This window comes from Diaphorina citri, unplaced genomic scaffold (assembly GCF_000475195.1).
Source record: "Diaphorina citri unplaced genomic scaffold, Diaci psyllid genome assembly version 1.1 scaffold137, whole genome shotgun sequence".
In the NCBI taxonomy this organism is placed as follows: Eukaryota; Metazoa; Arthropoda; class Insecta; order Hemiptera; family Psyllidae; genus Diaphorina; species Diaphorina citri.
The window spans coordinates 175,446-240,445 of NW_007377574.1; the positions used below are offsets into that span (position 1 = coordinate 175,446).

Genomic DNA, 65,000 nt, shown 5'->3' on the forward strand with positions numbered 1-65,000 from the left:
ACGTATGCGCACAAACACATTAATGCGTTGCCTGCGAGGGAGCTTTGCTCGGGATATTGGATGTGACGTCATCGCCTATGGGAGCGTATGCCGTAACGTCAAAGTTCACGATTTACCGGTATTTTTTAAATCGATTTATTCGGGAAAAGTCGTAAGAAAAGAAAAATTCCGTTGGTCCTCATTTTTCCTGCTCTATGACTTTGAAACATTACCCAAGTAAGCGCAACTGATCTATTCTCCTGAGCTCTGTCAACCATCAACCTTACAAACTCCAACCTTCGTCGTTCTTTTCCAATGGATAAAGGAGTTGGAAGAAAAAGATGTTGAAGGAAAGAAAGAAACCTTTAACAGAAGAAGAAGAAGAAGAAGAAGAAGAAGAAGAAGAAGAAGAAGAAGAAGAAGAAGAAGTATTCTCAGGAGGGCTTTGTGGGGGGTGGGGGGGGGATCTGTTGTCCAATATCTTGAATAGACAACATGGCCGTCGTGTCCCTGTGGGGTGCACCTAGTGACAGGATGGTGGCAGTGGCAGTGGTGTGGGGTCGGGGTGCACTGATTTATGACGGAATCAAACCCAATGTGCGGTCCACCTGGATTCAATCATCGGATTAGACCGGCAATGGAGCAGTTGCATTAGGGAAAAAATATCAATAAAAGGTCGATTCCTACGTAAAAGTTATGAAAAAATCAAATCTGGAGGTACAAACTCCGAAAAAGTAACTTAAAAAGGTCGAAAACTAAATTTTAATTTGCCGTTCTAATGAAAAAGTTCAAAGAGTTGTGAGGTCAGAGTTCAAGATTTACCGGTATGTTTAAAATCGATTTATCTTGGGATCTAGAAGTCGTAGAAGAAAAAAAAAAATCCCTAGGTCCTCATTATTTTTTCTGCTCTGACTTTGAAACCTTAGCTAAGTCAGAGCCCCTGGTCTAATGTTTATTGACGTCCAGAGGACTTTATGCCAATTTCAATAAGAACATTCATATCCCACGGCGAAGAAGGGTGGTCAAGGTAGATACCATAACCAAACAGTATGGTATCTACGCCACTACTAACACCTGGAACCTCACAACACATTGAAATCCTCGAAAATTAAATAACAAAATAAGGCATCCCATTTTCCATCCTTCATCTTCTTTTGTTTCTTTCGTCCCTTCTTGTTCCTTTCGTCTCTTCTTGTTCCTTTCGTCCCTTCATCCCTTCTTGTTCCTTTCGTCTCTTCTTCTCCAACTACTCGTAATATCCTTCTCTCCTGTCCCTTTTCTTTCTCTGCTTTCATTTATCCTTTCTATTTTTTTCCTATGCTGTCTTGTCCCTAATTTCCCCTTATCTTCTGTCCTTACTTTCTCATTCCTCATTTTATTCTCATCCTCTCCTTCTTCTACATCTTCTTCTTCTCCCTCCTCGTCCTTCTTTCTAATTTTCTTTTTTCCTTCCATTATCATTGTTGTTACTATTTTTTTTCCATTTGTTTTGTTCTGTTATCCTCCCTTCTCTTCTTCCTTGTTCATTCTTACTTTTCTCTTTGAAAATTTAATTTTAGAAAATTCCCTCCTCTCTTCTTTTTCTCTCTCTCCCTGGATTAAAATTGCGTGTATCTTCCCTTTTTGTACCCACAGATAGAAGCTTGTTGCTTCTCCAGTCGAGTTCAAAGGTTATTTTTCATTTTGAAATCTTTTGTGTGAAACTTGTGTTCTGGGAAGTTGTTTTCTTGTTTTTTGGGGGGCTCTCTTCTTTGAACATGTAGATTAGGGCGAAGTTTTTGCTCAGAAAATGAACATAAGTTTATGTTCATGTTTCGGTAGGAAAGGTATATATTCTTCCTACAGTATGTTCTTTCTTGTTGGGAAAATAATTTTATGGTGTGTGTTGTATTTTTAGCTGTTTCTTGCCATATTTAATGTGGAGGTTATAAGTTGAGATGTTCAAGCAGTGTTTTCAGATAATCTTGTATGTAATTTATTCATCTCTTCGTTTAGAAGAGTTTGAAAGGCTCTTGAAAGCACTTGGGCTCTAATACTCTTGAAGAAGAAAATTATGTATGTGCGTCAGGTTACTTCAAAAATGTGTAGGGTGGGTAAGAAGGTAAAGAAGGTACAACATGTAAATTTGTAAATGATCACTTACCTATCTTCTGTTTTCCTTACATTCCTTTCTTCCAACTCTCCTCAAGAGGCTCATGATGTTCCACATACTCTCCTGTTCAGAATTTCAGATATTAACCATACCCAATGTTAACTTAACTTCTGTGATCTGTATAAACCCTGATTTAAAACTAACTTAATGAAATAACAGAAATACCTACGGAGAAACAAATATCTTGGGAATCATCGAAACAACAGAACATAATTATTTTTTATTAAGATTTAAATACATTTTAGATAAAACAGTGTATTCATAAGAATTAAGAATCATAAGCTGTATTTTTTTTTTTTTTTTTCCCCCTTAGGCGCTTTAACACTGCGTGTCGTTCGCGCCGATCCCTTTCGGGTTAGATCTTAGTGTAAAGGCCTATGGCTTTCAGGTATTTATTCAATGTTGATTGGGTCGTTGATTAGGGACGGGACTGATGGTAGGGATGAACGGGCTTGGTTGTGCGATGGGCAGGAAAGTAAGTGTTGGACAGACAGAGGTTGAAAAAAGGGGTTTCATTATCACAGTTTTGAGGAAATATTCTTGTGGATGCTTTGCCATTTTCGTTCCAGGCGAGAATCGAACTCAGGTCCTTCAATACCGAGAGCAATCACCGCCATCCGCCTGGAGAATATATTATGTACACTGATTTGCAGATGATCCCATAGAACGATTGGGCTTAGAAAAAATCACCTTTTAATATGTATTTCTCTATCAAACGTTTCAAAAACAATAAATCTAGGTAGATACTCTTCCAAAATAGTAAATCAAAAATCAACCCGTAGTATACCGTAGTCATCGATGACATCAAAAAACTTACATCACTGATGTCATCAAAGAAATTGCATCAATATTATTAAAAACTTATGTACATCAATGCCATGAAAGAATTTGCATCAATGGCTTCATCTTTCCAGCAATGTCATCAAAGAATTTTCATCAATGGCTTTATATTTCCAGCAATGTCATCAATAAATACTTATCACCGTCATCAAAGAACTTACATTACTGATGTCATCATCATCAATGGCTTCATCTTTCCAGCAATGTCATCAAAGAATTTCCATCAATGTCATCAAAAAACTTATGTCATCAATGACTCTATCTTTCCAGCAGTGAATGTGACACATTGGTATACTTCACGCTATCCGGATGCATGTACGTATAATACTGTAGGGTGGCCCAAGCACCCAGCCATTGGGGGACCAAAAACAGGAACACTCCGGCACTGACGCAACCGATGATGCCTTTGGTGAACGGTAGATCCTTGATGAGCTTGAATATTTCTTCGCCTTTGATGCCCATAATGTGTTTGGGCTAACTTTGGGCAGTCAGGGTTGTTTTATCCCGAATCAGCAATGTGTGAATTATCTCTTTAGGTGTGATCAGTAGACAGTGTATTCCTTAGGAAATAATGGTGAGAAAAATCAGGTTTTTACACTCGAATACATTATGCAACACGCTTATGTTCTCTTGATTTGGCCTCAAGCGTTAGATATGAACTATGAAGAATTGAATAGCATAAATTTTCCTAGAAAATATAGTACCTACAAATTCTCGTAGGTATATGTAAAGTTGAATAGAATAGAATTGTACGAGTAGGTGCTTTATGAATAGAATATTAAATAGAAAAGTTTCGCCACGTACCTGGGCGTAGGGCAATAACTGCATTACCTGCAAAATTTATGTGACGTCTACCTTTAACTAACCTTTGTGTAGATTGCTGAATGCCTTTTTAGAGTTTTTAGTTTTCCACTATTCCACTAACTTTTTTTTATGGCTTTCTTTGTGGCAGGGTTCTTCTTCTTCCACCTAACCGTTACACTCGAGAAATTCGATGGCAATTGAATGTGATTTTCAACGAGAAATTAAGAAGTTAATATCTAATTTGATTCTTGAAATTCAGATCTTTTCAAATTGATTTCAAAACTGTATTTTATTCTTTCTAGATCAACTTGAAAAATAAATATTACTTTGTTTATTTTTCATGGTTATTTTATTAAAACTGTTGTTTCCCTGGTAAACAATGATGAAAATGTCAGTGAAAAAAAAAAGAACGACTACGTTGAGTAAATGAATAACAAACAAGAAACAAGTTTGAATTTGAATGAATGTTATTATTAATATGTTGATGGCAAAGAGATTATTCGAGTTTAAGAAGATGGACGACAATAGACGACAATATTTTTTATGCTTATTCTTCTTCTTCTTCTTCTTCTTCTTCTTCTTCTTCTTCTTCTTCTTCTTCTTGTATTATTTCTTCTTCTTTCCTCCTCCTTTTTCTTCTTCGTAGTCTACTGTTCCTCATATATTTCAAAGAGACTGAATGGCTTCTTCTTTTTCTTCATTTCAACATTCTTCTTCCTCTTCTTTTTCCTTCTGGTCCTCTACCTCATCTTCTTCTTCTTCTTTCAAGGTTCGAAGAGATTAGAAATGGGAAAATTATTGATAAACAAGTTGAACAGTAATGAGTTGGTACTTCCTCAGACCTTATACAAGTAGAATCGATTTCATTCAAAATCTATGACACCAATGCAAAAATCACATCCCCCGCCAAGTCAAGAAAGTTTGACTTAGAGGTTGATTTCCGAAATTCTCCGAAAACCTGAGAAACTCTTAAAAATTAGGGTGGCAATTTTGCAATGATCAACATACTCATCCAGAACATTTCTTAGAATAAAATAATTTCAAGAGTTTCTCTCTCTCTCTCTCCCTCTCTCTCGCTCTCTTTCTTTCTCTCTCTCTTTCAAGAAGTCATTAAGTTCATAGAGGGTTAAAACAATGTAATTAATTTGTAATTTATGCTAATGAAAGAAAGAGAGAGAGAGACAGACAGAGAGAGAGAAGGAGAGAGAGAGAGCGAAAGTAAGAAGGAAGAGGAGAAGGAGGGGTAGAAAAAAAACAAGTTTCTTTCCTCTCTCTTCTTTTTCTTCTTCATCATCATCATCATCATCATCTTCTTCTTCTCCTTCTTCTTCACCACTAGGTAAATACCAGCAATAATTAGGGTGGCAATTTTGCAATGATCAACATACTCATCCAGAACATTTCTTAGAATAAAATAATTTCAAGAGTTTCTCTCTCTCTCTCTCCCTCTCTCTCGCTCTCTTTCTTTCTCTCTCTCTTTCAAGAAGTCATTAAGTTCATAGAGGGTTAAAACAATGTAATTAATTTGTAATTTATGCTAATGAAAGAAAGAGAGAGAGAGACAGACAGAGAGAGAGAAGGAGAGAGAGAGAGCGAAAGTAAGAAGGAAGAGGAGAAGGAGGGGTAGAAAAAAAACAAGTTTCTTTCCTCTCTCTTCTTTTTCTTCTTCATCATCATCATCATCATCATCTTCTTCTTCTCCTTCTTCTTCACCACTAGGTAAATACCAGCAATAATAATTATTATGCTTATTAATTAAAATATTCTTAAAATAATAATAATTTTGTTATTAATTATTGGTAATTATGATGATCATTTTTGTCTTCTAATAATTTGGACAATTTATCTTTCAAGATGGCGGAAGAAAAATGACAAGAAGTCAATCAACCTGTCATTTTATACTGAAGAAAGAGGGAAGGGTAACTACTTAATTTTCTGTCTCTCTCTCTCTCTCTCTCTCTCTCTCTCTCTCTCTCTCTCTCTCTCTCTCTCTCTCTCTCTCTCTCTCTCAATCTTAATCTCTCTCTCTTTCTTTCTTTCTTTCTTTCTTGTTCTCTCTTCTAATTTTTCTAATAGAATCATAGAATGACAAATTTGTTCTTGTCATTTTAAAGTATCTATTCGTATCTTGATGAAGGTCTCACAGTAACTGTGTGAAGTTCCATATGAAATAGGGTACCTATGTTGCTAAATAATACCAGGGCTGGTCTAGAGTACTAAACGCCCGATATCGTAAGACCAACAATTATCAAAAAGAGTATTAAAGATTAAAAAAAAAAAAAGAAAAGAAAAAGAGTATTAAAGATTTTTATTTAAGAAGCAATGAAATATAGAAGTTGAGCTGAAAATAACCAGATGAACTAAAGAAGAAGCTACGCCACTACGAAAAGACAATAAGAATGAAAGTAAAAAGAAAATACAAAATCACTATCTTGAAAATAACAAAGAAATATGAATTAAATCAGAACCAAGAAACCTTCTTTACTTTGACAGAAGGATCAAAAGGATGAAACCTATTTTTATCCCTGATGTTCTGGTTCTGAAATGTGATACCTGTTTTCCTTCCTCTTCTTTCTCCTCCATATTCCACCTTCACTTTATCACCTCCTTCTTCCCCTCCATCTTATTCCCTTCTTTATACTTCCACTTTATTACCTCCTCCTCCTCCACCTCCACTTTCTTTCCTCCCGTGTCTTCTACTTCCTTCTTCTTTCCTTTGGGGATCAAAAGGATGAAACCTATTTTTATCCCTGATGTTCTGGTTCTGAAATGTGATGCCTGTTTTCCTTCCTCTTCTTTCTCCTCCATATTCCACCTTCACTTTATCACTTCCTTCTTCCCCTCCATCTTATTCCCTTCTTTATACTCTTTCTCCTTGATTTCCTCCTATCTCTCCTTCAGAGTTTTCTACTTCCTCCTTCTACTCTTTCTTCTCTCCTCTTCTCCTGTTCCCCTTCTTCTCCTTCCCCTTATCCATTCACTTCTCCTTTCTCTTCCGTCTCTTCCTATCTCTTCCACTTTCTTTACTTCTACCTCCTCCACCTCCATTCTCAGCTCATCCACTCAACTTCATCTCCGTGCCTCGACTGGAAGCATAATTAATACCAGACGCCTTGCCTCTATTTGTAGAAGTTTATTATTTCACTCTTCCTTCTCCTCCTTTTCATTCCTCTTTTTTCTCTTCCTACCAGTCCTCCCTTCTTCTTCTTCTTCTTCTTCTTCTTCTTCTTCCTCTTCTCCTCCATGTCTTGTTTCCTCTTCGCCCAGGGCCGGTCTAGTGGGAATTGTGGCACGTGCCACAGGGCCGGTATTAGGGCACCGCTTTGGTCCTATTTCGGTTTCCTCTTCGCCCAGGGCCGGTCTAGTGGGAATTGTGGCACGTACCACAGGGCCGGTATTAGGGCACCGCTTTGGTCCTATCAGTACTGAACCGTGTTTATTCTTTCTTCCTTGCGTTTTTTCTTTGTGTCATTTTTTATTTTATTCCTCTCTCTCCATTTCATATTGATTTATTTCTTCTCTGTCCGTTAGAAAGTGGATAATGTCCTATTTTAAATTTATTGAAGATATTTTTCTTAGGAGGCTTCTTAGGATGAATAAGAAAAAAATGAATAGCCCTCTCTCTCTCAGTTTCTCTCTCTCTCTCCCTCTCTCTCTCTCTCTCTCTCTCTCTCTCTCTCTCTCTCTCTCCCTCTCTATCTCTCTCTCTCTTTCTCTTTCAAGAAGGAAGGGGAAAATAAAAGTCATTAAGTTCATAGAGGGTTAAAACAATGTAATTAATTTGTAATGTATGCTAATGAAAGAAAGAGAGAGAGAGAGAGAGAGAGAGAAAGAGAGAGAGACAGAGAGAGAAAGGGAGAGAGAGAGAAAGAGAGAGAGAGAGCGAAAGTAAGAAGGAAGAGGAGAAGGAGGGGTAGAAAAAAAAAACAAGTTTCTTTCCTCTCTCTTCTTTTTCTTCTTCATCATCTTCTTCTTCTCCTTCTTCTTCTTCACCACTAGGTAAATACCATGCAGCAATAATAATTATGCTTATTAATTAAAATATTCTTAAAATAATAATAATTTTGTTATTAATTATTGGTAATTATGATGATCATTTTAATATCTTCTAATAATTTGGACAATTTATCTTTCAAGATGGCGGAAGAAAAATGACAAGAAGTCAATCAACCTGTCATTTTATACTGAAGAAAGAGGGAAGGGTAACTACTTAATTTTCTGTCTCTCTCTCTCTCTCTCTCTCTCTCTCTCTCTCTCTCTCTCTCTCTCTCTCTTTTTTTCTTTTTCTCACTCTGTTTTTTCCTCTGATTCTCCTTTTTTTTTTTTGTTTTTTTTTTTTTTTTTTTTTTTTTTTAGTAAACCAAAGTAAAAATAAACAAACAAAAACGTTTGTTTATTTTGCAAGCTTTGCTTTGCTAAATAAATAATTTCGCCGAGCAAACGAATGATGGTCAAATGGAAAGCATCTTCTTCAATATCGGTACTTCTGTGCATACCTATCCGTGGATTATTCTACCCAGATAACCAACCATTTCTTCTTGGATTTTTTTTTCTTTGTCTTCTCTTTTTTTTTCTTCTTATTCTCCTCCTCCTCTTCCTCCTTTTTCTGTTCTGCTTCTTCTCCTTCTTATTCTTTTTCGTCTTCCCTTTCTTCTTCTCCTCCTTCTCCACCTCCTCCTTTTTTTGCAAGAAATTCTTGAAAATGCTTCCTTATATTTTAAAAGCAACAAAATGTGAGCAAGCATAATGCGACTTATCAAAGAACATCATCAATCATAAAATCAGAGCATTATTACAGTTTGAACAAGTTGAAAAAACTGAAAGAAAATTATTTATTCTATTGTCCCTTCTTTTTACTCCTTCCTCTTCTTTTTCTTCTTCATCTTCTTCTTTTCCTTCTTGTCTCTCTCGTGTCACACTCCTTTCTCCTCTGTGATTTCTTGTGTCACTTGTGACTTGTTAAAAAAAGAGCACTGACGAAAACTCTCCTGAGCTCTGTCAACCATCAACCTTTCAAACTCCAACCTTCGTCGTTCTTTTCCAATGGATAAAGGAGTTGGAAGAAAAAGATGTTGAAGGAAAGAAAGAAACCTTTAACAGAAGAAGAAGAAGAAGAAGAAGAAGAAGAAGAAGAAGAAGAAGAAGAAGAAGAAGAAGAAGAAGAAGAAGAAACGTGAAGAACCAAGAAACCTTCTTTACTTTGACAGAAGGATCAAAAGGATGAAACCTATTTTTATCCCTGATGTTCTGGTTCTGAAATGTGATGCCTGTTTTCCTTCCTCTTCTTTCTCCTCCATAGTCCACCTTCACTTTATCACTTCCTTCTTCCTCTCCATCTTATTCCCTTCTTTACACTCTTTCTCCTTGATTTCCTCCTATCCCTCCTTCAGAGTTTTCTACTTCCTTCCTCTACTCTTTCTTCTCTCCTCTTCTCCTGTTCCCCTTCTTCTCCTTCCCTTAATCCATTCACTTCTCCTTTCTCTTCCGCATATTCCTCCTATCTCTTCCACTATATAACCTCCTCCACCTCCACTTTCTTTCCTCCCATGTCTTCTACTTCCTTCTTCTTTCCTTTGGACTCCTCTTCTTCCTCCTCCTCCACTCATTTCACTTCTCCTTTCTCTTCCGTCTCTTCCTATCTCTTCCACTTTCTTTACTTCTACCTCCTCCACCTCCATTCTCAGCTCATCCACTCAACTTCATCTCCGTGGCTCGACTGGAAGCATAATTAATACCAGACGCCTTGCCTCTATTTGTAGAAGTTTATTATTTCACTCTTCCTTTTCTCCTCTTCTTTTCCTCCTCCTTTTCATTCCTCTTTTTTCTCTTCCTACCAATCCCCCTCTTCTTCTTCTTCTTCTTCTTCTTCTTCTTCTTCTTCTTCTTAATTATGATAAAAAAAAAAAAAAAAAAAAAGGAAAGCCATTGATTTTTGACCGTTTGGATCCTCGAATTTAGAAGATATGTTGCCCAATCTCCAGACAAGTCGGTCCTATTGGTATTTTGGCCATTGAATTTGCAAATTTCCTCTTTTCCCCCTCGGGGCAGGCTCTATTTGCCAAGGTTATTCGCCCTGAAAGATTAATTGAAAATTAGAAAATTTCACATTTCCTGATAACGTTACGTCCTGTGAGAGCCTTGAGGTAGAAACAAATTTTTTGTACCAACATGAAACTCAAGGTAGAAACACACTATCATCACGTCACGTGAAGTCATGGGGAGTCAAAAAGATGTAGTATAAAGTTTTCCTATGATATTGTAGGTAATTTTGTTCAGCACAGCCACACTACTATCACGTCACGTCACTTGATAGTGTGTTTCTACCTTTACAGACCACTTTCCTAGACTCTGGAGAAACTAACGACTGACCCACCCTGAACACAGAGATAGCATCTGAACTGTAAAATACGATAACATATACCCACCTGTACATAATTTCATATATTAGGTTAGAAGAATGGTAGTAAGCTGGATCCCTGGGGAACCCCTGCATGCCAGAATATCCGAATACTTATTTGCTATCCCTGTTATCCGGAAAGGAAAAGATCAGAATTCACATCCTAAAAAGGGGATGAGAAGAAGACAGATCAGAAAGAGTGGAGAGAAGAGAATGAAAGAGGAGGATAGGGTAAGAGACAGAGGAGAAATATAGTAGAAGAAAAGGAGGAGGAGGAGGAGGAGGAGGAGGAGGAGGAGGAGGAGGAGAAGTAAGGAAAACGGTAAATCCAAAGGAAGAGCCAACTGCCAACAGAAAACAGATAAAGGAGGGGAAGGAAGAGACTAAGGTGAGAGAGATGAGAAAAGGAGAGGTATAAGATACGAGGAAAATTAAATCTGAGATCCTACGGACAGAAGGGACGAGGAAGAAACGAGAATCCTAAAGCAAAACAGATAGGAGAATAAAGAAGTGGGAAATAGATAAGGAGGTGAAGAGATAAAAAGAGAAAAATCTTAGATCTAAATAGAGGAGAAAGAATAGGAAGGAAGGGAAACATGAAAAGAGAGGAAAAAAAAGAGAGAAGGAGGACAAGATAAGTGGAGTAAAAGAGAAAGCCAAGATCCTGTAGAATACGTAGAGGAGTCAAAAGAGGAAGATAAGAGAGAAGAGGCGAATGAAGACAAAAGGTGATGGAAGAAGTGAAATGAGATAAAAATAAAGGAGAAAGAAGAAGAAGGAAAAAGAGATAGAGGAAGAGGAAAGAGGGAGAGATAAAGGAAGGAAGGAAGGAAGGGGAAGGAGTGAATGATAAAAAGGGGAAGAACAGAAGTTCTCAAGTGTAGATAGTACACTTAAAAGGATAAAATTCGGGACAGGTTTCATTCCCTTACTCTGATATCCCTTTCTGGGTTGTTTTTTTTTTTTCTCCTGGTAACAAAATGTTGTTGTTTTCAAGATAATTATCGTCTTCCATAATCTAGTTGGCTGTATTTTCTAGGAAAAATATTCCTGATATACGAGTACATATTGAAAGAAAGTTCCAAAGAGAGGAAAGAAAAAATTCTCGAAACTTTTGCACGTGAGTGTATAAGGAAAGGGGAACTGGTAACAAATCAGCTGATATATAACCTTCGATTTGAAAAGTGTCTTTCGTTTTGGTCCCAAACGCTCCCTCTATGTTATTCTTACCCTGAGAATAGAATCATAGAATGACAAATTTGTTCTTGTCATTTTAAAGTATCTAGCTGTATCTTGATGGAGGTCTCAGTAACTTTTGTGAAGTTCCATATGAAATAGGGTATAATTATGTTGCTAAATAAAACCAGGGCTGGTCTAGAGTACTAAACCCCCGATATCGTAAGACCAACAATTATCCAACCAAAAATGGTGTTGGGGCGTTTGAAAGTTTAGACCAGCCCTCATCCTACCGAGAAAGCGAGGACCGCCCCTGCTAGTTTGACCTGGATCTGAAGATTTGATAAACATCCCCAGATATGGAAAGCAACATAAACTAACTTTCCCAATAAAAACCCACAAAATTGAAGGCAAAAATATACACGTTTTCCTTCTCACTTCAAAATTTTCCGGGGAAAAACTTTCATTTGGGGAATTTTAAATTTTATCCTTCGCACTCCCATAAAGTATAAATTTTTCGACTGTATTTGCTCCCAAAAAATGAGCTCGGCGTTCCCCCTGGGGGGCGGTGGATAAAATATTATTCCAAGTTGGGCTCTGGGGAGTTGGAATGAAACTGGGGTTGTCCATAATGAAACAGATGGAAAATCAGCATGGTTCTGGTTTTTGCAATGTGCTTACAAGTCTGACTTGGGGTTATGCTGGGTATGCTCACAATCATCATTATTAGGTAGGTATGTAGTATACTAGAGAGTTTTGCAACCAAAATTAGCGTCCCGTCAATTGAACTCTTGAACTTCAATTGAATTCTGCATATGTGCAGAAACGAGTTTTCGTCAAATAACATTGAAAAGTTCAGTTAACGCTAATTTTACTTGCAAAAACTCTCTAATAAATTATTCCAAATAGGGAAAGCTGTGGGTTTGGGACCGGTTGGATCCTCGTATTGAAAAGAGATGGTGGACACTATCCACACAGAAAATAAGTCTCATTGGTATTTTTGCCATTGAAATCGGCAAATTCCCTAATTCTTGCGAGGGCGCTGCTATTGGTATTAGTATAAATAGGGCAATCGGCTATAATAAACGCCCTATGTCAGTGCGACCTGGTTAGGTCGCTTTATGTGACTTTCCCTTTAGTTATCTAGAAGAGCCCTAGTTATCTAAAAGAGGGCGCTACTAAGGTCGTTCGAGCTGAAAAATTCCTTAAATAGTAGAAAACTTCATATTTTTCTGATAACTGATAACGTTACGGCCTGGGTGCGAGCCTCATTGACCATTTTCCTGAGAAACTAACAACTGACCCACCCTGAACACAGATAGCATCTGAAGTGTAAAATACGATAACATATACCCACCTGTACATAATTTCATATATTAGGTTAGAAGAATGGTAGTAAGCTGCATCCCTGGGGAGCTCCTCTATGCCAGAATATCCTAATACTTATTTATTTGCTATTCCTGTTATCCGGAAAGGAAAAGATCAGAATTCACATCCTAAAAAGGGGATGAGAAGAAGACAGATCAGAAAGAGTGGGGAGAAGAGAATGAAAATGAAAGAGAAGGATACGGTAAGAGATAGAGGAGAAATATAGTAGAAGAAGAAGAAGAGGAGGAGGAGGAGGAGGAGGAGAAGAAGTAAGGAAAACGGTAAATCCAGAGGAAGAGCCAACTGCCAAAAGAAAACAGATAAAGGAGGGGAAGAGAGAAATGAAGGTGAGAGATGAGAAAAGGAAGTGTGATAACGAAGTAAGAAGAGGAGAGGGGCTCCAGGGAACGGCAAGTCGTTCGTGCAGGAGCGCTTCGCGTACCGCTGTGCCGATACGGACTTCCTGTACGACCCAGACACGCGGATGGTGAGACACCTCGCCGCCCTGGGCATGACGGTGTTCTCCAACCAGTACGACTTGCTGATAGGATATCGTCATTCGAAACCTCCCCATGATAGCGACCATCACCGACAGGGACTCTCCAGGGTTCCGACCTGGAATTATTTCCCGATACGAACCGGGTGTTCACGAAGTAGACCTGGAAGATTTCCTCCTCGTTCCGTCTGTGGATGAGGATTCGGGTCTGAACGTACGAAAAGCTTCACAAGATGGTGCTTCCGTAAATAAATGGGATGGTGATTCCGCAACTAAATCGGACAGTGCTTCTGCAACTAAATCGGACGGTGCTTCCACAAATAAATCGAATGGTGATCCCGCAACTCAACCGAACGGACACACTGTATACGGTCAGACGAGTCTGTGTGCCGCCCACTTGTACGGAACTTCCTTGCGGGTCCACTCCCCGTTGTACGACCTCTCCCCGCGTCCTGACCTGCGTAGAATTGACGCTACGCACCGCCCCATTGCGGAGTTCCTGAGGACACTACCTCCTGTCGCGGCACCGGCCATCAATACGCCGCAACGGAACTTCCTTGCGGGTCCACTCCCCGTTGTACGACCTCTCCCCGCGTCCTGACCTGCGTAGAATTGACGCTACGCACCGCCCCATCGCGGAGTTCCTGAGGACACTACCTCCTGTCGCGGCACCGGCCTTCAATACGCCGCGAGATCAAGTAGTCATCCTGCAGCTCACGCGTGACGGGCGGGATTGTATCTCCGCGCCCGGCCTCGGGATCTACGGGGCTCCAGGGAACGGCAAGTCGTTCGTGCAGGAGCGCTTCGCGTACCGCTGTGCCGATACGGACTTCCTGTACGACCCAGACACGCGGGTGGTGAGACACCTCGCCGCCCTGGGCATGACGGTGTTCTCCAACCAGTACGACTTGCTGATTGGGGCAGTGCCACTGGTGATGTTCCTGCCCCCTGAGGAGCTCCTGCTAGATCGGATATGCAACCAGGTGAACGTGAGTCGTTCGGAGGCGAGAGAGAGAGAGAGAGAGAGAAGGGGAGGAGAAGAGTAAATACCATTAGTAGTTAGGTTCATCGGTAGAGAGGGCAGATATATCTATCTATTAACTATTATATGTAGTTACCTATTTAGGTAGAATAAAAAAAAAAAAAAATGTACACAAGGTAGGTATGTAGGTACACAAGTGTATGTATTTGACTTCGACTAAGCCAGCCTAGTTAGCTTAGTTGGAAGAAGTGAAATGAGATAAAAATAAAGGAGAAAGAAGAAGGAAAAAGAGATAGAGGAAGAGGAAAGAGGGAGAGATAAAGGAAGGAAGGGGAAAGAGTGAATGATAAAAAGGGGAAGAACAGAAGCTATCAAGTGTAGATACTACACTTCAAAGGATAAAAATCGGGACAGGTTTCATTCCCTTAGTCTGATATCCCTTTCTGGATGTTTTTTTTTTTTTTTTCCTGGTAACAAAATGTTGTTGTCTTCACGATAATTATCGTCTTCCACAATCTAGTTGGCTGTATTTACTAGGAAAATATTGCTAATATAGGTACGAGTACCCATTGAAAAAAAAGTTCCAAAGAGAGGAAAGAAAAAATTCTCGAAACTTTTGCACGTGAGTGTATAAGGAAAGGGGAAGCTTAGCTTATCTCGAACCTCTGCTTCACTTTGCTTGTGTTTATCTAGGATTTTTGCTCCCGACAAAATCCTGAGTGCACAGTTTCCCTCCCATTTACCTTTGTTTACAGTTTACACGACGAAATACCGTGCGAAATACGTAGCTAACTGTAAAGATACGAAATATGTATGTACCTACGATGTAGCTAGCTGACATCAGTTAGCAACAGAATATGTAGGTATGGAGCACATAAAAAATATGGAGAACATTTAAAAAGAGAGAGAGGAATAAACAAACTTCATTTTAAAATACCTATAGGTAATAGAAAGAAAAAAAAAGCGGGTCTGTAAACTCATTACAATACTGATATATTTTATTTAGACGTGATCAAAAAATGAATCTCGAAAATACAAAAAAAGTACTTCGAATCTACCCGTAGAAATCGTGGAATTATGGATTTCTATTGGAGCAGTTCACACTCCAAAGGGCAAGCATTCAAATTCTAACGTCCCAGTTCAAATCTAATAGTCCTGGTAAAATTGACCCTCCATCACCTGGTGGGCTATTAAAAAAGGGACACCTGCGAGCTTTCCGCTCAATCACCTCAATGGTGGGCCGCCAACATCCAAACACCAATCCAAGAAATGAGAGAACAGGGGATTCCGATGAGGCCAAATCCGCCAAACAGTAACATGAACAAACCGCGAGATAAAACCTTCTTGAAAATTCCGTGATACATGACGGCAGCAGAAGTGAAACCGCACAAGAGAAATATTTGAAGACCTCCTCAGAAGATTTATTTCGGGGAATCTACTACAGATGTTTTGGGGGGTCTGTTTTGGGTGGATTTTTCTGATGAACTTGTACCTTTGAAGAAGAGGAATTTTTAATAGGATAGGTACTTTAATTTGAAGGAATTCCAAGGATACTGGAAAGAGAGATTTTCTTTATTGACTAAAATTTTCTATTTTGGTTTCCCTATTCACTTTCTCTCCTTCTTTGTGAACGAATAGAGACATAATCGGATTTAGAGACATAGACGGGTTTTATTTATTTACTTATTTATGTATTTATTTGTTTATTTACCTACTTATTCACGTTTTTGTGTACTTTTTCGCAACATGTCTCTTTGTAGGTATAACAGAGCAACGAAGGTCTTATCGTCCCGAATTCAAAGTGAGAAAGTCTTATCGTCCCGAATTTTTCTCGAATTCATAGTCTTATCGTCCCGAATTCAAAGTGAGCAGGATAACAGGATAGGAGAAAACAAGCTGTTCTGTGAGTAAACCCTATCTGTTTAGGATAAAGTTCGCCCCGGGTGGGAATCAAACCCGCAGCCCAACGCTTACAAGACAGATGCTCTACCCTTCAAGATAACTAAGCTGACTTATGTATTCATTTGTTACGTTTTTTCTATTTTGGTTTCCCTATTCACTTTCTCTCCTTCTTTGTGAACGAATAGAGACATAATCGGATTTAGAGACATAGACGGGTTTTCTTTATTTACTTATTCATGTATTTATTTGTTTTTTTACTTATTCACGTTTTTGTGTACTTTTTCGCAACATGTCTCTTTGTAGGTAACAGTAGCAACGAAGGTCTTATCGTCCCGAATTCAAAGTGAGAAAGTCTTATCGTCCCGAATTTTTCCCGAATTCAAAGTCTTATCGTCCCGAATTCAAAGTGAGAAGGATAACAGGATAGGAGAAAACAAGCTGTTCTGTGAGTAAACCCTATCTGTTTAGGATAAAGTTCACCCCGGGTGGGAATCAAACCCGCAACCCAACGCTTACAAGGCAGATGCTCTACCCTTCAAGATAACTAGGCTGGCTTATGTATTCATTTGTTACGTCCAAAACACAAAAAAGTACTTCGAATCTACCCGTAGAAATCGTGGAATTATGGATTTCTATTGGAGCAGTTCACACTCCAAAGGGCATGCCTTCGAATTCTAACGTCCCAGTTCAAATCTAATAGTCCTGGTAAAATTGACCCTCCATCACCTGGTGGCCTATTGAAAACACAAAAAAGTACTTCGAATCTACCCGTAGAAATCGTGGAATTATGGATTTCTATTGGAGCAGTTCACACTCCAAAGGGCATGCATTCGATTTCTAACGTCCCAGTTCAAATCTAATAGTCCTGGTAAAATTGACCCTCCATCACCTGGTTGGCTATTGAAAAAGGGACACCTGCGAGCTTTCCCCTCAATCACCTCAATGGTGGGCCGCCAACATCCAAACACCAATCCAAGAAATGAGAGAACAGGGGATTCCGATGAGGCCAAATCCGCCAAACAGTAACATGAACAAACCGCGAGATAAAACCTTCTTGAAAATTCCGTGATACATGATGGCAGCAGAAGTGAAACCGCACAAGAGAAATATTTGAAGACCTCCTCAGAAAATTTATTTCGGGGAATCTACTACAGATGTTTTGGGGGTCTGTTTTGGGTGGATTTTTCTGATGAACTTCTTGTACCTTTAATTTGAAGGAATTCCAAAAGGGTGAAACCGCACAAGAGAAATATTTGAAGACCTCCTCAGAAGATTTATTTCGGGGAATCTACTACAGATGTTTTGGGGGGTCTGTTTTCGGTGAATTTTTCGGATGAATTTTTTTGTACCTTTGAAGAAGAGGAATTTTTAATAGGATAGGTACTTTAATTTGAAGGAATTCCAAAAGGATACTGGAAAGAGAGATTTTCTTTATTGACTAAAGTAAAGGGTTTGATAGCGTTCCGAGATTTTAATCGCACGTGCTTTCTAGCTATTTATGAACGATATGTTTAGAAGTTTAATAGTTAGATATTTTCTAAATTCTGACCTTTTCTTTCAAAGTTCAAACTATTAACTGTTCAACTTTTTGAAGATTTTATTGTCCTGCAGGGAGGTTTATTGTTCCAAAATGGAAAATTATAGAGCACTAAAGTTTTTTATTTTTGTTTTATTTGAAGTTCTTGTGTTTTTGTAGTTCTTTTAGGCTATGAGTAGGTCTTTCATCAGGTTTGTTGGATATGAAATGATATTGTTCAGTATGTTAGGTTCGGAAAGCACATCTATTTTTCCAGTTAAACTTTTTGAAGATTTTATTGTCCTGCAGGGAGGTTTATTGTTCCAAAATGGAAAATTATAGAGCACTAAAGTTTTTTATTTTTGTTTTATTTGAAGTTCTTGTGTTTTTGTAGTTCTTTTAGGCTATGAGTAGGTCTTTCATCAGGTTTGTTGGATATAAAATGATATTGTTCAGTATGTTAGGTTCGGAAAGCACATCTATTTTTCCAGTTGAACTTTTTGAAGATTTTATTGTCCTGCAGGGAGGTTTATTGTTCCGAAATGAAAAATTATAGAGCACTAAAGTTTTTTATTTTTGTTTAATTTAAAGTTCTTGTGTTTTTCTAGTTCTTTTAGGCTATGAGTAGGTCTTTCATCAGGTTTGTTAGATATGAAATGATATTGTTCAGTATGTTAGGTTCGGAAAGCACATCTATTTTTCCAGTTATGTGAGTTTTGTTTATTGAGTCATAACTGTCACAAAAGTTACGACAAAAGGTACATTTTCCACAGTGTCATTATTTTTCAATTTCTTTCCATCGCTGGCGCTGTTCAGACTTTCATTTCATTTGTGCTTCCATTTCTCGTGATTGCTTCAATAATATTTTTTGTTTTTCCTGTTGCAGTTGAAACTGTTTCAATTTCCTGCTATATAGAAGGTAGAGAATAGAAGTCGAGTCGTTTCTATTGTGATTCCATCTCTGACTTTTCTTTCACTACGGTCTTTATGCTTTCTATTGGCCCTGTAATAACAATAAAATTCAAATGTCAGTAAGGATCGCTCTCTCTCTCTCTCTCTCTCTCTCTCTCTCTCTCTCTCTCTCTTTCTTTCTCTTCCTCTCTCGTTTCTGCTTTATTTGCTTTCAATTGATACTTATATCTTTCTCGTGTATTGATTTATAATATCTTTGTCGACCCTCTTCAGAGTTGTTGTTGGTTGGCTTTAATTCGACTATAATTTTCTAAAATCCAATTGAATCTTTTCAGATAGTTTTTTAGTAAATAATAAATAGTCAATATGGATCTTATTGTCCATTTGGACTAAGATTTGTGACCCATTTTTCCATTTTGGGGAACATTCAATTAAAATAAATAGGTATGTCAGTAAAATAATTGGTGGCAAGCTAAAAGTTATGGAACTATCAATAATAAACGTGTTCCAGAGACTTCAATTAAATTCGTAAATCAGAACTTTGGCCAAATTGTTGTTTCAAAACTTCCAGTAATTGCACCAAAAATTACAATAATTACAACTACAAAATGCAATTATATCATAACATAGGTAAATAGCACTGAAGAGTCCCAAAAGTTACAAATTTATTAGTATGAGTCCCATTGCTTCGAATATGGGAAGAAATATGTTCTCATGTATTTCTTATTATGTAAAACTGAATATCGTTTGATGTAAAATGAAGCAGGTGGGTTGTATCAGATGTTGTAAACATGTTATGATTGTTTTTGTTGAACGAGAGAAGAGAAGTGAGTTTGAAATTTTCAACAGCTTTACAGGTTGCCATTTTGTTACGCTATAACTCTCGCACTTTATCCGATTTTGGTGAAATTTGGCAAACGTGTTCAACAGGTTTAACACTTGAAGGAAATTCAGCACATCAAAAAAATAAGAGACCTACAGGATTTTTTAGAATCTGCCATTGGCCCTTTCTTGTGAGTTCTACAGCTCATTCTAAAACAACTTGGTCTCATTATGGACTACTGGATGGTCATGCTACAACACGAACAAAGTGTAAAAAAGATTTAAAAGGGTGTTTAATTTCAACTCAGACCTATCATGTCCCCAATGATCAAAAGAAGTCGTCTATTACCTATATTAGTTTTACTGATGAGTTCACTAAACAAGTTTATTCTGCTACAGCTCACTATCAATAATATTGTGTTGTTTCAGTCCTTCGCACTGAGCCAGAACATAAAATGATCGAGCCGGTTGATAACATTAGAAACGGAGTAGAGAACTAGAGAGCAGTCTGATAAGAAGAGACACAGAAGTGAAGAAGTAGACCTAATTAGATTATTTCACCCGTAACCGTGATTTCTCCACCAAAGCACAAATAAACCTTGACGGGAGACATGAAATCAAAGTTGTACAGCAAAGTCATAATAGTCAACATCCGAACCGGATAGGCACCTCAAGAAGAAGAGAATGAGCTAAATTTTATGACTTCATGAGTAGAATCTCCCTCAAGTCCCACAGAATCAGCAATTCCAGGAATATCACCTCAATCCTGATGAATATCGTCACTCGAAACCTCCCCATGATAGCGACCATCACCGACAGGGACTCTCCAGGGTTCCGACCTGGAATTATTTCCCGATACGAACCGGGTGTTCACGAAGTAGACCTGGAAGATTTCCTCCTCGTTCCGTCTGTGGATGAGGATTCGGGTTTGAACGTACGAAAAGCTTCACAAGATGGTGCCTCCGTAAATAAATGGGATGGTGATTCCGCAACTAAATCGGACGGTGCTTCCACAAATAAATCGAATGGTGATCCCGCAACTCAACCGAACGGACACACTGTATACGGTCAGACGAGTCTGTGTGCCGCCCACTTGTACGGAACTTCCTTGCGGGTCCACTCCCCGTTGTACGACCTCTCCCCGCGTCCTGACCTGCGTAGAATTGACGCTACGCACCGCCCCATCGCGGAGTTCCTGAGGACACTACCTCCTGTCGCGGCACCGGCCTTCAATACGCCGCGAGATCAAGTAGTCATCCTGCAGCTCACGCGTGACGGGCGGGATTGCATCTCCGCGCCCGGCCTCGGGATCTACGGGGCTCCAGGGAACGGCAAGTCGTTCGTGCAGGAGCGCTTCGGGTACCGCTGTGCCGATACGGACTTCCTGTACGACCCAGACACACGGGTGGTGAGACACCTCGCCGCCCTGGGCATGACGGTGTTCTCCAACCAGTACGACTTGCTGATTGGGGCGGTGCCACTGGTGATGTTCCTGCCGTCTGAGGAGCTCCTGCTAGATCGGATATGCAACCAGGTGAACGTGAGTCGCTCGGAGGTGGTACGATGGGTGACTGATTTGAACAGGAGGGTGGCGGAGGTACGGGACAGTGCGGATGATATCAGGAGGAGAGGGGAGTGTGTGATCCTGGTGCATGCGAGGTCTAGTGATGCGTGGATTATGGATTTTATGGCACCTCTGAGTTGGTCCCAAACGCGTGTCCCAATGTAGGGGACCATCCTTATTCATCGATGTCGATGGACGAGGTGAATCTATGTTATCGAGGCAGTGTAAACGGTTCAGGCGACATCGATGTGTGGACACACCTCATAGGATGCGTGGATTATGGATTTTATGGCACCTCTGAGTTGGTCCCAAACGTGTGTCCCAATGTAGGGGACCATCCTTATTTATCGATGTCAATGGACGAGGTGAATCTATGTTATCGAGGCAGTGTGGACGGTTCAGGCGACATCGATGTGACACACCTCATATGATGCGTGGATTATGGATTTTATGGCACCTCTGAGTTGGTCCCAAACGTGTGTCCCAATGTAGGGGACCATCCTTATTTATCGATGTCGATCGACGAGGTGAATCTATGTTATCGAGGCAGTGTGGACGGTTCAGGCGACATCGATGTGTGGACACACCTCATAGCACGAATTAAGTCGACTGACGTGTAGAATGAAGAAAGACCCAGAACTCGTAAACATCATCAAAATAAATGTCGCAAGCTTCAATACTTAGGTCACATAATTAGAAACCACCAAAGATATGCACTACTGCAACGCATCCTACAAGGGAAAATAAACGGAAAAAGAACCCAGGAAGAAGAAGAATTTCCTGGTTGGCCAATCTGAGAACATGGTTCAACAAGAGCTCAGCAGGAGTGTTTAGGATAGCAACCAACAAAGTCAGAATAGCCATCATGATCGCCAACATTCGGAAAGGATAGGCACGCGAAGAAGAAGTGTAGAAGGCACATTGAAAATTATTTGAAATTCCGTTGAGCACAACAGAAACGCTCTGTAATTCAAAAGTGGGGGATCTTCTCGACTTAAAATTTCCAAGTTTTTTTTTTCTCTCTCTTTCATCCTTTTCAGCACATTCAAATAAAAGTCTCCCCCGCAATCCTCTTCTTTCACCCTCCCTGTCCATCCTAACTCATTCCCCTATTCCCCTACCCCCTCGAACGCCTTATCAAGAGCTGTCCCTAACATAACTCAAATCCTTCTTAAAAATACCTACTCGTCCTCCCCTCTCGCCCTCTCCCTCCCCTCTCTAAAATAACTCATTCCCTTCCCTCCCTAAAACAACTGATTCCTACCAAACACCCCTTTCTCCTACGTCCTACCTACCTCCCAAAAACACGCTTCAATACTTAGGTCACATAATTAGAAACCACCAAAGATATGCACTACTGCAACGCATCCTACAAGGGAAAATAAACGGAAAAAGAAGCCCAGGAAGAAGAAGAATTTCCTGGTTGGTCAACCTGAGAACATGGTTCAACAAGAGCTCAGCAGAACTGTTTAGGATAGTAACCTTAAAAGTCAGAATAGCCATGATGATCGCCAAGATCCGAAACGGATAGACACCCGAAGAAGAAGTGTAGAAGGCACATTGAAAATTATTTGAAATTCCGTTGAGCACAAACCCTCTGTAATTCAAAAGTGGGGGATCTTCTCGACTTAATATTTCCAAGTTTTTCTCTCTCTCTCTCTCTCTCTCTCTCTCTCTCTCTCTCTCATCCTTTTCAGCACATTCAAATAAAAGTCTCCCCCGCAAAAAAAGTTTCAGTGGGAAAAATAGAAAAGAACCGGAATGGCAACTGGTTATTAAAAAGTTAAAACAAGAGAAAACTCCCAACTTGGGGAGGGAATGGCGACAAAAAAACACCCCAAATGACATAGCACGAAACAAATTTAAAACAATATGACCATTTTTTTTTTCATTCTCAAAAATAGATATTTTATAATGCTAACTTTTTGTGAAAAATAAACCGGAGTATAGAAAGTCTGAAAATGACATTGTTGTTTTTTATCTCGTTGTTTTTCAAACTTTTTTCCCCTATTTCCGTTTTACATAAAGCGAAAAGAACCGGAATGGCAACTGGTTATTAAAAAGTTAAAACAAGAGAAAACTCCCAACTTGGGGAGGGAATGGCGACAAAAAACACCCCAAAATGACATAGCACGAAACAAATTTAAAACAATTCATTCTCAAAAATAGATATTTTACAATGCTAACTTTTTATGAAAAATAAACCGGAGTATAGAAAGTCTGAAAATGACATTGTTGTTTTTTTATCTCGTTATTTTTCAAACTTTTTTCCCCTATTTCCGTTTTACATAAAGCGGCGTCCATACTAAGGTCGATCGACATCGCTTGAGCTACGTCCACACTATACACTTCCTTTTCATTCCACCAAAATTCTTTAATCTTACCTACTTTAAGCTGCGTCCACACATAGTCGACGCGACGGCCATCGATCGATGTCCACTGAAACTGTCCAAGTGTCCACACTGCTTCGACAACATAACATAGATTCATCTCGTCGATCGACGGCCGTGGACTATGTGTGGACATAGCTTTATATGGGTTTCAGTTGGTCGGTCTGTAGTGTGGACTAATCTTAACAAATATATTACCTATATTAAGTCGGTATCTACCCTATAATAAGGCTGCCTCGAAGAGATACACAATTATCGAAGAGATAGAAGGGTCTGGCAAGAAACGCCAACCCTAGGTATTTCAGTAAGAAACGACAAGGAAGAAGAAGCTCTATCTATTCTATATGCCAGTTGTCCAGAACTGCAGGCCAAGTGAAAATAAAGACGGCAGACTGAATAACTAGATGTACCATAAAAGACATAAATTTCCTTCTTAAAGGATCAGAGGCTTGGGTTTCACCACTTTTATCTCGGACGAGGAAAACTGCCATTTAGGTATTTTAGTTTTTCTATTTTTCTGTCCTTTGTAGAGTTCTCGTAGTAGGCGTCGGTCTTTCCAATCTAGTTCGATATCCTTCAGTACTTTCATCAATAGGTTCCATTGGTCTTAACGTCCCGAATTCAAAGTGAGAAAGTCTTATCGTCCCGAATTTTTCCCGAATTCAAAGTGAGAAGGATAACAGGATAGAAGAAAACAAGCTGTTCTGTGAGTAAACCCCATCTGTTTAGGATAAAGTTCGTCCCGGGTGGGAATCAAACCCGCAACACAACGCTTACAAGGCAGATGCTCTACCCTTCAAGATAACTAGGCTGTGGCTTATGTATTCATTTGTTACGTCCTGCCGTACCTAGTTACATAGGTCCATTTTTGAAAAATTCATTTGACAGGAGTCAATCTGTTTTCCTACCAAACTCATCTTCCTCTTTTTCTCTCTCTCATCATTCTCCATTTTTGTTTCTCTCTGTTACTGATTTTGACAAGTTGCTACATGTTGTTACGTTCTGCCGTACCTAGTTACATAGGTCCATTTTTGAAAAATTCATTTGACAGGAGTCAATCTGTTTTCCTACCAAACTCATCTTCCTCTTTTTCTCTCTCTCATCATTCTCCATTTTTGTTTCTCTCTGTTACTGATTTTGACAAGTTGCTACATGGAGAGAGAGAGAGAGAGAGAGAGAGAGAGGGGGAGAGGGAAAAAGCGGAAAAATCATTCATACATTTCTCGTTGTTCACTCCCATGTCTTTCAATTTTTTTGAGTGCAGTATGAATAAATGAAATCGTTTCTATATCTACAGGGTGTCACAGTAGAAAGTGGAGATCAGCGTTCTGAGGGCCATAGTCATGAACAAAATACTGGCTCTCAAGCTTTTCGAAATAACCCTACATCACCCTGTAAGTACACAATATTGAAATTGAATCATTTTGATGTTTTTCTTCTTCTTTTTTTGCCATCTGTACCTAAATAAATAATAAATAACACAAAGAACAAGGAAATAAAAAACGGATAAGGAGAGGAGGCAAAGAGAAGAGATTTGTAGAGAAAAAGTCAGCGTAAAAAAAGCATGAATTTAGGAGGAGGAGGAGGAGAAACATCTTCTTTTTTTGCCATCTCTACCTAAATAAATAATAAATAACACAAAGAACAAGGAAATAAAAAACGGATAAGGAGAGGAGGCAAAGAGGAGAAGAGATTTGTAGAGAAAAAGTCAGCGTAAAAAAAGCATGAATTTAGGAGGAGGAGGAGGAGGAGGAGGAGGAGAAACTTCTTCTTTTTTTGCCATCTCTACCTAAATAAATAATAAATAACACAAAGAACAAGGAAATAAAAAACGGATAAGGAGAGGAGGCAAAGGGGAGGAGAGAAGAAGAGATTTGTAGAGAAAAAGTCAGCGTAAAAAAAGCATGAATTTAGGAGGAGGAGAAACTGGAAGGAGTAGAAAAAAAAGTGGAAGAGAAAAGGTTGAGGAGGAATGAGAAAAAGGAAGAGAAGGAAGGATAAAAGGGAGAGGAGAAAAGGGAGAAGAGAGGAAAAAGCAAAAGTGGAGAAAGATTATGCTTCAATAAGTAAGAAGAATAATGCTTGTATTGCTTGTTTTATTTTGTGCAACAAAGATCCTGGTTTCACAATTGTTGCCTGTGTTCTGACCTGGAATAAAATAAAATTGTATCTCGAAACGAAAAATCCATGGCAAGTGGAATTTCATAAATAATTTTTATGCTTTAAGAAATAATAATGAAAATATATATTATAATCAATCTTTAAATAAATAAATAAATATTTTATTTATTCGCAGACGGAATATTTATCTTGAGAATAAGTCTTGAGCTTATGAACTTTTGTTCATAAACTTGAAGAAATTTTGTTCATAATTAAAAAAAAAAAACTTAAAGGTCTCCTATTGTAGAAGAATGCAAGAGAAACTTTAATAATAAAAATCAACAGAATATAAACTTTTTAGAGAGAGAGAGAGATCTGGATTGGCAATGTTATGGGTGTTATGGTACACGTGACAAATGTTAAGGGCACCGGGCACCGCAATTCGGTTTAGGAAAAAATTCGCCTGCGGCACAATTGTGTGTATGTCAAAAACTTATAAGACGACTCACAAAAATGTAGGGTTTTTCATTTTTCACTAGGTATGTAGTTACCTATATTGTATTGTGTTATTGGTAAATATTTACTTGTATTTATATTTTAGATATAAATACAAGTAACCAACCTCAGTGGTGTATAGTGGTTAGCACAGTGGACTCTGGATCTGGAGATTGGTGGTTCGAGTCCAGTCATTAAATTCAACACAATTAAAATTCCTTTTTTTTATAAATACAAGTAAATAGGTTTTGTAGTTAAATAGGTAATAATATTATATTTGGTGTATCTTGTAACTGATACCTTTGCCTATTATACCTGGAAATATGAGTAAATACCAGCATGTAGATAGATACATAGTTACATAGGTAGGTATATTAGATATGTACATAGGTACTATATAAGTTGGATGTAAACAATATAATTATGTATCAATACCCCAGTAAGGTCTTATATTACATACCCGCATTAGGCCTTTTGTCTATTTTACGCCCTGTTATACAATATACAGGGTGTGCCAAAATTTGTTTGTGCTTGTTCCGATTCGGGAAATCAGGACAGATTAATCCAAAAATCGTAGGTAATTCATAGTCCCCACAATATAAAACAAAATAAAGCCCTCATTAATCTCTTAATTTAATGAGTATGTCAAAAACTTAAAAGACGACTCACAAAAATGTAGGGTTTTTCATTTTTCACTAGGTATGTAGGTACCTATATTGTATTGTGTTATTGGTATTAAATATTTACTTGTATTTATATGTTAGATATAAATACAAGTAAATAGGTTTTGTAGTTAAATAGGTAATATTAAATTTGGTGTATTTTGTGACTGGTACCTTTGCCTATTATACCTGGAAATATGAGTAAATACCAGCATGTAGATAGATACATAGTTACATAGGTAGGTATATTAGATATGTACATAGGTACTATATAAGTGGGATGTAAATAATATATGATTATATCATACCCCACAGTAAGGTCTTATATTACATACCCGCATTAGGCCTTTTGTCTATTTTACGCCCTGTTATACAATATACAGGGTGTGCCAAAATTTGTTTGTGCTTGTTCCGATTCAGGAAATCAGGAGAGACTAATCCAAAAATCGTAGGTAATTCATAGTCAAAACCCAATATAAAACAAAATAAGTCCCTCATTAATCTCTTAATTTAAATGAAACAACCAAATATAAATAATTATTATTATTTATTTATTATTATTTTTTTTTTACATTTATCCCAGGGTTGTCCAACCTTTGCGCACCCGAGGGCCACAAGAGACCAAGGTAGAGAGTTGGCGGGCCGCAAAGTTGAAAATTCAACTCACAGGTGGGGCCTTCTACACGGTCCTTTGCGGGCTTTCGCGGGCCGCAGAAATCAACTCGCGGGCCGCATGCAGCCCTTGGGCCGCGGGTTGGACAACCCTGAGATAGGTAATGAGAAAATTTCATCAAAATCGGACAAACTGTTGTTATGAAACAAACTGACAAATATAAACATAACCCAAGTTAACTTAGAGACAGAAACACACACAGAAATAAATTGAATTAATAAAGGTCGAAAACATGTCAATCTGCTGAGCCTTTCCGGGATTGAGCTATACCTAATGACCAGCTCGACCCACGATTGAAATCAATCCACATGCCAGTCCTAAAAATTTCGGAAAAACATTCAGGTGAAAGGGGAAATCTCACCTAGTTGCTCATAAAGTTTGATAGCCTTGTCCAGATGATCGGTGAGAGCGGAATAGTTAGCGATCTTGATGAGACACTTGTTAGCCGACGATTTGTTCTCTTCTCCTGCATAACAGTCAGCTGCATGCTGGTGAAATAGAATAGAGTAGATTGGAATATATAATAAGATAGCAGAGAATAAAATGGAATCTAGAAACGGAATACAATACCTATAGCAGAATGGAATAAAATCTAGTAAACTAGGAATTATTAAGCCTTGTTTATTATCAAGCTCGAATAGGACTACAATGCCGTCCGTACCCAACTGTCTGCCACAAGGTCTTATACCTCAAATAACTCAGGTGTGATTGTGATTTCATCCGACTCGAGTTTCGCCTACTTTGTAGGATTTATCAAGGAAATTGACTCGGATCAAGGAAACGGATGAGAGTCAACAATTGAGTATCCAAAAACATATAACGGTAAGCAACAATTCCAATACATAGGATACCTAATATAAACCTAACTAATAATAGGGACTAGGTACCTGATAGTGATTTGAAAATAGGGATTAGGTATCTGATAGTGGTTTGAAAATAGGGATTAGGTACCTGATAGTGGTTTGAAAATAGGGACTAGGTAATTACTATTCTATGTTATACAATAAATATCTACATTAGGCGAAAACGTGTGTGGCGGAAAAAGTCCGGCTTTAGTCTTTGGACCGTCTCGTCTGAGAGAACTAGAAATCGGAATTTTTTTTCGCCACACACGTTCCGCCCTTAGGGACAGATTTTTTTGTTTCATCACTTCTCCTCTGGGAGATTGGGAGTAGCATCAACTTTACCAGCCCTTCGGTCCATAACAGCTTTATCATAAGCGTCCATTATTTGGTCCATAGCGCCCTGAGCTGCCTGCTCCTGAGTATTCTCTCCATGGACTGCGTTGAAATCTTTGACCTCTTTGCCAAAGAAGAAACCGCTCTTGAGGGCGGACCACTTCATAACAATGAAGCAGATGAGGTAGGTGACCCAGGGATGTGTTGTGAAGATGAGGTCCCACATAATAGGGGGTTTCTAAGATTCCTAAAGTCTGAAGTGTCTTCGGAGCTATTCGGATCTTTTTCGGAGATCCTTTTCGAAGATCTTCAAATCTTTTGAAAAAACCACGAAATCTTCGATAACTCAATTGTTGTTGTACACGTTTCTTGTTGTGATATTGCTTTCAGGAATTCACTATTTGAAATGTCACCTTTTGAAGGGACGGATAGGTTTTGTAGAAATTTTCTTGGAGAACTTCAGAGCACTTAGCAAATGATCCGACTTACTTGAGTTCTTATGTCTCTTGGCACTTATTCTGGTTCTGGTTTTGGCAGGAGAGGCACACCAATGTTGAGATACTTCTCAAGGACTATTTCTGCCACGCGGAGACCAAGTGAGAACCATATCATCAGCGCAGGGATGAAAAGATCTCCCCAAGAAATGTCAAACATTTCATATTTGGAAACTTCTTCCGTGCAGGAAGGATTCTGAAGAGGTGAATCAATATGTTGCAAGTAGATTTCAATATTTTCAATCAATTTATGGTGAAAAACAATTATTCAAGTGTATTTGTACATCAAATAAATTAGAACAATATATTACAGGGACGTTCTCAATCAATTTGGTTTAATAACCCGCGAGTCAAGTAGGTAGTGTAGTGTAGGTAGTAACGTACTAGTACGAATGTATAACGTACAGCGTACAGGGGCATGAGAATGCGCCTATCACCCGTTTTACATAGGGCAGGGTGGGGTGAAGGTTGTATTTTTTCCGTTTTCTCAAAAAGTGCCCGCGAACCTTTACCCCCACTGCGAATCTTTGCCCCATCCTACCCTACTTGTCTAACACCTTATATACGAATAATAGGTACAAATATCATAGGAATAATAGCAATTAAGATCAACGAATCAGGTGCTAACTAACGCCCATTTTTCCATTTCAAACTAGCTTCGAGAAAAAAAAACCCAGGAACCATAACTTCTGGGACACCCTGTATATGTATTTCACCTACCTGGCTATGTTATTTATTATTTATGCAATTTTATGTATGAGAGTATCATTATCCTTGAGAATATAGTGAAACTCCTCTCTCATTTGCTCTCTCTTTTTCTCACTCCCCTCCTTTCTCTTTATTCCCCTCTCCCTTCTCTTCCCTCTTCCCTTTTCTCTCTCCCTGTTTCCCCCTTCTTTTTATTTTATTTTGAAAACCATGTCAAGTATCGTAGAAATAATACCAGAACACCCCGTCCGAAAAATTCGGGGACTTCTAATTAGCTTGACATTTGACACCTAATCGACTGACATCAACAGGAAATTATTACTAGAAATCTCCTAAGGGGTTTAGTTGTTAAGGCTTTTAGTGATAAGGGGTTTCACCCTCCATTCGGTGACAACCAAATCCCCTTCCCATATTGACATCACCCAACCTGAGTGGGGTCGGTAAAAGCCCACAGCATCTGATTTATCAGATGTAAACCATTGGGATTTTTTTTTTTTTTGTTATGGTATACACGTGACAAATGTTAAAAAGGCACCGGGCACCGCAATTCGATTTAGGAAAAATTCGCCTGCGGCACAATCGTGTGTAATAATAATAATAATAATAGAGGTAGGTAACCACTAGGCGAGGTTAACGCCTTAGGCATTCTCTACCACCTAACCCTTAGAGCTCCATTATTACGTGGTCAAATTCTCAAATAAATGAGGATAAAATTCCATACCTCGGCTAGAATCAAACCCACGCCCTCCTGATTACCAGGCGAGCGTCTGTGAGTATGTCAAAAACTTAAAAGACGACTCACAAAAATGTAGGGTTTTTCATTTTTCACTAGGTATGTAGGTACCTATATTGTATTGTTTACTTGTATTTATTGGTAAATATTTACTTGTATTTATATGTTAGATATAAATACAAGTAACCAACCTCAGTGGTGTAGTGGTTAGCACGGTGGACTCTGGATCTGGAGATTGGTGGTTCGAGTCCAGTCATTAAATTCAACACAATTAAAATTCCTTTTTTTTTATAAATACAAGTAAATAGGTTTTGTAGTTAAATAGGTAATATTAAATTTGTTGTATTTTGTGACTGGTACCTTTGCCTATTATACCTGGAAATATGAGTAAATACCAGCATGTAGATAGATACATAGTTACATATGTAGGTAGGTATAGTAGATATGTACATAGGTACTATGTAAGTGGGTTGTAAATAATATATGATTATATCAATACCCCAGTAAGGTCTTATATTACATACCCGCATTAGGCCTTTTGTCTATTTTATGCCCTGTTATACAATATATAGGGTGTCCCAAAATTTGTTTGTGCTTGTTCCGATTCAGGAAATCAGGACAGACTAATCCAAAAATCGTAGGTAATTCATAGTCCCCAATATAAAACAAAATAAGGCCCTCATTAATCTCTTAATTTAAATGAAAGAAGGAAAGAACCAAATATAAATAATTATTATTATTTATTTATTTATTATTTTATTATTATTATTTTTTTTAACATATATCCTTTAAATCACTACATGAGTTATACAACGAAACCAGACCAAATCACTAAGCAGCCCAAAACACGTGTTTCGTCCTGCCTATCACCCGTTTTACATAGGACAGGGTGGGGTGAAGGTTGTATTTTTTTCCGTTTTCTCAAAAAGTGCCCGCGAACCTTTACCCCACTGCGAATCTTTGCCCCACCCTACCCTACTTGTCTAACACCTTATATACGAGTAATAGGTACAAATATCACAGAAATAATAGCAATTAAGTTCAACGAATCACAGGTGCTAACTAACGCCTTTCTTTCCATTTCAAGCTAGCTTCGAGAAAAAACGCAGAAATCATAACTTCTGGGACACCCTGTATATGTATTTCACCGATGATGCCTGAGCTGATAGCTGACGCTAATTATGCCACACATGTGCTCTGTTGTTGAGAAACTAGAACATTTTTTATCTCGCGTGCAAAAAAAAGGTAGAAAAAAAGGAGAAATCTCTAAACTGGAAGCTGGTGGTTACTCGATTAGTGGCTCCTCTCATTTTCACCATCATTTAGCTTTGTTTAGCTCTGTCCACACATCTTCGATTGATGTCAAGGCAGTGGGTGGTTTCAGTTGACGTCGATCGACCATGGATTGACGGCGTCGACTGAGCATGGACACAGCTTTAAGTACAGCCTACGTAACAACATAAATAAAAGGACATCTCTCTGTAGAATAGAATAGAATATACCTTGTTTATCCTGCCCGAATAGGACTGAAAAGTCCCTTTACCCCAGCAGTCTAAACAAGGTCTTGTATATTTGATGGGTTAAAGAATAATACATACAACTAACAATTCAGTAAAAAGACCTTGTTTAGGTAGCTAGAAAGAAAAGGGTAAATTAATTGTATTCAATGTTTTAATGATCTGATGTATAAAAATTAAAAATTTAAATCTACGATTATTAGGTATGATTATGATTACTATTCTATGTTATACAATAAATATCTACATTAGGCGAAAACGTGTGTGGCGGACTTAACTAGAAAAAAGGGTAAATTAATTGTATTCAATGTTTTAATGATCTGATGTATAAAAATTAAAAAGTTAAATCTACGATTATTAGGTATGATTATGATTACTATTCTATGTTATACAATAAATATCTACATTAGGCGAAAACGTGTGTGGCGGAAAAAGTCCGGCTTTAGTCTTTGGACCGTCTCGTCTGAGAGAACTAGAAATCGGAATTTTTTTTCGCCACACACGTTCCGCCCTTAGGGACAGATTTTTTTGTTTCATCACTTCTCCTCTGGGAGATTGGGAGTAGCATCAACTTTACCAGCCCTTCGGTCCATAACAGCTTTATCATAAGCGCCTTCAACACTTTCTCTCTCCCTCTTCCATTCTCGATCTTTCTCTCTCATCTGATATTCGATTTATTTCTCTCCTTACCCTTTCTCTCTCTCTCTCTCTTTCTATCTCTCTGCCCCCCTTTCTTTAGCCCTTTCTCTCTCGTTCTTACTACACCATTATCTCTCTCTCTCTCTATCTCTCTCTCTCTATCTTTCTCTCTCTCTCTCTCTCTCATAGTGACCATTATAACTACTGGTATCCTGGGGCGAGATTTATCGTGCATCATTTAAACAGGACAAAATGGAAGTGAGAGAGAGAGATAATAGGGTAGTAGGAAGAGAGAGAAAGATGGAGCATAACAGTAAGAATGAGAGAGAGAGAGAGATATCAAAGAATGGGAGAGAGAGAGAAAGAAAAAGAGAGAGAGGGAGGGAGAGAGAGAGAAAGAGCGAGAGAGAGAGGGAGGGAGAGAGAGAGAGATAATAGGGTAGTAGGAAGAGAGAGAAAGATGGAACATAACAGTAAGAATGAGAGAGAGATATCAAAGAATGGGAGGGAGAGAGAGAGAAAGAAAAAGAGAGAGAGAGGGAGGGAGAGAGAGAGAAAGAGCGAGAGAGAGGGAGAGAGAGAGAGATAATAGGGTAGTAGGAAGAGAGAGAAAGATGGAACATAACAGTAAGAATGAGAGAGAGAGAGAGAGAGAGAGAGAGAGAGAGAGAGAGAGAGAGAGAGAGAGAGAGATATAAAAGAGAGTAAGAATGAGAGAGAGAGAGAGAGAGAGAGAGAGAGAGAGAGAGAGAGAGAGAGAGAGAAAGATATCAAAGAATGGGAGAGAGAGAGAAAGAAAAAGAGAGAGAGAGAGAGAGGGTGAGAATGAGAGATTTATTTGAGTATCTGGAAATGAATGTAGATAGGTAGCTCATAGATTTTAAATTTATAGATTTGCTCTTAGATACATAGGTACCTAGCTATGTTAGGACAAAATAATAGATATGTAGGTTCCTACACTCCCTACATATGTAGATAATGTTTTCACTAGGTTAAGAAGGATTTAAATTTCAAATGCGAAAACATGGCATAGATTTACCTGATGTGTATCTTGGAGGTGGTAATCCTAAAAGTCAAAGATTGATATTACCATCGAAAACAGTAGGTACGTTGAATGTATGTTTCTACGAGTAATCCATATTTGGAGTTAAGCAATGTCCTGCCTGGTTGGTATCCGGATGTTTTCCGGATACCAACCAGGCAGGACATGAAAAAATGTACCTATCTTACGAAACTTCCAATTGAGTTGGAAAGAAATGAGAAAGCAACAATGGATAGGGGCAGAAACAGTGATAATATTTCGAAACCCAAAGATATCTCTGATGAGAGAAACAATGAAGCAGATGAGGTAGGTGACCCAGGGATGTGTTGTGAAGATGAGGTCCCACATAATAGGGGGTTTCTAAGATTCCTAAAGTCTGAAGTGTCTTCGGAGCTATTCGGATCTTTTTCGGAGATCCTTTTCGAAGATCTTCAAATCTTTTGAAAAAACCACGAAATCTTCGATAACTCAATTGTTGTTGTACACGTTTCTTGTTGTGATATTGCTTTCAGGAATTCACTATTTGAAATGTCACCTTTTGAAGGGACGGATAGGTTTTGTAGAAATTTTCTTGGAGAACTTCAGAGCACTTAGCAAATGATCCGACTTACTTGAGTTCTTATGTCTCTTGGCACTTATTCTGGTCTTGCTTTCAGGAATTCACTATTTGAAATGTCACTTTTTGAAGGGACAGATAGGTCTTGTAGAAATTTTCTTGGAGAACTTCAGAGCACTTAGCAAATGATCCGACTTACTTGAGTTCTTATGTCTCTTGGCACTTATTCTGGTTCTGGTTTTGGCAGGAGAGGCACACCAATGTTGAGATACTTCTCAAGGACTATTTCTGCCACGCGGAGACCAAGTGAGAACCATATCATCAGCGCAGGGATGAAAAGATCTCCCCAAGAAATGTCAAACATTTCATATTTGGAAACTTCTTCCGTGCAGGAAGGATTCTGAAGAGGTGAATCAATATGTTGCCAGTAGATTTCAATATTTTCAATCAATTTATGGTGAAACACAATTATTCAAGTGTATTTGTACATCAAATAAATTAGAACAATATATTACAGGGACGTTCTCAATCAATTTGGTTTAATTTTAAACCAAATGGCTTAAAAGATAAGCGGCTATAACGCCCGCTAGAAGCCCGTTTCCAACAACGCACATCACCCTCTCCAGGAAATGTTTTTCTAATGATGACTATTTTAATGAAGTGCTGGAAAAGCAGCTGTCGGTTGTCAGTCCCATTTCAATTTTCTCTCTTGTCCTTTTTTTCCTATCTCCTACATTTCTCCTCTTTTTTTCCTTTCGCCTGATTCCCTTTTTCCTGCACAGAATGTCTCTTGACAATTCAATGGGACGATGCTTTTCACCTTTTTACTTTCTATTACTACAGTATAGCGGAGCTATACTAGTGGCGTAATACCTGCCTCGGTGGCGTAATGGTCAAGACGCTCGCCTGGTAATCAGGAGGGCGTGGGTTCGATCCCAGCCGAGGTATGAAAAGTTTGTTATTTCAAAAGCTCGGTTTAATATGTTGTTTATTTGAAAAATGAAGTTTTTTTACTTATTGACTGTCACTGATTTGGAAACTGTGACGACTGCTTGTGTTATGTAACTACCCGAGATGTTTTCTCTGTTACAGCTCTTGAGGCCTGGAATAGTTAGAGGTGCTGAGATTTCTTCAACTGATAACGCCTTTAGGCAAAACAATCCAAGTTTGCTTTGAGGAACTTCTTGTTGATTTGTGTCCGTAATTTCGAATGGCCAAATTTTGAAACGCGGTCAATTTCAACACCTTTGCCAAATGTTGCAAAGCTACGGCCAAATTCAAGTTACACCAAACACTGACGCCGGAAAAGGTTGGCAGTTTCGGTCAAACGCTTTGTTTGGCGGCCAATTTCTTCTGTCTGGTAAAGACGCCAAAGTAGTAGATGACTCCAATAAATTCAATTTTCAGCATAATTCTCCCATTTTTTCTCGCACTATTTATTTGATTTTCATCGAAATATAATGAAAAGGAAGAAAATAAACTTCAGGAAACGGGGAAAAAATCCCTCCCCTACTTTCCCTCGTTTTTTATCCCTCTTATTTTGCCATTTGTTATAGAAACCCCGGGACAAAGTTAGCAGGTAAACAGTTTCAGATGACTTCTTCTTCTTCTTCTTCTTCTTCTTCTTCTTCTTCTTCTTCTTCTTCTTCTTCTTCTTCTTCTTCTTCTTCTTCTTCTTCTTCTCCTGAAAGACTTGATAAACACAACAGCACCAGAGGATGTCTATGTACCAAATAGAGTACTAATGGAGAATGGAAGAAAGAAAAATGTGATGATTGAAGAACCAAAGCAGAATCAATGAGGACAAAATTTTACTCTCTCTTTCTCGAAACTTGAGGTTTTAAGAGTTGAAAACTGTTCGATTTATTGACAAGATTTTTCATCGACGTAATCAATAAATCAATAGTGTTGAACCTGTAACTGAGGAAAAATTACAATGTGGTCGAGAAACAAAATGTTGATGAAGAAATGTGCTGTATTTCTTCTTTTCATGAACGAAACCACAAGACTGGTAATTTGTTTCCGATATTATGTGAAATTGAGAACAAAAGGAATTGATAAAACAGATTAAAATGTATATCAAAAGTTGGAAACCCCCATAATAACCACATAGGTTTTATATTTAGAACTTGGATTAAATTTATAAAATTCAATGATTAATGATTCTCTGTAATAATTTTATTTTTAATACATCATAACAATAAATGACTACATAATTATTTTTAAACTTTAGTCATTATTGAGGAGAAGAAGAAATATAAACAAAATAACGTGATACGATTTTTGTAACAATTTAATCCTTTTCTCTTCATCTGTCTCTTCGTTTTCTTTCTTCTACAGTTCTTCCTCCTACTCTTCTTCTCCTCCACTTTTTCTTAATCATTCTCTTCTTTCTCCTACAGACCTTCCTTCTCCTATTTTTCGTTCTCCTTCTTCTCATCCTGTTTATCCTTCTCTTCCGCCTGTCTTTTCTTTTTCTCTTCCTCCTCCCTTCATTTCGTCAATTTTCCACCTTCTTTTTTTATTTTTAGAAAAGGAAAGGTTGGTTGCAAAATAAACCTAATTTTAAATCAAAAGTTTTGTGTCAAGTGGTTGAAATTTAGCTCTGACTTCTTTTTTTTCTCCTCACCTAATTACACAATTACAAATCTAAACATGAACACATTAAAACTCCAAAGGTCGAATTATCAACTTAATTATAAAATAAATTACTTTTTTATATTACCTACTTAACTTCTCGGAGGCATTTTATTTTTTGTAGGAAAGGAAAAAGGCAGAATAAATTTAGAAGAGAAATGAAAAGAAAATGGAAAGGTGACGAAAAAAGAAGAAGACGAAGAAGAATAAAGAGAAGAAGAAAGCGTGTAGACAAACATATACCACCCGTAATGAGAAACGAAAAAAAAAAAAAAAAAAAAAAAAAAAAAAGAGCTAACTAGGCTGGCAGATTAATTTAAAAAGAAAAACAAAAAAAAAAAAAAAAAAAAAAAAAAACAAAGTGACATGAGAAAATTATAAATCCAAACACACATAGGTACCAAAATCTACAAAAAACAGATAGAAGACACACACATCCTCGTATACCCACACCTAAAATCTGAAGCATACATAGGAACCTACCTACATACCTATCTGAAAAATATTCTCACGAGCGAAATGTCGCCGAAAATTCAATTTCGCAAGCGATAGGAGAAAGAGGAAATGAAGAAATGGGGAATGAAAACAGTGAAGAATGAAGAAGAAAGTTAGGAAGAGGAGTAGAAAAGACAGAAGAAACGGGAGGTAGAAAAGAATAGAGGAAAACAAGAAGGAAGATTAGAGAGAGAATTCGAAACCCCTTAAGAAAGGAAATAAGAACGAACAAAGAGAATGGAAAGAAAAATGAAGAGAGAGAGGGAAAAGGGAGGAGAAAATAACATGGTTTCGAAGAATGAGGGGGAAGAGAGAATACGTTAGCTAGATAAAACGATAAGAAAAGAACAGTAGGGGGAATAGGGGAAGAAGAAATGTCAAGGAAATAAGAAGGAGAACAAAGCGAAAATGAAAGGAAAACAAGCTGGGTCCGTCCCTCCGGGAATTTTTAGCCCGTAGTTTATTCGATCATGGTGAAAAATCAGTACCTATGTACCTAATTTGTTTAATATTCAGTTTATTATTATTATTCTTGTTTTAATTTTGATTTTACTTCTATGTAGGTAATGCAATAGTCCGTCCCTATACCTTTTATTATTACTATTGTAATTTAATAAAGTTTATAAAGTAAGGACGGACTAAAAATATGAATAAAAAAATATTACCAAAAATATGGGAGGAAAGAATATCAAGGTGGAAAAGATAGAAGAGCACGTGTGAAGAATAAAATTTAATTTCACTTGATATTAATTTACTCCGTGTATTCTGCCATGACGCGTTTCCCTTCTTTATCATGTTTCTTTACACCTTCTTTCTCCATATCTCTTCCCCCAACTTTCTCTTCAACACCTTTTTATTCATATTCTTCTTCTTCTTCATCTTCTTCGTCTCTCCACCTTCTTCTTCTCCATGTCTCTTCTCTTTCCCACCTTTTCTTAATCATATTCTTCTTCTTCTCCTTCTTCTTCTTCTCCTTCTTCTTCTTCTTCTTCTTCTCCTCCTCCTCCTCCTCATCCTCCTCCTCCTCCTCCATATCATTTCTCCAACACTTTCTTGTTTTCCGTTTCGTCTCTTCTTTGTCTTCGTTGTCTTCTCCATAGGTATATCTTTTCTTCTCAAACTTTCTCCTTCTTGATTTAATTTCGAGAAAACAAATAAACGCGAAACGCGTCACACCAAGAGACACGTCTTGACATTTCAGTAGGTGATGGGTGTGATGCTTTAAACTTTATACCTACATTTATAAAAAGGTTTATACTTACATCAAAATGATCTTCACAGCAATAATAGCTACCTTTTAGGGATATTTTGGTTCTTCTTACAACAGCAGACCATTTATTTCTCACTTTTCCTGATGGCAATAGGGTTGAATGGTAGAGATTGCCTTAGGCAATAATTTCGCCCCTTGCTTGTAATTTCTGTGTATTTTGTGTACATGTAATTATAAACATCAGGGAAGATGATTGGCGACAAATATACGTACAAGAGATTTTGGAAGAAATTGATCATAGGTTTATGATGCATAGAATATGATTAGTGATTATTTATTATGAATAATCATAAATTATGAAGATTTCTTCAAAGAAGAAGATGAATGATGAGAATACAAACCACAATCAAGTTCAGAATCCATGTAAAATTGTTACCCATTGATAATTAAATCTATATGTAAACTTGTAAACAATAAAAAGTTATGCCCAAATATTGTTCAATACGTAAATTTGCAATTTGTAGAGTTAAAACATAGAACTCATTACATAAAATTATAAGAAAATAAAAGAAAAAGAAACATGCAACACTTACCATTAGCTTTGTTTATAATGCAATCTGAAACAAAGAAGAAAATCATTAAAATTGGAAATATCTATGTACTTATCACTAAGGGTAAGCATCTTTGTTTGTGGCTGGTTTCTGAACGGGTGACTGTCTGGGATAGCACACACCCTAATTACTTTTTTTATGTGAAGTGTTTAATGTACCTAAAAATCGGTTCTGAGATAAAGTAAGGAAATATAAAAATTAATAGCAAAATCCAGGGTTCACCCCTAGTCCTCTTGGAGTCAAAAAACTGTCTACTCGGTATTTTTTACGAGTTAAAATTTGTTACAATAATATTTTCTAATAAAACTGTCCCTTCCATTACTACAATGGGGATTTCGTTCATGGTTAGATAGTTCTCGGTTTCCATAGACTTTAAATTTAGCACATAGTAGCCCATTATTATTGCTCTCTCTCTCTCTCTCTCTCTCTCTCTCTCTCTCTTTTCTTTTCTCTCTCTCTCTATGTGGGTGTTGGGTGTGGGTAAACACTCACCTAGTCAGTAGCAAAAGTGGGTAGGTAAACAATCACCTCACCCACAGTGGGTGACTGTTTGTTTGAGTATAGAAAAATTCACCTTTCTTTCAGCAAGTTGCTCTTCTACTTTCTATTAATAATTCGAACTTCTCGCTTTTTCTTTTACTTCCTATTTCAAAAAGGACAAAAAAAATCTCTATAGAGCAAGATGGGGCAGGTCTGGACATGCAGCAATAGTTTTACATGTATACCGACATTGTCAAACAAAAAATGGAATTTATAGAAATATTCGTTATTTTGTGTTCTGACATCCTACCATCTAGCTGAAATTGTTTGAAAAACGACTAGGTAAGCCTTTGTTATAAGTCAGACCAAAATTATCCTGGGGACGCATTTAATTCAATATTTGTTTTGCACAAATGGTTTGCGTTTGGGATGTTTTATACTTTATAGGATAAAGTATGGCCCAACACATTCAAATATACATAGATGTTAGTCTTTACCTTCCTTCTAATGGTTGTTTTTTACAATTTTATTGGTAGTTCTTTTTTCTTCTTCTTTCTTTCTTTTAAGTGACAGGGTTCTCCTGACGGAGCTCTTCCACCCAACCTCTGATTTTTCTTTCTCCAACTAGGACTGACATTGATGAGTTAAAAATAGAACAAACAAATTAATAAAGGTCCAGAAAGAGAGAGAGAGAGAGAAAGAGAGCGGGAGAGAGAGGGGGGAGAGAGAGAGAAAGAGAGAGCGAGAGAGAGAGAGAGAGAGGGAGGGAGAGGGAGAGAGAGGAAGAAACAGAGATAGAGAACGTAAGTACATACCTATATTTCATTAAATTGAAAAATTTATTTGGATAAACAAAGCATTACCCAAGTAGGGTAAGTGTACCATTTATTGGCCCACCTGTAGGATACGCCACATAAGTCTGAACTGGACGAACTTTTTCAAGATCCAATTTCATCAAAAGAAAGGGCTTAAAGACTGCTATGAAACCAGTGATTTCAAAATTGTAGTAATAAAAACAGAAATTAGAAAAATAAATGTGGGCAGGTGGGCCAATAAATGGTACGTTTTTTAGATGGGCGAATAAATGGTACACACCCTACCTGGAGTTTGAAAAGTTTGAATTTATTTTTCAGCGAAGAGAGAAACTCTGAAATTTCAGAAAGTTTCTGATATCTTTGTTTACTTGAGAATGTATTGCTACTTTACCATTTTCTCCAACTGAAGTATTTACCTATATTACCTGAATTATTATCCTGAAAATGAAGAAGTGAACTTTTTCCCTCTCACGATCTATCAAGAGGTATGAGTGCAGCACCAGCAAGTAGGTATACAGATAGATTATAAGAAGCTATCTAATCGAAAGGGGTTTGTTTTTGTTACAAAATCATGAATAAAATTCAAATAGGTTGGTACCATGGTACCTACATTAAAATGTATTACATAAAGAACAAAATGGGTTTGTTAATTCGTTTGTTTTTGTTACCAAATTGAGTGATTTTGTATGAACGATAAATAAATAAATATCCAAACCTGGTCGACCTATATATCAAATTAAAGCTCTTTTTACCAGGAACACGAAAGTGGTGGTGCAAATTTTGTCCAGAAAACCATAAAGCCAAAAATCCAAAAAAAAAATGTTTTTTGGGGGATTTTTTTCACATTTTCTCACACAAATGAGCTCTTATCTCGAAATTTGTCGCGACGACCTATGAACTCAAAGCGAGAAAGTTTTAGATAACACTTCAGTCGATCATTTAAGACCGGTTTTAGCGTCACCTATGTTAAGCTACGCCGAGAAAGGCCAATAAATGGATGGGTGACTTAAACATTATATTGGGAATAAAGGGAGAACGGGCTCTAGTCTTGATTTTAAATCATTACATGAAAGTAAAATCGAAAAATCAGGCTGGTATCCTCCCTGTTTAAAGTTCCCCCGCCAGACTGAGCTAGTCTACTCCCTGTTTAACTTGAAGTTCCCCAGCTTAGACAAAACTTTTAAAATTTTTCAGTGTTAAAATCACAGTCTAGCTCTAGTTTGGTATACCTCTACTAACAAATAGCTTCAAGTCACTTTCTATAATTTTTAGCATGGAAACATCACGTCACTACACACTACCGCCGCACAGAAAACATAAAAGGAAATAGATTAGAAAGCCAATCTAAAATCTAATCCGCTGAAACCACCTACGATGTCGAATAGATACAGGGTATAACAAATGTAAAATGTATAGTTATACAGGGTGACATCGAAAAGGTGAAAATATAAAGGGGAGCATGATAGAGATGAAAAGGACTGAGGGAGTAAAGGGACTTTTCAGCCCTTCGCTGACAGTATTAAAATAATTTATTATTCATATTAAAAATCTACATTAGACTCGTGTGTGGTCTGTGTCGTAGCATGCCCAGCCCGCAGTATGCCTCTCCCTATCATACCTGGGCTCAAACATACTTAAATGTCATTTGTGAGGTTCTCGCAATTGTGGTTCCCACTTCACCAAGATAAATTTCATGACTTGACTTTGACTCGAAACACCAAACTCCAGATCCGAAGTCCAATACGTTTACCACTGAGGCTGTTTACTGATGGTGGATTTCACCAACCTTCTTTCCAGCCTCAAACAGCCCGTTAGCTTAAGCCAATACAAATTAAATGGAACTTAACTGGCTGTTAAATAGATTAGAAAGCCAATCTAAAATCTAATCCGCTGAAACCACCTACGATGTCGAATAGATACAGGGTATAACAAATGTAAAATGTATAGTTATACAGGGTGACATCGAAAAGGTGAAAATATAAAGGGGAGCATGATAGAGATGAAAAGGACTGAGGGAGTAAAGGGACTTTTCAGCCCTTCGCTGACAGTATTAAAATAATTTATTATTCATATTAAAAATCTACATTAGACTCGGAATGTAATTATTTTATTATTTGAAGATGTGCAGTTAAGCTCCTTTTACTTTTATGACTAGAAATCATAGACGTGTTAACACTAACAGTTATAAAGCTCGAAACACCAAACTCTAGATCCGAAGTCCAATGCGTTAACCCCTGAGGCTGTTTACTGAATGTATTATTTTATTATTTGAAGATGTGCAGTTAAGCCCCTTTTACTTTTATGACTAGAAATCATAGACGTGTTAACACTAACAGTTATAATAAAAGAGCTACCAATACCCAAGTTAAGTACACAATTATTATGAAGAACTCGTGATTATGACATTTACGTATGTAGGTATGTATGTATGTACTTATTAGGTACGTACCAAACTGAATAATTTAAACACCTCAATAGGAACCTAACGAATGACCACCTATTGTTAATAGCTAGAAAAAAAAATAAAGTAAAAAGCACCTACTATTTAGCTGTATTCTGTTGTAATGGCCTACGGTAGCCAAAATTATTCAGTAAATTACGATAAAAAAAAAATAAATAAAAAAAAATAGCTAGGTACCTAGCGAATGACACCTATTGTTAATACATAGCTAGAAAAAAATAAAGTAAAAAGCACCTACTATTTAGCTGTATTCTGTTGTAATGGCCTACGGTAGCCAAAATTATTCAGTAAATTTTACGATATCCAAAAATATTCAATAAGTTAAGGTAGCCAAAAATATTCAAACCTTAAACGTGTGAAGAATTTAGATGTGGTGTCTTGTTAACTTATGACATGTGTGTGTGTTTTTTTTTTTGCCATTAAAAAATTTCGTTTAAAATGGCCACTTTTGATTCACTTGTCCAACAAACAATTCTGAGGCTACCTGAGTTTATTCATTTATTAGTGTAATAGCTACCTTCTCTCTAATGAATTGTCATAGTTACGTTTACGTTTTAGGCTTCAAGTTTTTATGACATTTCTGGTTGCACGTTTTCTATTGCCAGAAAGTAAAAGTTGTCCTGAGAACTTATACCTGTAGTAGTTAAAGTTACCTGTAGTAATGATATATTGGAGTTATATGAGCGGAATTTCGAGTGATTCGAACAGAAAAATTGTCAAAGTACCTACTGAATTCTCCAAGCAATGGTTTTCTGTATTCTTTTCGCCCTAAAAGGGAATAAAAATGTGTGAATTATTTGTCTTCAATCAGGTTGCCTGAGTTTATCTGAAGCCAGTACAGTTCAGTCACCAGCCTCGTGTAAATACCACTGGAGTCCAGTAATATTCCAGTCCAGTTCGTTAATATCAATTGGGTTTGTAGGTAGTTGTACAGAAGTTCATTTTGTTCAACTGGATTGAAATATTCAGTGGCGGCTCGTGGTCAGATGAAGAGGTGAAGGGCTTTTCATAAATTAAGCAAATAGTATGTAGGTAGGTATAGGTACATACAAAACAATTTAAATTTTATTAAATTAAATTTCATTTATTTTTCTATACCTAGTTTTACTTTTTTTATATTTCATGATGTATTTTACTTTTAAATTATAAATTTTTTGAACATTTATTTTTAATGAATAGAAGACAATAACCAAAGAACAAAAAATAATAATTTCTAACCTCAATAAAGACTGTAAAATTAATTTACGTGAACTTAACACAAGACATTCATTAAACAATGGCACTAATTACCAGATTTCTCGAAGCCATAGGAATTTGGGACCAAGTGAACGCTGCAAAGAAGGCGTTCTTCTTGACAGCGCTCCTCTTGGGAGGAAGCATAGCAGCGTTCAATGCCGTCATGGGTGGAATGGGAGCTCTGTGCTATTTTAAGGCGATTCACCCCGAGCTAGACCTACATCTCAACGCTTCATCTAGGTGACAATAGAGGAGACTTTGGAAGAAATGGACCATTTTACGCATTTAACCATTTTACGAAGATTTCACAGAGAAGATTGAAGACAGGAGAAAAATTTGGAAGGAATTAATAGTTGATTTAAGAATCAGGGAAAATGATTGGCGACAAACTCAAGAGATTTTGGAAGAAATTGATCATAGGTTTATGATGCCTAGATTATGATTAGTGATTTATTATGAATAATCATAAATTATGAAGATTTCTTCAAAGAAGAAGATCAATGATGAGAATACAAACCACAATCAAGTTCAGAATCCATGTAAAACTGTTACCCATTGATAATTAAATCTATATGTAAACTTGTAAACAATAAAAAGTTATAAAAAAAATATTGTTCAATACGAAAATTTGCAATTTGTAGAGTTAAAACATAGAACTATAGAACTCATTACATAAAATTATAAGAAAATAAAAGAAAAAGAAACATGCAACACTTACCATTAGCTTTGTTTATAATGCAATCTGATCCACATATCAAGCGATTCCGAACTTGTCTTCAAATTACCGACGACTGAGTCCAAAACACCGGAAATTTTATCGAAGGAACTCATGCTAGGTGCGGTTCAAAAGTTTGAAAATAACACAGGACGTTTTCAATGCGGAAGACACCTATGAAATAAAAGAAATAGAACTTAGGAGAGCTAATCCCACATATCAAGCGATTCCGAACTTGTCTTCAAATTACCGACGACTGAGTCCAAAACGCCGGAAATTTTATCGAAGGAACTCATGCTAGGCGCGGTTCAAAAGTTTGAAAATAACACAGGACGTTTTCAATGCGGAAGACACCTATGAAATAAAAGAAATAGAACTTAGGAGAGCTAATGTGATGTGAAAGACTTGATAAACACAACAGCACCAGAGGATGTCTATGTACCAAATAGAGTACTAATGGAGAATGGAAGAAAGAAAAATGTGATGATTGAAGAACCAAAGCAGAATCAATGAGGACAAAATTTTACTCTCTCTTTCTCTAGTACTAATCTACTAATGGAGAATGGAAGAAAGAAAAATGTGATGATTGAAGAACCAAAGCAGAATCAATGAGGACAAAATTTTACTCTCTCTTTCTCGAAACTTGAGGTTTTAAGAGTTGAAAACTGTTCGATTTATTGACAAGATTTTTCATCGACGTAATCAATAAATCAATAGTGTTGAACCTGTAACTGAGGAAAAATTACAATGTGGTCGAGAAACAAAATGTTGATGAAGAAATGTGCTGTATTTCTTCTTTTCATGAACGAAACCACAAGACTGGTAATTTGTTTCCGATATTGAACCTGTAACTGAGGAAAAATTACAATTTGGTCGAGAAACAAAATGTTGATGAAGAAATGTGCTGTATTTCTTCTTTTCATGAACGAAACCACAAGACTGGTAATTTGTTTCCGATGACTATTGAACCTGTAACTGAGGAAAAATTATAATTTGGTCGAGAAACAAAATGTTGATGAAGAAATGTGCTGTATTTCTTCTTTTCATGAACGAAACCACAAGACTTGTAATTTGTTTCCGATATTATGTGAAATTGAGAACAAAAGGAATTGATAAAACAGATTAAAATGTATCAAAAGTTGGAAACGCCTATAATAACCACATACATAGGTTTTATATTTAGAACTTGGATTAAATTTATAAAATTCAATGATTGATTCTCTGTAATAATTTTATTTTTAATACATCATAACAATAAATGACTATACATAATTATTTTTAAACTTTAGTCATTATTGAGGAGAAGAAGAAATATAAACAAAATAACGTGATACGATTTTTGTAACAATTTAATATTGGAAATATCCATGTACTTATCACTGAGGGTAAGCAACTTTGTTTGTGGCTGGTTTCTGAACGGGTGACTGTCTGGGACAGGACACACCCTAATTACTTTTTTTATGTAAAGTGTTTAATGTACCTAAAAATCGGTTCTAAGATAAAGTAAGGAAATATAAAAATTAATAGCAAAATCCAGGGTTCACCCCTAGTCCTCTTGGAGTCAAAAAACTGTCTACTCGGTATATATTACCTACTCTTCTCGGAGGCATTTTATTTTTTGTACGAAAGGAAGAATAAATTTAGAAGAGAAATGAAAAGAAAATGGAAAAGTGACGAAAAAAGAAGAAGACGAAGAAGAATAAAGAGAAGAAGAAAGCGTGAAGCGTGTAGAGTAGACAAACATACCACCGGTAATGGAGAAACGAAGAAAAAACCAAAGTGACATGAGAAAATTAGAAATGCAAACACACATAACAAATTCTACAAAAAAATAGATAGAAGACACACACATAATTATATCCTCGTATACCCACACTTAAAATCTGAACCATACATAGGTACCTACCTACATACTATACCTGAAAAATATTCTCACGAGCAAAATGTCGCCGAAAATCCAATTTTCAAAGTGATAGGAGAAAGAGTAATTGAAGAAATGGGGAATAAAAACAGTGAAGAATGAAGAAGAAAGTTAGGAAGAGGAATAGCAAAGACAGAAAAAATGGGAGGTAGAAAAGAATAGAGGAAAACAAGAAAGAAGATTAGAGAGAGAATTCGAAACCCCTTAAGAAAGGAAATAAGAAAGAAGAAAATAAGAACAAAGAGAATGGAAAGAAAAATGAAGGGAGAGAGAGAGGGAAAAGGGAGGAGAAAATAACATGGTTTCGAAGAATGAGGGGGAAGAGAGAATACGTTAGCTAGATAAAACGATAAGAAAAGAACATTGGGGGGAATAGGGGAAGAAGAAATGTCAAGGAAATAAGAAGGAGAACAAAGCGAAAATGAAAGGAAAACAAGCTGGGTCCGTCCCTCCGGGAATTTTTAGCCCGTAGTTTATTCGATCGTGGTGAAAAATCAGTACCTATGTACCTACTTTGTTTAATATTCAGTTTGTTATTATTCTTGTTTTAATTTTGATTTTACTTCTATGTAGGTAGGTAATGATTTAAAATACAATAGTCCGTCCCTATACCTTTTATTATTACTATTGTAATTTAATAAAGGAAGTACGGACTAAAAATATGAATAAAAAAATATTACCAAAAATATGGGAGGAAAGAATATCAAGGTGGAAAAGATAGAAGAGCACGTGTGAAGAATAAAATTTAATTTCACTTGATATTAATTTACTCAGCGTTATTCTGCCATGACGCGTTTCCCTTCTTTATCATCTTTCTTTACACCTTCTTTCTCCATAGATATCTTTTCCCTCCAACTTTCTTTTCAACACCTTTTTATTCATATTCATATGTTTCTTCTTCTTCTTCTTCTTCTTCTTCTTCTTCTTCTTCTTCTTCTTCTTCTTCTTCTTCTTCTTCTTCTTCTTCTTCTTGAGGTGCCGTCTCCGTTCCGGAGGTTGGCAAACATCATGGTTATTCTACACGTTATCCATAACGTATAGAAGTATTAGACTCTTCCTCCATATCATTTCTCCAACACTTTCTTGTTTTCCGTTTCGTCTCTTCTTTGTCTTCGTTGTCTTCTCTCCATAGGTATATCTTTTCTTCTCAAACTTTCTCATTCTTGATTTAATTTCGAGAAAACAAATAAACGCGAAACGCGTCACACCAAGAGACACGTCTTGACATTTCAGTAGGTGATGGGTGTGGATGTTGGGTGTGGGTATCGGTATGGGTGTTGGGTGTGGGTAAACACTCACCTAGTCGGTAGCAAAAGTGGGTAGGTAAACAATCACCTCACCCACAGTGGGTGACTGTTTGTTTGAGTACCTATAGAAAAATTCACCTTTCTTTCAGCGAGTTGCTCTTCTACTTTCTATTAATAATTCGAACTTCACGCTTCTTCTATTACTTCCTATTTAAAAAAGGCCAAAAAAATAAATAATAATAATAATAATAACATGGGTATGGGTGTTGGGTGTGGATAAACACTCACCTAGTCGGTAGCAATAGTGGGTAGGTAAACAATCATCCCACAGTGGGTGACTGTTTGTTTGAGTATAATAGAGAAGTTCACCTTTCTTTCAGCGAGTTGCTCTTCTACTTTCTATTGCTGCTTCGAACTTCAGGCTTTTTCTTTTACTTCCTATTTCAAAACGGCCAAAAAATCTCTATAGAGGAAGATGGGGCAGGTCTGGACAGCAATAGTTTTAGATGTACCGACATTGTTAAACAAAGATGGAATTTATAGAAATATTCGTTAGGTACCTATTTTGTGTTCTGACATCCTACCATCTAGCTGAAATTGTTTGAAAAACGACTAGGTAAGCCTTTGTTATAAGTCAGACCAAAATTATAATAAAATCCGAGATTTGATCTGTAAAGATCATTATTACGAGATTGATCAGTTAAAAATAGAACAAACAAATTAATAAAGGTCCAGAAAAAGAGAGAGAGAGAGAGAGAGAGAGAGAGAAAGAGAGCGGGAGAGAGAGAGGGGGGGAGAGAGAGAGAGGAAGAAACAGAGATAGAGAACGTAAGTACAGACCTATATTTCATTAAATTGATAAATTTATTTGGATAAACAAAGCATTATCCAAGTAGGTACCTGGAGTTTGAAAAGTTTGAATTTATTTTTCAGCGAAGAGAGAAACTCTGAAATTTCAGAAAGTTTCTGATATCTTTGTTTACTTAACTCTGTTAATCTTCACTCATCTTTGAATCCGTGACAAGGATAAAACACGAGGATGAAAATCATTATTAAATTTGAAAATTTATGAACAAGAAGTTGCTGATTAATTATTCCGGAACGATAATTTTCTCAAGAGCCTAAGCACTAATTCTTCTCCTCCTCCTCCTCCTCCTCCTCCCCCCCCCCCTACTCTGTTAATCTTCACTCATCTTTGAATCCGTAACAAGTATAAAACACGAGGATGAAAATTATTATTAAATTTGAAAATTTAACAAGAAGTTACTGATTAATTATTCCGGAACGATAATTTTCTCAAGAGCCTAAGCACTAATTCTTCTCCTCCTCCTCCTCCTCCTCCTCCTCCTCCTCCTCCTTCTTCTTCTTCTTCTTCTTCTTCTTCTTTTTCTTCTCCTCCTCCTTCTTCTTTTTCTTCTGCTCCTCCTCCTTCTTCTTCTTCTTTTCCTTCTCCTTCTGTCTCTCCATATTTCTTCTGCCAATCTTCTCAAGTTCTCATCCTTACCGTCTTCCTTTATTTCCTTCCATTCTCCCGACTCTTCTTCCTCTTGTCCTTTCCCTTATCTTTCTTCTTTTGCTCCTCCTCTTTCTTCTTCTACTCTTATTCTTCCCTTTCGTTCTACTTTTAAATCTTTTCTTCTTCCTCCTTCTTTTCTATTTCTACCTTTAATTATCTGAAGTATAACCTGAATTATTATCCTGAAAATGAAGACGTGAACTTTTTCCCTCTCACGATCTATCAAGAGGTACCTATGAGTGCACCAGCAAGTATACAGATAGATTATAAGAAGCTATCTAATCGAAAGCGGTTTGTTTTTGTTACAAAATCATGAATAAAATTCAAATAGGTTGATACCAAGGTATCTACATTAAAATGTATTACATAAAGAACAAAATGGGTTTGTTAATTTGTTTGTTTGTTTCTGTTACCAAGTTGAGTGATTTTGTATGAACGCCTGAAAATAGCACTGATGTATGCAATGTGGAAGGCACTAAACATCTGGTGTAGAAAATTCAGAACTTCTGACTCTTCTCAGCCTTTAAATCCACAATGTAGGTAGTTTTACCTAGATATTTTCGTAAAATTTTCATTGAAGTAGGTACCTACCTATGACAAACCGTTCCTTTTCAGTCAATTTAAAAATTTGAAACTCATATTGTTCACAAAAGCTTCTAAATGTGTACCGTACCTAGGTACGATATACCTAACAAACATAGCTGATTAGAGCGTAATGCATATTCTGAATACCTTTATTGTCTAATAATGCCAAGTTCAAATTAATATGAAGGTATGAAGACAAGTACGTGCCAGCGATACACACACATCAGGGCCGTATCCAGGATTTTGCTGAGGGGGGGGGGAGGGGGGGGGGTCACCGAGAGAGAGAGACAGAGATAGAGAGAGAAAGAGAGAGAGATAGAACGATAGAAAGAGAGAGAGAGAGAGATGATAGAATTGGAAAGTCAGATTTAGAGCGGGAGAAGAAAGACAGGTTGAGAGAGGAGGAGAAGGAGGAGGAGGAAAATCAGTAAATTAAACTGGTGTGCTACACATGTCACCTTAAATTAATGTGGTATGATTGTTCATGGCATGAAGATATTTGGGTTGGTAGGTTAGTTAGGTACTTGGGTTCCTATGTGGTTGTCTAGAGTCTAGATACAAGGTGTACACATTTACTTCATGTATAGTGTATCAATTTATTTGACAAGCTCTAGAAACCAATATATTAGAAATGCATATCTTGTTCCTGTTTCTATGTAGGTATGTCTAGGTAGGTACCTACCTAACCACCTAAATAATTGATGTACATTGTACATAGGTAAATAGATAGGTACACCTACTCGTTTTAGTTCAAAACTGACAGGAACAAATATGCACTGACAATTTCCTTTGGTATCGACTGCCAAATCGAATTAGGGGGGATTTAGGCTTGACAATTTCCTTTGACATCAAATTAATAGAAATACAGTATACCTACCTATCAAACACCTATGTATATTTCCTTTGATATGAAATTGGTATGCACATTGAATACCTACATATATTTCACAAATACCTATAGGTATGTAGATTTGTAGATACATATTGAATACCTATAATAATCGAGTTAGGCGGGATTTAGCCGTTTTAGCCCAATCACACGAGAATGGTAGATACCTACATGATATTCAGTAATTCAGTATTGAACGCGTTAGTTGAACTTGAAATTCGGGATTTTGTCGAAACACTTTTCAAAATTTCCAATTTTCTCTACATGAGGAGAGGGTTTGAGAAGTTTTGAGCTTAGTCTATCTGAAAATTGCACAATTTAGCTCCCTCTTGCTTTTATGTGAGGTTTTTAGCTAGCAGGGGATTTTCCACAAATTTGGGGTCTGAAAAGTTACTTTGGTAAAACTACGTTTATTCCATACTATGTTCTTTTATACTATGTTCCATGGAAGTCTTTCTATCTGAGTGTTTTTGTCGATTTTTTTACCTGGACTTTTTCAACCTGGATTTTCGTCTTTTTTTAATGGAATTGATTAGTATTTTTTATCTCCCTTAAAGGTAGATATAAAAATTTCTACCTACAGCAGCTATCACTCAGTATATCACAGTCAGGTTTTGTTATGATTGATGGGTTTCCCCATCTTCCCTATACTGCACACAGTTTTGGTGACTTCATTCGCACCACTTTGTCATACCCATTTATTCTCTCCCTCTCCTCCATTACCACTCTCTCCCTCTCCTCCATGTCCTTCTCGTACCTATTTATCCTCTTCTTCTCTTTAAACTCCTAATCCTCCGCCTTCTCTATCTCTTCCTCCTCTTCCTTTTCTTCTCTTCCTCCTACTTCTCCTTTTACTGCTCTCCTTACTCTTCCTCTTTCTCTTTTATACTTTCATCGTGGAAGAAGGAGAGAGAGAGAGAGAGAGAGAGAGAGAGAGAGAGAGAGGAAGGGAAGAAGAGATAGGTTTGATAAATATATACGAGTTCCATTTCCGGACTCATGTAGCCGTACCAAGAAGGGCGGGAGAGGTGGATATTATAGATAGGTAGGGGAGGAGTCTTGGAAGGGTAGACATGTACATAGACAGGAGGGGAAGAGATTATATTGGGGAGTGATTGGGAGAGGATATTGGGGTAGGAGGGAGTGATTGGGGTGGGAGCGTGGTTAGTGATTGGCGTGGGAGGAGAAGAAACAAACATAGATTAAGGGGAAAGAGTATCTGTATATTATGAGAGGGGGAGGGAGAGAGTATAGTACTTGGTACATGTATATTGAGAGAGGGGAAAGGAGTTATTGGGAGAGGATATTGGTGGGAGGGGAGGAAGTGATTGGGGTGGGAGGGGGAGAGTGATTGGGAGGGGAAGTGACACTCTTGATTATGATATGTGTCACCACTCATGATAAGATAAGCTTTTGACTTTTGGTAACCTCTACCTACCTCTCTCTCCCTCTTTCCTACCTCTTTCTCTCTCTACCTCTTTCTCTCTCCCATCCTTCCTCTCTCAATCTCCCTCCTTCTCTCTCGATCGCTCTCTATCTTTTCCTGTCTCTCTTTCTCCCTTTTCCCCTCTCCATTCCCCTTTCCTCTCCTCCCGTATTATTCATTCTCCCTCCCATACCCATACTTCTCTCTGTCACACATCTCACACTATCACTCTCATACTCGTATCTCTCTATCTCTCTCTCTCGCTCGCTCTCTCTATCTCTCTCTCGCTCTCTCTCCCTATAAGTATCATCCTCCCCAATATTTATATTCAAAATATAAAACCGCAATACCGCAACAAAACTTTGTATAATTTTTGTTCAATTCGATATCGCCATGCTAAAAAATGTATTCGTCAAATCGTCAGCCTAGTTATCTTGCTGGGTAGGGCGCCTGCGTTGTAAGCACTAGGACGCGTGATCGATTCCGGCCCGGGGCGAATTTTATCCTAAACAGATTAGGTTTTTTCTAGGAACGGCTAGCTTTCTCCTACCCCGATTTATATTTGATTTCGGGACTATAAGACCTCGGTAATATAGTTCCGTCCATCAAACCTCTATTAAAAGGAAAAAAAAAAAGAAAAAAAAACGGATATTTCCAACCATTTCCCAATTTTGAAAATTTGGACCGATTGCAATACTTTCATTACTAGTATAGCTCCGCTAAATCTTACCCATGCACGACAGACTTAGGTACAGACTTTTGGTGTTTCCCAAATTTTAAATAAGGCTCTTCCTTTTATCTTAGGTATCTGTTTAAATTCTTGGTTAATACCCACTTCTACCTGTTGTGTTAGGTACTGTGAAATCTCTAAAACTCGCACCTACATAACTTTAAAGTCTTAATCCTGTTATTAATTTAAAGCTTTCTGACAAAATTAAAAAAAAAGTTGTCAGAATCTGATGAATTGTCAAGAGAGACAGGGAGAGAGAGAGAGAGAAAGAGAGGGAGAGAGAAAAGGAAAAGAAGGAGGAGAGAAAGAGAGAGAGATATAGGAGGTGGAAGATGAGAAAGGAAGACGCACACGAGAGGTAATAATGAGAAGGAAGGAGAAGAGGAAGGTGAGACAGAAAAGTTGTCAGAATCTGATGAATTGTCAAGAGAGACAGGGAGAGAAAGAGAGGGAGAGAGAAAAGGAAAAGAAGGAGGAGAGAAAGAGAGAGAGAGAAAAGAAAGAAAGAGAGATATAGGAGGTGGAAGATGAGAAAGGAAGACGCACACGAGAGGTAATAATGAGAAGGAAGGAGAAGAGGAAGGTGAGACAGAAGATGTACAAAAATAGTAAAATATAATATGATAGAAAAATAGAAGACATCAGGTTACAGGGACATTCATACTACAAAATTCTGTTTCATGTTTCAAGCACTTCTCTGCTTGTCTGTCCTCTTTATTCAAAATGGCGAACTTCTCAAAAAAAAAAAAAGCTGCCACAGAGGAAGGAAAATTTTAGCCTCTGAGCTCTCGTTCTCCATTGTACGTTATAATTATTTCAAATAGCCGCAGGGTAACATGTTTTCCTCTTTGTCTCTTCTATTCCTGTTTGCTTGTCTTCATCTTTACCTCTTCTTCCTCTTTGCTTCCCGTCTTTTTCTTTACCTCTTCTATTCCGCTTTGCTTTTTGTCTCCTTCTCTTTGCTTCTTGTCTTTCTCTTCGGCTCTTCTTCCTCTTTGCTCTTTGGTTCTTCTATTCCTCGTCTTTCTCTTGTGTTCATTTACCTATCTCCCTGATAATTGGTCTTCTTTCTCTTATTCCTTCTATCTCTCTTTCTCTTTCTCTCTCTCTCTCTCTCTCTCATTCTAGGTAAATATCTGTCTCTGTCTTCTTGGTTTTCTTGGAAAGAAAATGATGCGGGCAAATTGTGTTCAACAGTTCTTCTTCAGTCCATCCATCCTCCATTACTAGTTCAGTGGAATGTATTAGAAAATTAGAACTAGAACTTAAACTTAAAAAAAAAAAACTCATTCACAATTAGAACTGGCACAAGCTTCCCCATCCGCGGCACAAGCTCTGCTTATACGGGTGGGTATACCATTTATAAGAAAAATGTATGTTCTGAGTTTTTTGTCGATCAAATATAAATGGAAACTTGTTAAAAAAAAAACTCATTCAGAATTAGAACTCTTTCAGATGCGTCGAACTTATTTTGAATTAGAACTTGCCTATTCAGGGAAAGGATACTTAGGGGTACCTAAAGGCCCCCGATTGGGCCCAAAGTCGAATGAATAATAATAACAGTGCTTATTTATACTGCTCGCATAGGACTGAAAAGTCCCGCCACTTTGTCATACCCATTTATTCTCTCCCTCTCCTCCATTACCACTCTCTCCCTCTCCTCCATTTCCTTCTCGTACCTGTTTATCCCCTTCTTCTCTTTAAACTCCTAATCCTCCTTCTCTATCTCTTCCTCCTCTTCCTTTTCTTCTCTTCCTCCTACTTCTCCTTCTACTGCTCTTCCATCTCCTCCTCTTTCTCTTTACTTTCATCGTGGAAGAAGGAGAGGAGGAAGAAAGAGAGAGAGAGAGAGAGAGAGGAAGGAAAGAAGAGATAGGTTTGATAAATATACGAGTTCTATTTCCGGACCCATTTAGCCATGTACGAAGTAGTGCGGGGGAGGTGGATATTATAGATAGGTAGGGGAGGAGTCTTGGAAGGGTAGACATGTACATAGACAGGAGGGGAAGAGATTATCTTGGGGAGTGATTGGGAGGGGATATTGGGGTGGAACATGACGATCTTGATTATGATATGTGTCACCACTCATGATAAGATAAGCGCTTAGCTTTTGGTAACATCTCCCTACCTCTCTCTCTCCTATCCTTCCTCTCTCAATCTTCCTCCTTCGCTCTCGATCTCCCTCCTTCGCTCTCGATCTTTCTCCATCTTTTCCTGTCTCTCTTTCTCCCTTTTCCCCTCTCCATTCCCCTTTCCTCTCCTTCCGTATTATTCATTCTCCCTCCCAAACCCATACGTCTCTCTGTCACACATCTCACACTATCACTCTCATACTTGTATCTCTCTCTCTCTCTCTCTCTCTCTCTCTCTCTCTCTCTCTCTCTCTCCCTATAAGTATCATCCTCCCCAATTTATATTCAAAATATAAAACCGCAATACCGCAACAAAACTTTGTATCATTTTTGTTCAATTCGATATCGCCATGCTAAAAAATGTATTCGTCAAATCGTCAGCCTAGTAAACTTGCTGATGGGTAGAGCGCCTGCGTTGTAAGCGCTAGGATGCGTGATCGATTCCCGCCCGGGGCGAATTTTATCCTAAACAGATAAGGTTTTTTCTAGGAACGGCTGGCTTTCTCCTACCCCGATTTATATTTGATTTCGGGACTATAAGTGTCAATGGTGGTTGGTGGAAGGAAAAAAAAGTTACTATCAGAAAACTCGAAAAACTTCAAAACCTGTACCTACCTAGGTATTCTTGAGCTGACATAAAATTGACTTACGTAAGTTTGTCGGAACTGTTGGGAGCCCTAATGAAATTTGCTGTCTAAAAGTTGGGCTAGGGGTTTGTCTCCTTTTTCACCGATCAAGATTTACAAGTCATTTTGTAGGGGTATACCTAAAAAACTGATTACACAAAATTCAACTGATTGGCCATAAGGAATACGAAAATTAGCTGACTGACCTCCAGGCAAAATGCAAAACAGCGGTTTACATCGTTTGTTGAAAGAAAATTTCGGAAAAGTCGTACCATTTTCCAGTAGTACAGGAATTGTACTCCTTATTGCTAATCAGTTGAGTTTTATGATCCCGAAAGTGGTTTTTCCTGTACTACCGGAAAATGGTACGACTTTTCCGAAATTTTCTTTCGCCAAACGATGTAAACCGCCGTTTTGCATATTGCCTTATGGTCAGTCAGCTCATTTTCGTACTCCTTATGGCCAATCAGTTGAATTTTGTGTAATCAGTTTTTTAGGTATACCTACCCATTTTGCAGCTCAGCACCAGGCAGAGGGGGTATTAGGGACATTTTGAGATGGTGCTATCAAATGGTAGTTACCTGCTTTTATTTATATACGGGCGTTATCAATAGTTACCAATAATCGGGCCTAGTTAGTTAGCTTGGAGGATATCACGTTTGCCTTGATGTAAGCGCTAGGTCGCGGGTTCGATCCCCGCCCGTGGTGGATTTAATCCTAAACAGACAAGGTTTGTTCTCGGAAAACGACAGGATCGTCTTTATTCTATCACGTGGTAACTCCAGAATAGTTAGGTAGTCCGATTTTGATGAAATTTGGTAAAACTGATCATTTGCTCACAAAAGAACCTCAAATTTTGCTCATCACACGATCAAATTTGAGGCTGAACAGTTTTTGAATTCCTTGGGCCCAAAATTTTTTGAGTAGATTCTGCAGTTCACAGATTTCTGAATAAAATAAATTTGAAAATTTATTGTTAATTTTTTTACTATTAATTTTTTATTTAATTTTTCCCTTAAGAATAAAATTGCAACTCGATTCTCCTCTTTTTCAATCAATGTTCAAGATTTATCTCTATCTCCTTCCCTCTCTCTCTCTCCTCCCCCCTCTCTCTCTCCCCCTCCCTCTTTCTCTCTCTCTCTCTTTCTCTATATAGTTTCGAAAATGGTGCATGTGATTCTATTGTTTTCGAAACGCCATTTTCTCTTCCTATTTCTTTTCAATATCTTCCTCTTGTTCCTTCTCATTCTTCTTTTCATTCAGCTCTTTCCTTTTTCCTTCCTTTTTCCTCTTGATGATTTTACCCTTTCTCCCTTTCCTTTTTCTGATTCTTTCTCCTATTTTTCGTTCTACTCACTATCAGGTGTCAGGTGTACCTGATAGAGTCAGTTCTACCTGATAGTTTTTATCTTCATCAGATAGACCTGACTGGCGGACTTTTTCAGCCGCACCTGTCAGGTCTATCTGATAGTGTGTGGCTGGCGTAAAAGTCTACAGTGTACTGGCACCTTATAAGAAGGTATCTAGGTGGTTTAAATTGCTATTTATATTTTCAAACTTGAGAAAATTAATACGTGTCGTGAGTAGGTATGAAAGTTTTCCAAAGTTTTCGGGCGCTTTAGCGTAAGAAATTTCCTGGGGTAGTTAGTGTAGTTAAGGATGGTGAGTTATTTTGGGATGTTTCGATCAAAAGCATGCAAAGAGAAAGGTACCTAATTGGGGATGTTTCCACATCAAGAGGAAACAAAGAGAAAGGTAGGTTGAGAAACCTAATTTGAAAAATAATGAGAAAAGTTAGTCATAATGTATTCTCGTAAGTACTAGCGGTAGGTAGTAAACAGAACCAAAAATTCTAAAGCATCTGCCACTGTCACTCCTCTCTCTCTCTCTATCTCTCTCTCCCTCTCTTCTGAAGTCTGAACTAGATGGTCTGAAGTCTGAACTACATGGTCTGAAGTCTGAACTACATGGTCTGAAGTCTGAACTACATGGTCTGAAGTCTGAACTACATGGTCTGAAGTCTGAACTACATGGTCTGAAGTCTGAACTACATGGTCTGAAGTCTGAACTACATGGTCTGAAGTCTGAACTACATGGTCTGAAGTCTGAACTACATGGTCTGAAGTCTGAACTACATGGTCTGAAGTCTGAACTACATGGTCTGAAGTCTGAACTACATGGTCTGAAGTCTGAACTACATGGTCTGAAGTCTGAACTACATGGTCTGAAGTCTGAACTACATGGTCTGAAGTCTGAACTACATGGTCTGAAGTCTGAACTACATGGTCTGAAGTCTGAACTGCATGGTCTGAAGTCTGAACTAGGGCTGAACTGTTATCTGACCTACTTCTTATTCGTATAGAGGTATATTGTTCTGTAGTCTTCCTACTCTTTCAAATAAAGAGGAGAAATAATGTAGAATAATGAGAAGAGGGGAAGTGAAAGGAAGGGAGGAAGAGAAGAAGAGGGAGGGGAGGGGGAGAGGATTTTGATACAAAAGGAAAAGATTTTTCTCCAAAGTGGCAAAGCCCACTTGTGGTGTGTTAGAATAAAAGAAAAATTTCACGAGAGGGAGAGAGAGAGGGATAGAGATAGAGAGAGAGGGAGAGAGAGAAGGATAGAGAGAGAGAGAGAGAGAGAGAAAGAGAGAGAGGGATAGAGATAGAGAGAGAGAGAGGGATGATAGAATTGGAAAGTCAGATTTAGAGCGGGAGAAGAAAGACAGGTTGAGAGAGAAGAAGAGGAGGAGAAGAAGGAGGAGGAGGAGGAAAATCAGTAAATTAAACTGGTGAGCTACACATGTCACCTTAAATTAATGTGGTATGATTGTTCATGGCATGAAGATATTTGGGTTGGTAGGTTAGTTAGGTACTTGTGTTCGGCATATTTATTGTTGGGTAGGTAGATTGATTATAGATAGGTAGGTAAGTAAAAGTACCTAACCTTTCATAGATGTTTCTATCTAGACAGGTTCATTGTTCATGATTACACAAAATTTGAGGTCCACTTGGGTAGGTAGGGACAATGGTAGGTATGTATGTAGGTAGGTACTTAGATAGTTATAAGTAAGTAGGTAAAATTGTGGTAGGACTTCCTTGCCTATTACATACCTATCTCTATGTAGGAACATCCTATGTGGTTGTCCAGATACAAGGTGTACACATTTACTTCATGTATAGAGTACCTATCAATTTATTTGACAAGCTCTAGAAACCAATATATTAGAAATGCATATCTTGTTCCTGTTTCTATGTAGGTACCTAACCACCTAAACAATTGATGTACATAGGTAAATAGATAGGTACCTACACCTACTCGTTTCAGTTCAAAACCAACAGGAACAAATATGATTATGCACTGACAATTTTCTTTGATATCGACTGCCAAATCGAATTAGGGCGGGGATTTAGGTTTGACAATTTCCTTTGACATCAAATTAATATAGAAATACAGTATACCTACCTATCAAACACCTATGTTTCCTGTGATATGAAATGGGTATGCACAATGAATGTATACCTATATTTCACAAATAGGTATATGTAGATACATAATTATATTGAATACCTATAATAATCGAGTTAGGTGGGATTTAGCCGTTTTAGCCCAATCACACGAGAATGGTAGATACCTATGTACCTACATGATATTGAGTATTGAACGCGTTAGGTGAACTTGAAATTCGGGATTTTGTCGAAACACTTTTCAAAATTTCCAATTTTCTCTACATGAGGAGAGGGTTTGAGAGGTTTTGAGCTTAGTCTATCTGAAAATTGCACAATCTAGCAGAATATCTGAAAATTCTTCCTCTCCTCGTTCTCCTCCTCCTCCTCATATTCCTTCTCCTCCTCCGTCTCCTCCATCTCCTCCATAGTTAAAATTCACCAGAGGTGACGGCGAACATGAGTTTCTTGAGGAAAAAACTTCAAAAGAAAATTTGTTCATGTTTTTCACGGCGCGCGGCGGAAAGAAAACTGAAACTCTTGAGTGTTGATTTTAGAAAGAGGAGGAAGAGAGAGGAGAAGGAGGAAAGAGGGGTTGAGAGGGAGAGAGAAGGATAGAGAGGAAGAAAAAAAAGCAAAGAGGGTTAGGAGAAGAAATACCTAGGAAGAGGAGAGAGAAATAGAGAGGGGAGGGTATGTTTTAAGCCTTCGGAAAGTTTGGCAACATTTTCATAAGAAAATGTGTACCTATACCTACATGAGTATAAGAAGTACCTATAAAGGTGCCAGTACACTGTAGACTTTTCCAACTTGGTCTTGTAAGACCACTCTCTGCAAAGTCTACCAAGTTCGTAGAGTAGTATACACAGGTCACAAAGGGCTCTACATTATAGTGCTCTGTGACCTGTGTACTCTATGAACTTGGTAGACTTCGTAGACCTCTCGCAAGACCAAGTGTAAGGCCAGCCACTCACTATCCTCCTCCTATTCCTTCTCCTCCTCCATCTCCTCCATGATGGGTCTATTCCATAGTTAAAATTCACCAGAGGTGACGGTGAACATGAGTTTCTTGAGGAAAAAACTTCAAAAGAAAATTTGTTCATGTTTTTTCACGCCGGAAAGAAAACTCAAACTCTTGAGTGTTGATTTTAGGAAGAGGAAAGAGGAGAGGAGAAAAGAGAAGAAGGAGAAAAGACCGATAGGAGGGGAGAAAAAGAGGAAGAGAAGAGAGGAGGAGGAGGGTAGGAGGAGAAATACCTAGGAAGAGGAGAGAGAAATAGAGAGGGCCTCCCCTCAAGGCCCTCTCTATTTCTATATTTTAAGTTTTCCGAAAGTTTGGCAACATTTTCATAACAAAATGAGTACCTATACATACATGGGTATAAGATGTACCTACCTACCTATAAGGCCAGCCACTCACTAGCAGGTAGACCTGACAGGTACGCCTGATCAGGTTCACCTGTCAGGTCTACCTGATACCTGATGAGCACACACACTATCAGGTAGGCCTGGCATGTACGGTTGTACGGCTGAAAAGGTCCGCCTATCATCAGGTTTACCTCATACCTGATATGATCACATAATTATATACTATCAAGTAGACCTGAAAGGTAGATCTGATCAGGTGTACCTGTCAAGTCTACCTGATAGTGAGTGGCTGGCCTTAAGAAGGTATCTAGGTGGTTTAAATTGATATTTATATTTTCAAACTTGAGAAAATTAAAACGTGCCGTGAGTAGGTATGAAAGTTTTCCAAAGTTTTCGGGCGCTTTAGCATAAGAAATTTCCTGGGGTAGTTAGTGTAGTTAAGGATGAAGAGTTATTTTGGGATGTTTCGATCAAAAGCATGCAAAGAGAAAGGTACCTAATAAGGGATGTTTCCATCAAGAGGATGCAAAGAGAAAGGTAAGTGGGTACCTACCTAATTTGAAAAATAATGAGAAAAGTTATTCACAAATCATGTTCTGGTAAGTAGGTACTATAGCCCTAATAACTGGATACTTGGGAATTCTAGGCAAGGTCCTTCTTTTCTAGGGAACCTCTTTTTTTGGTTGGTCCCCTAACCAAAAATTCTAAAGCATCTGCCACTGTCACTGCTCTCTCTCTCTCTCTCTCTCTCTCTCTCTCTCTCTCTCTCTCTCTCTCTCTCATTCTCTCTCTCTCTCTCTTGCCCCCTCTCTCTCTCTCTCTCTCTCTCTCTCATCTTCTAACCAACTTTTGGTAGGTCGCTCTTATTTAGACTTGGTGCGCTACTGCACTTCCTCATTTTAGGCTAATACGCCATATTTATTATATTATAAATTATAACACTGTGTATTTCTTATGGTGGAGATTTTAGCGATCAAAAATTGATTATATCTCAAGATCGGTTTAAATTTTCGCAAAATCCTTTCTTATTGCACACCTAGACCATAAAAGGAATATTCCTACCAAATTTCAGCCTTTCTAGGTCTTGTGATTCAGGAGATAGAGCGATCAGTGTGTGAATATGAAATGTGAAATGTGAATGAGTGAATGGATCTTGATTTTATAATATAAGATACGGCGTATCCTAAAATGTACCTATTCCGTAGATCTACGAGTAAAATACAAAAGAAATGAATACATTATCCTCCTCTTGTATAATTTAATAGCCTCTCCTTCATTCTAAACAAATGGCGTCCGTAATTGAGGAGCCTTTTCCGTTGAAAAGGTACAAAAAATATGAGACTACCCCAGCTAATATAAGATTATTTTCCCCAGGGAAACTTCCCTTCCAGGAAGAAGGAAAATTGAAAGAAAAAAAATGGGAAAAGGAGGTCAGGAAAATTCTGGAAACTGTATTAAAAATAGAAAAAACAAAAAACTCAGGTTGCGTGGAAGTCAAAATGGAAATTTTGACTTTTGAAGGGGAAAATATTTTCAACAACCAACCTCTGAAGAAGTGAAGATGATCACGAAACAGGTAGGCTATTAAATTTAACCAAAGGGTTACTATGAACCTCAAAAAGTCCTCTATGAGGCTTAAATGTAGGGGCAACTGCCCTAAAAGATGTATAGGAATCTACGAATGAACCACCAACCTCCAGATCCAAAGTTCACCTCTCTAACCACTACACAACTGAGGTTGGTTAGAGATATTCTACCAAATATGTACTAATAGTACAATAAAAATCTACAATGAAAATGTTCTACTACCTAATAGTAGGTACAGTCAAAATGAATCATGAAAAAATGTTATAGGTATTACCTAAAAACCTAAAAATGTAGTACAATCAAAATTAATCATAAACAAAAGGGTGTGGGGGAAAAGGAAGAATTAGAAGGAAATAGTGGGGAGAGAAAGAGAGAAAAGTACCTATTTGTTTGTTTGTTTTTGGTGGAAAGGAAAATGAAAAGAAGGACAGAAGAAGAAATATAAGGAAAGAATTACAGAAAGTGAAAGACAAAGACAGGAAATCTGAACCTCTTCAGTTCCATGCTATCTAGCCATCTTTCTTCCTTACTTTCTTTCTATTTCTTCCTTTCTTAATTTCGTTCTTTATATTTTCTTTTTATTTCTTACTTTGTTTCTATTTCTTCCTTTCTTTCTTTTCTTCCTTTCTTAATTTCGTTCTTTATTTCTTTCTTTTTGAATTCCATTCCTTCTCTCTTTATTCGAACGTAAAACTGTGTGAAATTCCTGTACTGTGTGTACCGGACAAAACTGTGTAATACATGCGTAAGTAAATTGTTCGATCTGAGCCTAGGAAAACTCGTCAAAATTTGAAAGGAAGGGGAAAAAACCCACAGGCAAAAATAAGGCACGGGAACAAGTTCCCGGAACTCGAGAGGAAAGTAATGTGTCAAAAAGTCATTTATCTTCCCCCAATTTTCTAATGGAAATTTCTGTCATTTTTCCTTTCTCAAAGGATGGGGGGAGAGAGGGATAGAAAAGGGAGGGGATGAAGGAGGGGGAAGAGAATAAAAGAAAAGCCGTGGAAAATCTCTGCGGCTGAAAAGATATTGTTAAAGCATCAGGTAGTAGTAGCAACAGGGCCAGAAATATGGAGCGGGTTGCATTTGACCTAGTTTTTGCAGGGGCAGTGTAAGGTGGGTTACATTTGATCTAGTTTTTGCAGGCGCAATGTATGGAAAGGTTACATTTGACCTATTATTTGCAGGGGCAATGTATGGAGGGTTGCATTCGACCTATTTTTTGAAGGGGCAGTGTACGGAGGGTTGCATTTGGCCTATTTTTTTCAGGGACTGTGCATCGAGAGTTGCATTTGACCCAGTTTTGAAGGGGTAACATAGGTACTTGTTCGGGGATGTTTTGAAGGGGCAATATACTTTGCAGTGTTATAAAATAACACAATAGCTAGGTCCCTGATCAATACAATATTTTTTACATTTCAAATACAAATGAAATTAATAGATAGAATATAACAACTACATGGATTTGTCTGGATTGTTCATTATTTATTGTATACCGAGGTACAACTACAACTAAAACTTGGTTGGGTGGAAGAGCTCACTGTGTGAGAATCCTGCCATAAAGCCTTAAAAAAAAAAAAAAAAAAAAAAAAAAAAAAAATAGTAGGTACAGTCAAAATGAATCATGAAAAAATGTTATAGGTATTACCTAAAAACCTAAAAATGTAGTACAATCAAAATTAATCATAAACAAAAGGGTGTGGGGGAAAAGGAAGAATTAGAAGGAAATAGTGGGGAGAGAAAGAGAGAAAAGTACCTATTTGTTTGTTTGTTTTTGGTGGAAAGGAAAATGAAAAGAAGGACAGAAGAAGAAATATAAGGAAAGAATTACAGAAAGTGAAAGACAAAGACAGGAAATCTGAACCTCTTCAGTTCCATGCTATCTAGCCATCTTTCTTCCTTACTTTCTTTCTATTTCTTCCTTTCTTAATTTCGTTCTTTATATTTTCTTTTTATTTCTTACTTTGTTTCTATTTCTTCCTTTCTTTCTTTTCTTCCTTTCTTAATTTCGTTCTTTCTTTCTTCCTTACTTCCTTTCTATTTCTTACTTCCTTCCTTTCTTTTCTTCCTTTCTTAATTTCGTTCTTTATTTCTTTCTTTTTGAATTCCATTCCTTCTCTCTTTATTCGAACGTAAAACTGTGTGAAATTCCTGTACTGTGTGTACCGGACAAAACTGTGTAATACATGCGTAAGTAAATTGTTCGATCTGAGCCTAGGAAAACTCGTCAAAATTTGAAAGGAAGGGGAAAAAACCCACAGGCAAAAATAAGGCACGGGAACAAGTTCCCGGAACTCGAGAGGAAAGTAATGTGTCAAAAAGTCATTTATCTTCCCCCAATTTTCTAATGGAAATTTCTGTCATTTTTCCTTTCTCAAAGGATGGGGGGAGAGAGGGATAGAAAAGGGAGGGGATGAAGGAGGGGGAAGAGAATAAAAGAAAAGCCGTGGAAAATCTCTGCGGCTGAAAAGATATTGTTAAAGCATCAGGTAGTAGTAGCAACAGGGCCAGAAATATGGAGCGGGTTGCATTTGACCTAGTTTTTGCAGGGGCAATGTATGGAGGGTTACATGTGACTATTATTTGCAGAGCAATGTATGGAGGGTTGCATTCGACCTATTTTTTGCAGGGGCAGTGTACGAAAGGTTGCATTCGACCTATTTTTTTCAGGGACTGTGCATCGAGAGTTGCATTTGACCCAGTTTTGAAGGTGTAACATAGGTACTTCTTCGGGGATGTTTTGAAGGGGCAATATACTTTGCAGTGTTATATA

The 65,000-nt window shown here is 37.7% G+C and overlaps 1 protein-coding gene across 2 annotated transcripts; it reads left to right on the plus strand.

Moving 5' to 3' along the window:
* The first annotated feature begins 18,813 nt into the window (after window positions 1–18,813).
* Window positions 18,814–21,299, plus strand: LOC108254642. Of its 2 annotated transcripts, XM_017449880.2 has the most exons (3): window positions 18,814–19,290; window positions 19,776–21,050; window positions 21,216–21,299. In XM_017449880.2, the coding sequence occupies exons 2-3, from the start codon at window positions 20,053–20,055 to the stop codon at window positions 21,238–21,240; spliced, it is 1,023 nt and encodes a 340-aa protein (XP_017305369.1). In that variant the 5' UTR covers window positions 18,814–19,290; window positions 19,776–20,052; the 3' UTR covers window positions 21,241–21,299. The 2 variants fall into 2 exon arrangements, with proteins under 2 accessions (XP_017305369.1, XP_026676118.1); XM_026820317.1 differs by lacking the exon at window positions 21,216–21,299 and having other exon boundaries at window positions 18,814–19,351; window positions 19,776–21,161.
* The last annotated feature ends 43,701 nt before the right edge of the window (window positions 21,300–65,000 follow it).

Coding starts and splice junctions, on each gene's coding strand:
- LOC108254642 (XM_017449880.2), top strand. CDS start 20,053: ATGAGTAGAATCTCCCTCAAGTCCCACAGAATCAGCAATTCCAGGAAT. Junction 21,051..21,215: donor TTTATGGCACCTCTGAGTTG/GTCCCAAACGCG, acceptor ACCTCTGAGTTG/GTCCCAAACGTGTGTCCCAA.